At 35.5% G+C, this 72,089-nt stretch overlaps 2 protein-coding genes across 3 annotated transcripts; one reads left to right on the top strand and one right to left on the bottom strand.

Annotated features, from left to right (window-relative positions):
• Positions 1 to 15,164: 15,164 nt before the first annotated feature.
• Positions 15,165 to 58,822, bottom strand: LOC125658499 (perlucin-like). Of its 2 annotated transcripts, none has more exons than XM_056148380.1 (7): positions 58,710 to 58,822; positions 58,092 to 58,136; positions 55,561 to 55,649; positions 55,314 to 55,404; positions 55,019 to 55,104; positions 53,028 to 53,176; positions 15,165 to 15,226 (listed from the first exon to the last, which is right to left on the bottom strand). In XM_056148380.1, exons 1-6 carry the CDS (start codon positions 58,777 to 58,779, stop codon positions 53,030 to 53,032), a joined length of 528 nt encoding a protein of 175 aa, XP_056004355.1. In that variant the 5' UTR covers positions 58,780 to 58,822; the 3' UTR covers positions 15,165 to 15,226; positions 53,028 to 53,029. The 2 variants fall into 2 exon arrangements, with proteins under 2 accessions (XP_056004355.1, XP_048745732.2); XM_048889775.2 differs by lacking the exon at positions 15,165 to 15,226 and adding an exon at positions 33,768 to 33,876.
• LOC125658496 (uncharacterized) lies at positions 27,409 to 33,435 on the top strand. Its single transcript, XM_048889772.2, has 5 exons — positions 27,409 to 27,655; positions 29,961 to 30,012; positions 30,127 to 30,264; positions 31,892 to 32,122; positions 32,255 to 33,435. The coding sequence occupies exons 1-5, from the start codon at positions 27,512 to 27,514 to the stop codon at positions 32,539 to 32,541; spliced, it is 852 nt and encodes a 283-aa protein (XP_048745729.1). The 5' UTR covers positions 27,409 to 27,511; the 3' UTR covers positions 32,542 to 33,435.
• Positions 58,823 to 72,089: the final 13,267 nt, after the last annotated feature.

Raw genomic sequence — 72,089 nt, 5'->3', positions numbered from 1 at the left:
TAATTTCAGAGAGTAGTTCTTGAGTCTAGTGAGAGATGACTCGAAGGCGCTGCTATTTCTAATCCACATACTTTTGTCGGGGAAAAAATCAGCCACATTCAAAATAGAATGACTTAACTCAGATCCATAGACTTACCTATCCGTTTGGGTAAATGCTTTTTTTTCAAATTACAGTACCATCAACTTTATTGTTGGATTGGGTGAATTAAAACACACAGAAACGTGTTTCCTATTATCATTAAGATTGATTGTATCTTGTTTAACGTCTCTCTCGAGAATTTTTCACTCATGTGGAGATCCTATTGTCATTGAGATTTTTCAAGACATATATCATGCAATGGTATACAAAGATATAAAGAGAAAAAAGCTGTTATATATATATTTAGTAAATAATACATGCGTGTAAGAAAGTATTGATCAAGTTAGAAAAAAAACACCTGTGTTATTATTAATGTGAAGTATGGGCATTCTATAGGTAGGGGAGCACATTTTATTTTATTATTTTCTTAATGAAAGTACGGAGTTTTCTATAGGTTTGTTTAAAAGTAAAGATATTTTTAATTTTTATTTGTTTAGGTGATAAAAATTTGATTCTTTGTTCACACTGCATCACAGTTGAGTACCTAAAGAAATTCATCTCCAATGTAAACATGTATATAGCAGATCTTAATCACCTATTCCTAATTACAATGGAAACATTGTACGTTAAAAAAAAAACGCACTGCTTATGGTACACATTTCTTTGAGCTGCTGTTTATCAAATTGAAATTACTGGCATATGATTGTCGTTGTTCATGACCTTTCTTTTATTTGGTGAACTTGTGCTGCACGTGCCGTGAAACAATGTACCGATGAGTGGTGGGAATATCACAGGTGTTTACAGGATGTCGAGAATTTGGTCGTTTTATATAAAAAAAAAAAAAAAAAAGGTGTGAACGTCTGCAGGGAAGTCTACATACGGATATGTACCGAAAACATTAAACAAGAATTTAATTATTTATAGCTAATTTCTAAATAATGAATGGGGTGGGGGCATGCATGCTGGCCAAGCGAAAAGGTTTTTTGGGTGAATCATTTCGGAAATTTTATTCTTGATATTATTATTTCTTTGTTTTATCACACGGTGGCATCAACGGAGGTACAGGTAACATCCACGGAGATCCACAAACGGAGGACTTCAATGTCTAGCTCGCGCGGAAAAATATTACTTCAAAGGTGCCGACAATTTTAAAGGTCCACCGTGTTTGGGGCAAATTTGTTCCACCGCGTTGTGTGGAACACGCATAAAACTCGTGTTGTGCTCCGTATAAGATAAAAAATGTTGCCCAAATTTTTTTTTATTTCATCAGTGAGTTAAGTTTGCATTGAGATTTACAAATAAGAATTAAACTTTCCTACAGACTTTGCTCTTATCTAATGGTCGCGATAGCCCAGTGGTTAGAGCTTTCGTTTCGTGACCGGGGTGTTGTGGGTTCAAGTCCCCGCTCGTGTACGTTAACTGAGTTAAATCTAATCTGTAAATATAAACATTGACGGCTACTTCGTCCAGCATTTAGAAGCGAGAGCCGCGTGTCAAAGTCCTATGTCATGGCCGATGGCACGATAAAACAAACCTCACTGTAAAGGCCTTGCACGTCAAAATGGTTCAAGTCTAATTTGCTGGCATTTCACTATTCTTCTAAATGAAACTGGAAAGAGGGAGATCCCCCTCTAAATAGTTCTCGGATATACATGTATGTAATTTGGTGCGAGAAGACGAATGACAAGAATATGTGTGTATTCGCCCCGAAATTACGAAAAGTCGATAATATTCAGGCCAAAAAAAAAAAAAAAAAAAAAAAAAAAAAAAGACAACCATCAAAATTAGCTATTTAATTCTGTCGTCATTTAATGCTTTATCGTCTTTTCGCCACGCGACCTATGCGAAGATATGCGACCTCTCAAATGCCGTCTTTTCGCTCATGTGACCTTTTGAATGTCGTCTTTCGTCCCGTTAATTTGCAACCACCTCTTAATTAAAAATGCTGTCCTTTTGAACCACTACTTTGCGACCTTTTGATTGTTTTCGTATTTAGATATAGTTAGGGTCTATTAAGCACCTGTCCTCAGGATCATGAAATATCTTTAAAAGCTTAAGTCAAAATCTAAACATTGCGATGAAATGATTGAGAAGTCAATTATTCCATAATAAAGTTGTTATTCAATATTGATTCATCAAATTTCTAGTTTCTGCAAAGAGTATCAGTTCAATAGTAATGAACATCTTACAGGAAATTGAAAATTTGACTTAAATCTGAGTTTGTTACACGACCTTAAATTGGGGCCTGCTTTCCATGTAATAGATTCCATAAGGGGGGTGGAACGGCTAAAGCACCTTGAATGACACAAGTTCTTCTTTTGGTGTCATGCGCACTTCTTAAATCACTCATTAAGTCTATAGCTCTGTTAATTCATGAAACACATGTAATGGTCGACTGAACACACCTGTGTAGGTACAGTTTTGTATGTAAGTACATGTGATTTCTCTATTATCAGGACGTTTTCAATACATACACAAGTATGCTATAAATATCGATTAATTAAGTAAATGTACCCCTGCATCCGGGCCCGTTGGATTTAAAAGTTATCTTTATATATATAAACATAAATGATTTTGTCACGGATTATAGAACAACTAGTAAATTGTAATATCTTACAGCATGTACATTCAATCTTTTGATAAAACAAACTTTGAAAATCGTCGTGGGTTAAAGTGTTTAGAACATATGTAAATGTTGGTTCTTCGGCATCGGAATACGTCAGAAGGCATAAAGTGCAAAAGCGCTTTGGTCACGCTGTAATAGAACATTTCCCAATTTTGTGCAAAGCCCTCTACTTCGACCCTACTATCTACTCTCATATAGCTGAATAGGGGTCTTGTTTTTAGTCCTGACACTGAGAACCGTTATCTATATTAGCCCTTTTAAAACGGGCCGGTCAAAAGAATCAATATAGACATCTAAATGCACCGGTACTAGAGCACTCTATAGGTACCGGTACTAGAGCACTCTATAGGTACCGGTACTAGAGCACTCTATAGGTACCGGTACTAGAGCACTCTATATGTACTATTTAGAGCACTGTCAGTTTCGTAGAGTTCAGTATGAGTCTGCTAAGCGTCTTCACCCCCAAAGACATTAGCTCTATTACCCCTTGCGTCGGAGACCGGCAGCAGATTTCTGTGCTAACATATAGACAATTGTCCTAGTTTTATTGTTGAACTTGAATGAATGATTTAAAACAGGTTATATTGAAAATAGATCGATCGTTATATTTTAATGTTTCAAATCTAATGTAAATTGTATCATATTTATGTCGGCACGAAAATCTGAAATCAATGTGATGCGAAAATCTGAAATCAATGTGATGCTAAGCAATATTGTTAGCGCAACATAATGAAAATCTGTCCTGTGACGTCTTCCTTAACATGACTTGGATGTCGATCGACCGATAAGATTGTCCGCTACATCTGAAAGTGAATTATTGAAATCTCAGATCTTATATGTATATGGTAGACTTTACTGTGAGAATCATGCATACAGAATCAGTTTGTTCAAGGTCAAAATGCTCATAATGGAATACTTTTCAATTAAAAAAAATATTGGATGATTTATGTCACTTTGTAATTAGCCTAATTTGTGGTAATCAATGCATATTTACAAGTGTATGATTCATGTACATTGTATTCATCCGTTATACTATTACACTGAACGTACGTATCAATTTAGAGAAATTAGTTAATTAAAGAAAAACTCCCTACGGATTGCTGTGTGGGCGATTTATCCGAAAAGATGCAGCACAAGCAGCGGGATCTGAGGATAATTTACAAAAACTCTTATGTTCTAAACACATCATACTTCAGTGCAACATACACGGAACTTTTACGATTCATTTTTACCTTCCTCTTTGCAAGTATTGTTATAAAATAATTGATTTTAATTCAAAGGAATTTTTTTCGCAACATCTTTTGAATCATGCTTTCTTATGAATCATGGAGGAATTTTTCAAACATCACACAAATCATAAGCGGGTAAGGAGGACTTTTATCTTCTGAAGATCTGACAATATGAGTAATCGTACAATTGCATTATAAATCAAAGCAAAATGTTCATCATATAAATATTTAATCACCTTTTTTACAAGTAAAATAACATGGAAAACCTTGCTAGTTTTGTTTTTCTTAATTGTATATAGGTATACATGTTGGCAGAGATTCTTTAGTTCATATGATAAATATTTTAGATTTAATTTACAGCATTTTTTTTCCAAATATGAATGATATATAAGGTATTACTTAAATCATGAAAGGCAAGTACATAACTCTCGTTAGGCAGCTATATAAGTACAAGTGAAAAATGACCCTTCTGTCTACTTCGCAAAATGTCACCGTGACAAAGTACAAGACATGGACATCCGTTACAGAACAGGTGTAGTTTTGAAACTTCGGTATTTAACTTTACCTATCATCATGAGATTTACAAATTTAAATTATAATCGGATGTATTAAAGAAAAGATATGATGTAGGTTTCTCAAATTACATGTACACGCATTATAGGAAATAGCTGATGTAAAAACTATAAGCAAATTGATAAAGGACATGTGCAAATGTATTACAATGAATTTCAAATTTATTCACTTTAAATTAGCCGAAAAGCTGCACGTGGGGGTCGTGTTGATTTCTCTGCACCCCAATGCCGGAGTGTGAAATTGTTTTCAGTAGAAATCTGAAAATCAATTAAAGAGAAATACAAATGAAATATTTGTACAGTGTATGCTTCATCCCGTCTATTTCGTTGACTGTTTAATAATGATTGTTTAGAATATTGTTCAGTTTATAATTTCTATGTAATGAGCAAATTCTTTTTTGCTACCCTACATGCCAGTGACATTATGAGCAGTACGTAAACAATATCTTACTATGTAGATTTTAGTTTAATTTCCTGTTTGTCATCACCCAAACCAGGGCACGTAATAATTACCGTCTTTAACGTGATCGTACGTTACTTACAAAAATCGTATGAGAAAACCTTAGCACGATGACGAAATACTAAGTAATTAAGGTTGGCGCAATCAGTGCACTGACCGTATACCGATATCCGTCACTTCCGGTCAGGATTACTTAGAAAGTCCTGATACCAAACGTTCACGTGATGTTTTTATAAATTGTGCCGTAACAGATCAATGCATGTCTGCGTGCTTTCATATGAGGCTACTCTCCAAAGATTGTAATCTCCCTGAAATACTTGAACGTACGCATACCTACCAGTCTAGTTCGTTGGGTCGAGTAACCAACATTGTTAGATGACACCAAATTTTTGAAACACAACGTTTCATTTTATTTCTGCGCCCTCTGGTGTGAAACCGACACAGGTTCGTATTATTATTATCATCATCATCATTACGCCCCCAAACATAGTTTGAGAAAGTTTGGTTTTACAATGAAATAGTTTGAAATTTATATTGCTGGCATATCTTGCGAGTTACGACTCTTGTATGTTTGGCATGGTAAAAAATCCAAAATCACCAACCTGCACGCGCATGCTTGTGTCCTTCATTTTGATTGGATAATATCAAAACGTCTATAACTTTCTAAGGAATGTATTATATATTCAAAGCATAAGTAGATAATAGAAATATTTGATAGGTTTGTGTAACAAAAAATGCAAACGCGCACACGCATGCACATGTATCGACTTTTGAATCTGTCATTTTTGGAATGACCATGAGAACTTTGTTTCTCATCAAAATCTCTTGAAATATAAGGGCCACCGTGGCCGATTTGCTAGAGCATCGCGCTCAAAATAACATGGCCTCTCATCTCTGTCGGCGCGGGTTCGAATCCCGCTCGCGCCGGTAAGTGAGAAAGTTTCCCAGTAAGTGAGAAAGTTTCCCAGTTTACTTTCGGAAGGTCGGTGGTCTCTTCCCAGGTACATTGTATCTGGGTTCCCTCTTCCACCAATAAAAACTGGGCGCCACCAGATAACTGAAAAATTGTTGAGTGTGACGGAAAACATCAATCAATCAATCAATCTTGAAATATATGTTGTGGGTGTGTCTTGTATTCCTTGCGGTATAATGTCAAAATTATTGACCAGCATGTACATACACATGTGCTAAATTCTAAATGGACAGTTTTAAAATCACCATAACTTCGTACTGATGGAAACATGGTAAAATTTACACTGAAGGTAGATGATAAAGATATCAACAAAAATGTTGAGTCATATTTGCATGTGCATTGTTTTCGTTTCGAGTTCGAAACCAAAATTGCAATAACATTTTGATACATGGCTCAAATAAAATGAAATTCTTACTATAGGCGTAAGACATGTACAAATGCCTATATATTTGAACTCTGTACTAATATGTGCAGTCAAAATTACTTACCGGCACATGTGCTTTTTGATTGGCTAAAGCATTAATTTTAACATGTAACCCTCTTACAAATGAGGGAAGTAAAATGATAACGACATTATAGGCATATACAATGTACTATAAAAACCTCAAACGTAACATGATTGATAGTGCTGAAACACATGCGCATGCGCGTATTTGCATGTGCATTGTTTTTTAACTTGCTATTTTTGTCATTGAAATCTCTTGAAATGTATACTGTAGTTATAGTCTAGTCAATCTAACTCAAAAATGAGCTAAACTTCAAACTAATTGCAACAGAAGTGATTTATTGATTATTCATACCAGAAAACACATGCAAACAACATATTAAAAATCGGCCTTTGTATCTCGATGGGAAAATTGGAATTTTGGGGTAAAATGATGCTTAATTTCATAAAAATCGCTAAAAACAGGAGATTGACGAAAAAATATATTTCATGTACCACACAATGAAAGTCAGTCTCATATTTCAAAAAAACTGGATTTAGAAAACAAATTTCTATCCATTCTGTCCATGCATATATGAGTTACCTAATGAAGATTTATATGTTGAAATAAACTGTTAACACAAAAACAGTCTGTTAATTGTAATGGTAACTTGAGATTACGCATATACGACACACTGCTTTCTAATTTGGCACATCATCAAACTCTGAGTTTGAACAAGTATTGCCTTTACAGTCAGTGCAAGCAACTGTACAGCTCAGTCCATGCTTTCTACAAGTACAACGGCTAGTGTCACAATTTGCCTTGCATTTGCAGCGAATAACGTTCAGAAGTTTCTCTGGAGCGACTGGTAATTTAGTTTTAACGGGTGAAAGAATTCCAGAAAGCAGTGACCAGCCCCAGTTCGAAGTATCCAAATTAATATCTTCTCTAGTCCACTCTATGACTTGATAAAAAGTTCTCTTGCAGTGCTCCTCTGCTGCAGCTGTAGTTGGTGGTAATGACTGAACTTGTAGAAATGATGTTGTGTTGGACAATACTTTACAAGCAAATGTTCTATTTCTCAAGATGTCAAGTGTCTCTAATGGCATTTCACCGTACAAAGTTGCTATGATATCGACACCAGGGGATACGATCTCTTTCTCTGTGGAATCCTCATTTAGGAATATTTTCGCAATTTGTCGAAATTCTTGACATCCTATTGCTTTCTTAAGTACGGAACCCTTTCCGATGCCGAACATTCTTGACGTTGTGTCGCATCCTGTGAGTGCGTGTAGAAATGGCAAGGATTGACAAACTTCATTTCCTAAAAGACGTCTGGTTTTAATGATATCCCATACTTTGATACTATAAGGTCTCCGATTGATTTGGTCAGATTTAAAGAACAGATTGTCAACATGGGCATTGCAATGAAAAAGCAGTAATACTAGAAGGTCAGTGTCTTCTCCAATAACTACAGTTTTTCTTGTTTCTGCTGATTTGATTCCAGTTTTGGCTATCAAAACGTCTGCATCTGCCTCGGTTTGAATAGTGAGAATTCCTCTGCATGTGAGAAATTCGCAAAGAAGGTTGATGAAAGCTTGTTTATTTTCCTTGTTTGTCAGAAAGTTTTCCTTTTTGCTTTTAAAGGGAGTTGACTGCTTAAATTCTATTTTGGCACCTTTGATTCCTTTGGTTCTTCGAGTATGTGTGTGATCTTTTGTACTCGGTCCAGATTCATACCCATCAAAAACTACAACAGCATTTCCATAACGTAGTCACTTAAATCACTTATATCAATGTGAACATACGTCCCCATAATTTTGATTGGATAATATTTCAAGGTCTATAACTTTCTTGTTTTTGAATAAATTAATTCTAAAATCATACTGTCGATATCTAATGAGACGCTTAACGGATTGACAAAATTACTGACCAGCAAGTGCATGCACGTCTCAGCTGATTTTGATTTGATAATGCTTCAATTCATAGATTGATTGATTAAATAGTGTTTAACGTCCCTCTCGAGAATATTTCACTCATATGGAGACGTCACCACTGCCGGTAAAGGGGCTGCAAAATTTAGGTCTATGCTCGGCGCTTATGGCCTTTGAGTAGGGAGGGATCTTTATCGTGCCACACCTACTGTGACACCGGACCTCGGCTTTTGCGGGCTCATCTGAAGGACTGTCCCATTTACTTGCCTCCTACGACAAGCAAGGGGTACTAAGGACTTATTCTAATCCGGATCCCCACGGGATAATTCATATAGCTCGCTTATAACTAAGAGAAATGAATTGAAGGTTATATTGATCTTAACGTGGGTCGCATGTATACTGAATGATTGTATATTGTTTAACATCACTCTCGACAATTTTTCACTGATATAGAGACGTCACCATTGCCGGTGAAGGGCTGCAAAATTTAGGCCTATGCTCGGGGCTTAATTATGGCCTTCGAGTAGGGAGGGATCTTTGTCGAGCCACACCTGCAGTGACACGGGACCTCAATTTATAGGGTCTCACCCAAAGGACCGCCCCATTTAGTTGCCTGATTTTCTGATGAATTTGATATGTTCTCTTTATAAAGTAAAGACATTGATATGCAGATTTTATGGGGTGTAATGCATTTTCGATATATGATATTAACAATTCGTCAAAAAACCAATCACCTAAAGGCTTCAAGAATTAATTGACGCTTCATCCAAAAATGTTTTAAGCGCAGGATCACAATGATTTATACTGAAACTGATAACTTACCAGCTGGTCAGGATGAATGTAATATGAAAAAAGATTCCGGAAACGTTAATTTAAGGTGATCAATTATATACTCATCACCTGTATGGAATAATAAATTAAGAATTAAAACGATTACGGAAATATCAGCTTTTGATGTCTGCGTGAACTTCTTTTCAAATTTCAAATAAAATTTATTTCAACCTTAAAACTTAGGGAATATTATCATAATGATCCTGCGATAATAAGGGAAATGCTTCATTAAATTCAAAATACAACAATTAATCAGTGAACTGGGCTATTTGTTGTGGAATTAAATTTATTGAAAATAAAGATAATATTCTGCTACACTGCTATTCACATAGAACATGGGGGGAATATCCTACAAAATTCAACGATGTAGCAAAAATTTTCGCTAAAAAAATCCTTTGAAAATGAGAATCACCCATGAGTCCCTCGGCTAAATTGTGTGTTGAAACCCCTCGTATCAGATTATCGTGTAATCACTTTGAATTATAAATGAGCGACCTGTTGTACATAACCAGAAACTAAAAATAACTACGAGCGAACACAAAGGTGTATACGATTATATTATGATTAGTTTGTACGTGTACGACGTCGAAGACAAAAACTGCAAGTTTTTATATACTTTTATATAAATAGAGATATGGTGATTTTAGAATATTTAAAATTTGAATACTCTAGCTGTCATCTTTTTTCGACAACGCCTCCATGATTGCATGAAAAGAATATGACGTGTAAGTCATGCGTATACTCGTATGTTAATGAATATTATCTATATTTCCAATGTATACATTAGTTAATACCGTATTACGTATTTTCCCGATATCTTTACCGGTTGTATTGATAGCCATTTCCTCATGAATGCGACGAAGATGTGTTCAATGTGCACGTGCATACGAAGCTTGATAAATATAGTGTGTTTATTTTAAAGGCTGAGATAAAAATAGTAAAACGTGAATATAAAAATAAATTTCCTTTTTAAAGATACAAAAGTGTATGAACTGCAATGATCCACGTCGGCATTCTTTGCACGAGGCGCTAACATGCATCATTAAAAGCGTTGCTGTTTATGCCCTCATGTACTATAAATAGTATCTTCAAAATCGAAATTCATTTCTTAAAACACCCACCAAAAATCTTAATAAAAGCACTCTCATGTATACATATTTGAATGGACTATTTTCGTTTCCGGCGGAGAGTGCAATAGAAATCGATGGATTTTATTGGGTTACATTATTTCCTGTTCTACCAAACCTGCACACAAATTAACCCCCGATATGGACATTTGCATAAATATGTGCTCAGTGTAGGCCCAAATATAAAGGAAATTTACCTTTCATCTAAAAATAGCTGATTAATGCCTCGACAATGGACGTAATTAATGAGAATTTAATAGCTTACATGTACTTATATAGTTGCAAAGGTGAAATGTATCTCCACAGCGGAGTAACTGTTTATGAAGAAGCAGTACTTTTACATTAGGTCATTTTATCGTTAAACTTTTTAAAAAATTCTAAAAGTAAACCAAGTCTTAAAAACTGTTAGACTCAAATTACAAACTTTAGTTTTTAAAAGGACAGGGCAGAATAAAATACTTGGCAATCATTATGATAGATAGAGTATTTCCTGATTGCGTTATGCTCCAAATCTGACACTACTTTTCGTTGATTAGGAAATCGTGCCCGCCATGTCCGGAAAATGTTGAATCTAAGGTTAAAGATTTAACCCTCGTGGTTGCTTACTTAAATTCTCATTATGTAATATTCTCGTCAAACACTTGCATTAATACGCCTTTCCACCGCGGCTGACGCTGTACTGCAAGCATTGGTATCTGTTCAGGTAATGTTATTTCCCTAATGGCTAAATTCTTGGAAAAAAGCATTGAAGAAAAAATGCTTCTAATATTGCTGTTAATAATTCAGTAGTTTTCCCGTGACATTTGTTAAGCCTTAATTTCCATGCTTGACTTATGCATTGATTTTCATCTAGACTGTAGATCTAATTTTTTGTCTTCTTGAGATCAATCAGTCATTAAAAGACGAATGTTCTAATAAGCCGTTAAATCTGTGCTGCAAAATATTACGAGATAAATACAGCACATTTTTTAAAAAAGATCTTTATCTTCATTCATTCAACACAATTGTTCAACTTACAGGTATATATTGCTACATGGATGTGAAGTCTGGGGATTTTACCAATAATGCAATTATAGAAAGGATTCATCTCAAATTTTGAAAATTTCTACAATATTTAAAACATTCATCTCCAAATTTCATGACATATGGTAAACTTGGTAGACATAACTTCAAAATCCAAGAACACAACGCTTGATTTTTTACTGGTCAAAAATAATAGATGGAAAAGAAAAACAAATTCAAATTCATTTTATATGTAGATTATACTGTATCATAAACCAAGAAAGAGGAGGAAAAATTGATTGGATTGAAAATATAAAAAACCTTAATTGTTGTGGACTTTCTAATATTTGGCTTGATCAAACGCAATGTAATCCAACGTGTTTGAAGGCGAAAGTCGAATTCACATTAAGTGATCAATTCAAACAAAATTGGCAATCTACTCTTCAACATTACCTAAAGCATACAAAACTCTTAATTTATTATCAAAAACTGATGTAATCATAGTATGTATATTTTGAATACGTAATCACTATCTACCAATGGAAAGTGGACGTCGGACTGACATACCAAGATCGGACAGAATCTGTACTACATGCAACTGACAAGAAATTGGAGATGAATTCCATGAAACAATGTGGTGTTTATATATGAATTATATACACATGTACATATAGATATTTAAAGTTGGCTTGTAAAACGAGAAACGATTCTTCACAGTAAGTTAAATTAATTAGCTAATAAACCTGTCGAGTAATCCATATTTACTAGTTATTTACTACACATATGAGTGAGTTTTATCTTCTCTTTTTTTTAAATCAAACAATCCAAAGTGAGGAAAGAGAGCTCAAAGGTTGTCCATAATTTTGTTGACGTCATAGGTATTCAATTCTCACGATGCGCGTCAAATTGTGAAGAATTAATTTATACTTTATTTCCTCCCGCAGGAGATTACGACAATGAAAATATCAGAAATATCTTACGTAAATTACATATAGGGACGAACGAAAACAAGTTACAAATGATAAACTATGGACAAAGGTTAGGGAACATGCATCTGTAGCACTAAATATTCGACCCTCCTAGGGATGACTAACGCCAGTGGAGCCAGTGTCCAATTGTGGGGAACTACAGCAGCGTGGACAAGGAGAGTCCGCCTCATGTAAGGGAATACAAGTCTGACCACCGAGCAGAACCAGGTACAGCTCGTATTCTGCGAGCTGACACAGCCCCGCGCAAAGACGTACAAATGTATATCAAAGAAGCTCGTAATGACATTCCATCGCGCGCATTGTCAAATGTCTCGATTTGATTTTCGTCAATTGAAGTGCATGATTCGTTCAGAATTGATTTTGAAAAGGAGTAACTATGCAAAACAGCGCATACTTCAACGGCGTCATATGACGTCGTGATGATGTTACCAGGGTGTTCCGTATGATCATAGATGACAACTGCATTTAATTTACCAATCCCAGAGACATGGGATTTCACTCATCTGTATCAATATATTATAAAGGATGAACGATAAATGAAATGTTATGAATTGTGTGTAGTTTAATTATACGTTATCCACCTACTTTATTGAACTCTTCTCTCGGACTGGACTATCGCTTTGATTGATTGATTGATGTTTTCCGCCACACTCAGCAATGTTTCAGTTATATGGTGGCGCCCAGTTTTTCTTGGTGGAAGAGAGAACCCAGATACAATGTACCTGGGAAGAGACCACGGACCTTCCGAAAGTAAACTGGGAAACTTTCTCACTTACCGGCGCGAGCGGGATTCGAACCCGCGCCGACAGAGGTGAGAGGCCGTGTGATTTTGAGCGCGATGCTCTAACCACTCGGCCACTGAGGAATAAAACGCGTCACTTGATTCCCGAGTACATTTCTACAGACGCTCGTACCAAAAATATATAGACGACGATATGGTTGACGTTGCCGAAATTAACGACATATTTTGTTCACTGTATTGTTTTGAACATATTTTATTGTATATACTATATACAAAAGGATTAGAAACAAGTTCTTGCAACTTACGAGTTCTTCTCCTTATAAAAATAGAATAGCATACAATTGTCATTAATATACAGTAAATAGTTAATACAATAATGGTACATATAGGTATATTCTATAAGTAGTAGCACAATATAGCATTAATTGAATCTTTTGGTTTCTTGAATGTACGTCTGAACATTTGAAAAAATAAATTATTTAGTTCAATAGATAAAACATTATCACCCCAAAGTAGTACATGTGTATCAATTATTACCAAATCATTTAACCTTAGCAATCTATCCATTAATTTATATTTAGCATTTGAATACTTGTTACAAGTAAAGAAAAAAGTGGTATGCATCTTCACGCATGCCACGTGAACACAACGGGGAATCAACAATATTGCGTCTATACAGATCATAATTCAGAACACATGCATGTCTTAGTTTGGTATGAATTATATTCAGGAAACGAGAACCATATGAAAAGTGTTCACTGTAAGAAATTGTGATATGGTCTTCGACAAAATAAAACCAGTTATTAAGTTCGTTACTTTGACCGTCCACGAAAATAAATCTGGTTGAAATTCAGTTCATAATGTTACTTTCTCTGATATTTACACAGACATGCCAGACTGCCGAGTTTCTTTTGTTTCTTTTAATCAATCGCATTCATTATACCCGCACTTTCAAAAGAAAGTTTGGGTATATTGTTACTCTGGTCCGTCCGTCTGTCACACTCTTTCCCCTTCCTCCTCATTCATTTTCAGCAGTAACCAATTAAGCTTTCGGAATATGATAGGTGGTATCCTGTAGATATGCAATAAGGTTTCGGAATTTTCAATTTTACTCGGGGGGGGGGGGGGTCAAAAATGATGTGTTTTTTTTTATTTTAGAAAACCTGGTTCGCAGAACTCCTCATACATTTTATGCAATAGGCAAATCATCTTTTGAAAGATGATTGGTCGTGACCTGTAGATGTGCAGCAAGGCTTCGGAATTTTAATTTTCACCTGGGGGCAAAATTGGGGATAAGGGGTTTAAAAAAACGACGTTTTTTGAACACATCCCCTGATTCCCAGAACTTCTCTTACATATCATGCAGTAGCAAAATCATCTTTTGGAAAGTAGTTAGTGGTGTCCTATAGATGTGTAATAAGATTTCAGAATTTTCATTTTCACCCTGGGGGCCAATTAAGGTTGAAAAACATTTTTTCTATGAAAAAACCCCCTGATTTCCAGAACTCCCGTTACATTTCATGCAATAGCCAATTCATACTTTGAGAGATGATTGGTGTCTTTTAGATGTGCATAAAGTTTTCGGACTTTTCTTTTTCACATTGAGGGGTCAATGTGGTGGGAAACGACGAACGAAGACCTGGTGCTCAGTGCATTTTGTCATTAAAGGGTTAGAATCTCAACCATTTTAAAGAATATTTAATGCATCTTGATATGTGCAGCAGTAATATGTATAGTTTAGGGGCAGAACCTCAATAGTTTTGAATATATTTCAACAATTATGAAAAAGGGTATTGGATGGCACTTGCCCCAGAATACTCAATGCATTTTGACATTTGCAGAAAGAATATGAATAGCATAGGGTATGATGTGTGGTAACTATGGTGGGTTCTTTGCTAGTTACACAAGTTTCTCGACCAATTGAATTCGAGTATTGTACGTGCAAGTATAACAATATATTGATACATAAAACAAAAGAATCATATGCTAATTTTGAAGAGTCTTCTCTTTTATATATAAATAGCGCAATTGTGATTTTTGCTTATATAAATAGCTCTAATATACATATTTCTTATTTATACACGTAATGACACCTTAATTATTTTTCCATATGTATATAATCTAAAAATATGCTAACCTAAAAAAAAAACCCGACATGCGTTAGTATAAATCGTTTATTTTCGTTCACTTAAAACAGCTTATGGTCCATGTACACAAATGGTCGTCTTCTCAACAAACTACAGGGCAGAGGAAATACAAAGAAATCATCGACGTTAGTTGAAATCATAATCATACATATTTTACGGAGGAAAAGTAGAAATATGCTGTTCCACCCTTACAGGATAAGCCGAGTTACAAATGAAAAATGAATGAATTCCCGCGAGAATGATAAATTCATTGTCGGAAGCCAGGAATCATAAAATCAACCAATGAAAAGCTGGGATACTGACATGATGCAGTGACAAAGTGCGATATACGAGAGTTACGGAAAGTTATCTTCCTGTTTTGATTGGCAAGAAAGCAAGTGCGTATCAATTCCGTAAACAATATTGTATACAAACCTAAACACAATCGAACATAGTTTATGAAATATGTTACGGAAACCCCGTTATACAATTGCTAGCTGACGGCAGTCCGCTGTAACCGCGATTTATCTATATAAATTAAGTTCACAAATCACGAGATGCGAGTTTATAATCATCGTTAGAGTAGGGGAAGTATACAACCAATGAAGCACACACTGGATGTCAGAGGCCACGAATCAATTAAAACAGGGGGATTTCCTCATTTTAAAACCCTTCAAACACTCTCCTACTTTTTCTAGTCATTTCCATGAAATATTTTTCATGGAAACTTTTTTAGTTAAATCATTGATACGGAACAATTTACCACTTTCTAAGTATCGGGTAAATTCACTTGTATACATGTATTAGTAGATAATTAAACTAAATGAATGTGATACATAGGCATAAAAAGCCCATGCTAATTGTTACATGTACGTGTATGTAGTACATCTTAAATGAACCGTCCATACAGCATCTGGTCAAGGTTGTTTTGGTACACATCCAAAACTTCGGTCCTCTTATACCTGTTATTATGCTTTGTGTGTTTATCCGTTTGTTGATATATAAGATAGATAGATAATATTATCTAAATAATGGGGGATAGGATGACCCCAGGGTTCCTGCCCATAAGAATACTCAATGCATCTTGATATGTGCAGCAGTAATATGTATAGTGTAGGGGTAGATCCTCAATAGTTGTGAGTATATTTCAACAATTATGAAAAAGGATATTGGATGACCCCCAGGGCACTTGCCCAACAGAATACTCAATGCGTCATGATATATATGATTTTGAATTTTCGCAAAACTCGAGAATTTATGCACTAAACTGTGAAAAAAAGGTGAGAAAAATAATCCTTCAATATTTACTCGTGTGGTATAGGGAAATTCTCTGGAACAAAGCCTCGTCCTAGACTGCGATTCTTGTTCCATTGGTGGAGTTTCCCTATCCCACACTCGTACTAATAAAGGATTCTATTACTCATACATTTACAATGTACATAGAGAGAAAGAGAGAGGGAGATCTATTAGAGAAAATTTGATGCTTGTTGTCAATGACACTTTGAAGAATTTCCTATAACAAAAATAATGAAGATAATTTTCACTAATTAGAAAGAAGATTCTCAAAATGTCATACTGAAGGCTTCATACAATTCTGTAATAGAGTTGGTCAATAATCGATCATCAGAATTCTCTCGCATATTTCATCACAGCATATCCATTTAAACTGTTTGGTTCTTGTTGTTACATCGCAAACTTAATCCTGTAATACCTGTACCAGACTAAGGTCACGTTTCAGGAGATTTCTACAGGTGGAGTACAGTCTAACCAATCTCAAGTCTAGGTAACAGTTTTGAAAATGTACATACGAAGCGCGGTACACACGCTGCTAGTAGCTGGTATCTGAGTTCCTAATGAAAACCCTCTTCAATGTACTTCATTCCAGTATATAATAAATGTTAATAAAGACTTAAACAATGCATAGCCCTCTCTGTTAGCAAGTTTGTTTTGAAATACTTTTGCCCTTGGTTTACCCCAATGTCAGCTTAGTCCTTTCTGTTGGGACACCTCATTCATGTTTGATAATACAGTCGGTTGTATGACAATTTTTTACGGAAACAATTGACTATCCTTTTAAGAGAGCGTGTCGTACATATATGTATCACAGCGGGATTGTTATCATATCCCCAAGACTCCGATCAATACCATTTCTCCAACAGTTTGACCTATAATTTGACTTTTTATCAAAACCAAGTCTTCAGTCATATAGAGACATTCTTTATTACATGTATATGTACTTACGAATATATTGTGGTAATAGGTATACGCATCATAATATGTAATCGTATTATATGATTTCTTGTGTTAAGAATTATTTATATCGAATTATAAGGATAGGAAGTTAGTATAGTAAATCACTAACTTCTTCAGTTTTAATTTACACCATGATAGAGAGCGGAGTTGTTTACAGTTTGCTTTCGAACGATTCCTTCAAATGTATTTTCTCAATTTTTTGCATATTTCCTTAGCAACATCGATATATATTATTGTACATAAAATGCTCTCAGAATTTCTCCTTCATTAACTGACAGGTGATTTAACGCCATGGTTATTGACAATCTAAATGTGACGCGCGCTGTCACGTGGGCAAATTAAGGTGGGACTGTAAGATGAATCGAAATATTTTAAGACCAAAATTCTGTTGTAAGTTCTCACCCTAGCCTTTGTCTGAATAGAATCGTAATAGTGTCCTCACTTTGAATAACCTAATTGCATTGCTAAACTTTTCTTGATGACGACATATCTCTTTGTTAGAATCAGACAACTCATATTAGGTAGAATAAACATCTCTATTAGGGATGACGACATCATGGACATTTGATGCTAGTGTTCATCGGAAATACATTTGTTCTCCTAAGAAATCTAGTATCGTTTCATTGCTGCCTTCGCCAAGGCGCATTCACACTTTTGTCCACACCTCTTCGTCCACAAGGGTACTGTTATATTTTGCAGTAGATATATACGTACCCAGTGGCTGATTTAGGGGCGCAGAACTCCCTCCTTTCGAATCTTTTACCTAAATTTTTACAATGTTTGCTATAGGAAGGGGTTATCAGAATATCAGTCATGCATACTAGTAATCGACGCGACATCAAATATGACGTTTTACCGTGCTAGACATCTAAAACAAAAACTTATTCATCATGACGTCCTACAATTGTTCCAAAAGTTGTTAAAATATAACATTTCGTCTGTTCTAGAGGTTTTATAAGAGTTTTTCAGTAGAATGTTCAAAAGTCTATAAGAAAATGTTGAAGGGAAAACATTCAACCGAGATGCTATATATATTTGTAGTTCAGAAAGGCAGAGATATAATGAAAATGAAGAAATACAACAGCTCGCCCTTTATGCGCGGTGAATATTGCACTTCTCAGCTAGCTAAAACAGTATCGCCGTCAATAATTGTATAATACATGTACAACCATCATGACGGTGATAGACACAACATGGCCCTTCGCAGTACAGATTTACTGAAGCTCAGGGAAACTGACGACAGAAATGTCTCCCTTAGACCCAGGTCGATAACTCTATAGACCGACGTTCATAAGAACTTGAAATATCTGATGAGTGAACAACAATTTGTTTTTAGAAATGGCCTTTTTACAGCACAGCGGATTTTTAATGTTACGATTAAATATGTATACTTGTCCAAATTCTGTCCATCTACCGCCGAGATAAATTTCATTTATAACGCTAATCTCTTAACTTTTTAATCACCTTTCACAAATCGTAAATGACACATGATTGATGAAGGACAATATATTTTGAACTTTTTTCCTGAAAGTTCATCATGTTACACATCTGCATCGTAGGTATCTTTGATGAGAGAATTTTGTGAAACGACAATAGCATGTTTTGTGATTGTCGCAAATTAAATCTCAAGATGGACTTAGACATATCTTATGATAAAACGACTCTAAGCTTCGAACAAGCTAACGCCGATACACACACGCGCGAACACCACAGTTATCATCTCTGCAACTCTTTTGCGAGGGGATAATTTATGTATTTGTCACTCATGTCAAGTTAAAACTCCCTAATTTGCAGAAAGAATACACTCTTCCCTTGCCAAGAAAATGATTGTAAAGAATACCGAAGGATAGGCAACAGTGCACTGACTTTTCATGCACAGAAACATTTCGTTTGAATTATTTATTAAATCTACTAGCATTGTGACAATCAATAAGGATGACCTTGATTTTCCTGCATCGTGTGACAATATTTAGTCGATATGCACCTGTTTAGCTAAGTAAATACTAGTTTTAAACTGCAAAAACCAAGAAGTGAAACAACTGTGTTATCTAGAAAGAATGTGAATTTATTAATATGTATTAATGCATTCATCATGTAAATACAAGACCGTTTTACATTCTTTATTTACATTATGGTAATATTCAAGCAAACAGAATGAAAGTACTAACACCTGAGGTGGCTTGTTAGTTTCTACTAGATTAAATACATTTTTCCCCCCATATTTTCAAGTTCAGAATGGGAGTGGCATTGAATAAGTTAAGAATGGGAGTAGCATTGAATAAGTTTGGCATTGAATAAGTTCAAAATAGGAGTAGCATTGAATAAGTTTAAAATGGGAGTGGCATTGAATAAGTTCAAAATAGGAGTAACATTGAATAAGTTCAAAATGGGAGTAGCATTGAACAGTTATGAAACGGAATAAGTATTCATGATGAAACTATGATGTGTATATTTTGTTATCTGAGGTTTTGAAAATCGAAGAAACACGCTAAAGTTACTATTGATTTTAAGATGAACGTTTTGCCTAAAGATCGCTGTAAATTAAATTAAATGATTTAATGTTTGTGTTGTTTCATTGTTGAATGTTGTGTCTGTGGAGCTTCATTGCTGTATATCTGTCTGTGAAAGGTGAAGATAACGAACAGTGACCAATCTCATAACTCCTATAAGCAATACAAATCAGATAGTTGGGCAAACACGGACTCTTGGACACACCAGAGGTGGGATCAGGCGCTCAAGAGGAGTAAGCATCCCCGTCGACCGGCCACACCCTATGTCCTATATCCCGACCAGGTAAACGGAGTTATCGGTAGTCAAAATCAGTGTGCCAAGAACGACCTAACAATCGGTATGAAACACGTCAGACAGCACTTGACCCAATGATAGGTTGTATTGACGAACTAGATCGTTACAACGACCATAGAATTTGCGAAATACTGGCTTCAATCGAGACTGTTGAAACCCCTGTACCATCAACTTGTTTGTCAGTAGCTTGCCTCGATTTAAAAACTGTGCTGTTTCATCACTGAATGTCTGTGGTTGTGCCGCTTCGTTGCTGAATGTTGTGTTTGTGCTGTTTTTTTTATATACCGGTCAAAAGTTCTGCAGGGCTTACGACTTAGAAGAAAGTTTCATCTATATCTCTTTCCTTGGTACACTCTAACATCTCTCTGTGTTCCAGGTCGGATCGGCCCAGGTGAATACATTTTCTCGTTGTCCTCTTATTAACAAAATTTTATACATTTTTCACATTGGGATGCAAATTTGAGCACGGTGTCAGTGCGAATGACATGCTTTAACCTGAAGGGTTTATCTACGTACACCGGGCCGTGTTATTACATGATGTGCATATCCGACCATCTCGTCAGAATCATGCATGGTATGCAGACATACTTAGATGTACAATACTGGCGGTTTGTTTGGGTTCGGCTTAGTCAATGATCGTTGTAAGGATACAGATTATTCAAGCATGACAAAGTTAAACAAATACACTATTGATCGATGCAGGTTGTGGGCGTGCAGGAAAATAAATATTTTAGGAACATAGAAAGACAATATTTGTAGTATTGTTATGGGAGTTGATTCATAGTGGTTCAGAATTATATAAGAAAAGACCGAATTATGAAATATGTACTTTAGGGTTCATTTTGCTTTGTTTTTACATGCAAAATTGGTTACATTCATGTGCAAAGATATATTGGGCAACTGCCACCTACATGTTTAATACAAGGATTGGATGGTGAATTGAACCAATTTGTGTGAAGGACCCCCCCCACCCCCCCCCCCCCCCCCCCAACCCAACCGATTTAAGAAGTTGAAGTTTGAACATAAGGATTTAAGGTTTTCTCCTTTGTATTCATTCAGTTGTTTAGTTATGCTTGGCAAGAATATTACACAATTTTGAGGTAAAGTTTTCCTTCGGCTGATCTCCCGCCCCCTGAGTTTGAAAAACGATGGAATGTACCTGGAAGCATATATATCCAGGGTTGTTAAAGAAATTTGTTGAAGGCAACAGTTCTTTGAAACTTTATCCTTGTCAAGGTCTTTGATAACAAACGAAGATGCGGATATTCAGAGAAAAACGGTCAGTGAGCAAGGTGCCCTTTCTGCAGGAAAGAAAAGGTTGCATTCTTTACAGGGACAAGCTAATACATCGTCATACCCAGAAAAACAGTCAGAACATAGTGCACGCATACTTTCATATTAAAGTGCACAATGTCATTTAGCAATCTGGATACTATACTGTATATCTACGTGTAGGGTATATCTTTCGTTTTCTGAAATAAATTCTTTCCTCTCTTGACCCTGTAAAGAGGTAGAGACATTCAAATTTAAAAAAAAGAAAAGAAGATTTTTCGTTCCATTCGTCCATTCCTGTCCAGGAACAGCACCGGTATATTTCACTGGTTGATATAAATCCCTATCGAACAATACCTATTTATGATAGCCTTTGAAGAGTCGATGTCACATGTTATTATTGGGACGACACCTGATGGTCGAGGACATGTTGTTGTTCACTGGAATAAAGGTCTTTAATCACCATTCTTCTCACTATGCGTGGGAAACTGTGACTATTAAGGATGTGAACACCCAATCTGCGAATTGTCATTATAGAAGAGCGGAAGGTGTGTGGGGAAGTGGTATTGGGTTTGTAGCACATTTTTAAACATGTTAGGACTGATGCCTACACACACATGAATTGCACGTGCAAGCTTTAAGAGACCATTACTTTCGCTGCAAAAATAAGTAAATCATCCGATGGATATTGATTAGTAATACATGTAAATATATTTCTTTACCCTGAGGGGGAAATAAAGTTACTTAATCTGGTTTTTTCAACACCCTTTGAAGATGTTGATTGTAGGAAAAACGACAGAAGTAAATATTCGTCGTATGATTTAAATCTAATCAGAGAAAATCAATGTCATTTTCGATACATCGGGAAATCCATATCCTGTTTATTTCTCGGTGAAATCGGTCAATTTGATGACGATGATAGGGACTTGGTGAATACGGTAAAGGAATTCGCATTTCCACTGTCACTGTTGAGAACTACCATACATTGTCCTTTTACAGCTGGTAGAAAACTTTCTGGATTGTTGCGTGCACATACCAGTAATGTCTGTGATTAATTACAGAGATAGCGAGATTAAACCATTTTTCTGTAGGAATCTTTGTACTTTCTTTTTACATTGCTTTGTACGTAGTGGTCCATGGTCCATAACATGTATTTACACAATAAGACATACTCTTGATAAAATTTTAATTAATTGTACTCGAGTTCACGCATCAAAATGCATTCAGAATTTCAGAAATTGTGCTCTTGCCATTTTTGTTTTTAAATGTTACACACGTAGCCGTTCTTTATAGGCAAGGTGCAGATCACATTAGCAACATGTATATCTAACGAGATTAAGGATTGATTTGTGATCAACTTTGGACAAATTGTAATAAATTGTCAACGTGCATGACTTTTAAGAATGTCAAACGGTCATTAAATATCATCTTGTAGTGTACACCGTGTGCCCGAACAATAACCCACGCTTCCTATTGTCTTAGCAATCATACACACAATTTACTTTGCACATGAAGTCAGGGCCGTAACAAGGTTCCTATAGACGACCCCCCCCCCCCCCCCCGCCTAACCTCTGCCCCCGTCTAAAACCCTAGCAGACCTACACATGTATGACTGAGCATGAGGCCTAGTAGGTGAGTACAAACCTCAGGACCGCAACAAGGTTCCTATCAGACAGGGGCAGAGGTTATGCGGGGGAAGGTCGTCTAAAACCCTGCGCATGAGGCCTAGTAGGAGAGTACAAACCTCAACACATTCTTATATACAAGAATGCAATTTTCTGAACAAACATCAAAATAGCAATTATGTGGTATGATTTGATATTTTCGCCAGATTTCAATTTCAGTAAATTGTATGTTATGAACAAGCAATAACTTACGTCCTTACGTTCAACATAGTCATTGGAAGGGGAAATCATTGTTTAGTAACACTTGTCAGAAACAGTTCAACATGAAGTGTTTCTGAGCGAGAGTTCTATACAGGCACGTACATCCAGGGACAAGGCCGTTATTTACACCCGCAAAGTAAGATATAGTGGGTAAATTCCTCCAACCCACCACCACTACTCTTTCACAGTGTAGACTGGTTCGACATTCACGCTCGTCAACTCGTCATTTTCACCCTGAAATGTTGTTAACATAGCTCACCCAAATGGCGACCTGGTGATGAGTTTGGATTGTCAGTATTATTTGTATACATTAAAAAATTGAATAGAAATTAACTTAACGTGAAGATAAAAAAAATCCAGATGATAGAACTTCGTTAGTATTTTGGTCTGGTAGTATAACGGAAGTCGTCTTTCAGATTCCGGAAATGTCTGGTTTGCATTTCATTACGCAAGAGCAAAAGCTCTGGTTAAACGACGTTGGTATTCGACCTAGTTTGGTAAAGAAACCAGACAAAAGATCCGGTTAAACAACGTGGGCATTTGGCCTACTTCGGTAAAGAAACCGGGTTACCGACGCCAAAACAATCAAAGAAAGGTTAAGGTATGAAGGCGGCCGTACAAAGGGGTCGTTTAAGACATCGTTGACTCAGGGGCGTCCGTGGTTCATTTATGAAGATGGAAATGTTTTGTTCTTACAGGCAAAATGTCCCGCGCTATCTCCGACGTGTCCATATGAAATGTACATGTAGTGTGAATGAAGCTGAGAAAGATGAAGGTAGCGAGCATTGGACAGTTTCGGGAAGAGAGTGATGATAAAGAGATGGATGTGTGTTAGGAGAGAGTTAAGGAGATTCTGTTTGAAACTGAAATAGAAATTTAATGATTAAACAAATAGATTTAAAGTCCTTTTTGTTTTGGCAACTTGAAACTAATTTGGGCAACCTGAAATCAGGAGCTAGGTTGCCCGAATGGCGAGTTCAAATTATTTTAGGAGAGAACTTCCTTTGCGTGATTAAAACTGGCAAAATTTAGAAAGAGACAGGACCGATATTGTTGCATAAGGCCCTCAGCTTCAGTCAATCAACATCCACATCGGTACAATATGAAATCATATTATATTCCATACTTAGGAAATTATATGGATCCGCCTCTGCAATATTTCATACATAATTGTTTAGATTTTGGTCAGACGTATATACACGTTCATCTCGAAAACTCAGTTTGGTGGTGACCGACCATGTTTAGGCTTACTATCAAAATGGTCTATTGCACTTGCTTAATCAAAAAAATCTTGATGAGTTTTATTTATTGCATGTTGCCATGGAAACGTGCGAACTCCTGTGACACAATCCTATGTGTGTAGTTTGTTATTTGATTTAATATACGAAAAACTGCAGCTGTCTTCGAACTAAAAAGAATTAGATATTATGTCTTTTGAAAACAGACCATTACATGTGTATCTACGGGAGTGTTGCTTAAGAATCTTACCTCAGCTTGTCAATCGAAAGTCAAGTCGAATTTCTTTGAAAAATGGTCTTTGACAAGACATTAACACATGGATTCTCCTGAAAACCATGTGTGTTATTTTATAAGCATACACATGCAAGAGGTTAACGCATTTTATTTGCAAACTTCATTTTCATTGTCAGAAGTTACTGAAGCGCAAAATGTCTTCCTGTACAGATCTTGCAACTTGGAATTAAAGGAATGCGTTCAATTCTCCTCACGGACACACTTAAATATGCATGTCAATAGTTGTCATTTACAAACCAGTTCATCTCTAAATGGAGGGGGGGGGGGTAAGGAATCTACATGTAAAATCGCAATGAATTATCAATTTTAATCATTCACCATATACCAGACATGTTCTTATCCCAAGAAAAAAATCAAAAATAAAATCACATGAAATTTGGTAGCAATGTGCATACGATCATAAGCAAGACTCCACCCTTGCTGCGGGCACAGGTATTTTAGAGGACTCCCGGAAGTTGTGGTTTTTGAATGACGATGATTCTCACCAAACGATTGTTTAGATATTTACTTTTAAAACTGTTGACTTATCTGAGACGATCAGTATAGGTATGAATTACACATCGGAATGTCTGAAGGCTACGGTACACAAAAACCCTGGTAACACGACCAGCAAATCCATCTCGTCAAAACTCGGTCACCTGTCATAACTGTGAACAATTCTTTCTTACCTCTAAACACGTGAAGAATTTGAAATTTGAATTTTAGTCTAATATTTGTATCATTTTACAAAATATCTTTTAAAAATGTGTGCATGTGTTTAGAATTTTTTTTTTTACAATCTTTGCGACACATTCAGATTACAAGCCCGATGTACAAGATATCATGTTTGCTTGATGCCGTACCAAAGTATATGCTTTATAGTAAAATACATCACATTGTATATTTATTGAAAAATCAACGAATGCCTTTGTCCTGCTTTGCGGACAACACAGCTTGTCTCTCCCAGTCTTTGTGTTTTAATGTTAAACCACCTGGTGTGTTAGTTCTTTCAATTGTTCAAATTCAAAGATCCCACACAACAGTCAGTAAAATCGATCTTATTTTTGAGAAGCAAATATAATTCCGAACGAAGTAACAATGATTTACATGTACTACGCTTCTTCGGTAGACAAAATTGTTTTCTAAAACTTTAATTCATTATTCTTTTTTATTGAAATGTAGAATTTTGAACTTGTATATACAGACTGGCGAATAAAGCGTCCAAACAAATGTAGTTATCTTTCATTATAGATAAATGAATGACAATGATGTAATTCAACATTGGTTTCATTCAAAGTTTTTAATGGATCAATGCACTTCACAGAACAGAATTAAAATGATTGGAATGCAAGTTTCCGGCTCTGATCCTCTTTCATGAATTTAAATAGATTTTATTTCCTAGGAAAGTTCTCATTCACTGTCTGCTCGCTTTCACATTCATGAAAAGTTTAATACCGCATTAAACCATTAATTATCAATAATCAGTATGTTTTTTATCCTCCGGCCCTAACCCTTGCCTTCAATTCTGCATTGTGATTGATGTAGAAAGAACTTAAGTTTTATTTAAATCTTAATCTTTTGAAAAAATAACACCGCATGTTTACTCATGTGTAACATTTTTGCACGTGTAAAGTTTAAAAAAGGTAGGGTCAATCCTATATCTGTTCACCATTCTACATGGTTTACCATAAAATTTACTCTTAATTCAATAAACCGAAGATGATCATCAATAACTAAGTTGCTAATTAGCTTTCTTCTTTTAAAAACTACTATTATGTATGGCCTATATTGCATGCCGTGCACTAGCATCAATGCCTGTCCTAGTTCTAAAAATATGGACAACACCCCTGAACATAGGATTTATGTGGAAACAGTAAAAATTAAAATTGGGTCTTTAAAGAGAGCGTATATATAAATTTTGATTGTTTGCTAAAGCATAAAAGTAATGTCACTATTTTGCAATTTTGCTATGAAAATTTAGATTACAAAAAAAAAAAAAAAAAAAAAAAAAATAAGAATAAAAAAATAAATAAAAAATGAAATACTTTCCTCACCAATCTACTACCCGTACACTGAGTAAGTGGGCTCCAAAGAGGAAACAATACCTCAATCCAGACATATGAGAACTTTTACTTATATGTAGCAGAATGTCTTAATGGTAGTTAATAATACTGAAATACTCAGATCATATTTTTTGTAACATTTCAATTAATTATAATCGTTAAATTGTCCATTTTCAAATACACAGATGTTTAACGATTGTATCTTCATGTAAAGTATCGATATCGTGCGCATCATTTCATTCAGATACACGAAAATCCGCGCGGAGACGTAAGGTAATACTGAATGAAATGAAGCACGCGGTTACCCTATAAGTAATCCGTAATCTAAGTTCATATAAAACTTTGTACTAAACAAATTTCCGCTGATTAGTTTCTTGCAGACATACTAAATCTGCTTCTTTTTTTTTTATATTACCCCAAACCACAAATATGAGTTAATCGCAATATCCCTGTCACATGACCCGGTAGTTTCCCATGCATTGAATCTACTGTATCGCGATTGGCGGATTATTTATAGTGCGAAGTCATATACTGCAATCGGCGTGTGTTCATTCATTCATTCAAACAGCAGACGAGACCGCACGAGGTCGATATCACACGACAAGATGATTCTGAGTAGCGTAAACTTCGTCAAAACTAACAATCGACAACAGAAGTCACACTTTGATTTCAGTGATTTTATTATTGGGAAAATTAAGGAAGATCAAGATCGCCAGGATGGATGCAATAAATGCGGATCGCCACAACACGTGAGTTTAGTTTTATCTTATCAGTTTAAATTCAAATTCGGGTCGTGAAATGTGCGAAAACTGATGATATCATGTGCAGATCAAATTATTTTCCCATGGGGTATGTGTGTGTATTCACCCCGTATAATAGTTTCTAGAGGAGTTCCAAATTATGCTGGGAACTTCGTATTTTCCAACTGAAACTGCATGAAAATCTGCAAATATGTGTATATTTACCAATCTCAGGGGGAGCGAAGTCCGGACCCCCGGTACCCTCTTTGTATCCGAGCCTTGAAATGATGTGATATTTATACTTAACATATGTATTTGTTGTTACCAGCATCCTGTTTGACTTTCGACTTCCGCACTTAACTGAAATAATTTTCATTGTATTTATTAATTTGATATTAAATGCAAATTGTTTGGATGAAAATAACGTGTCTAGCCGGTGAATAAGTCTTACTTGATAAGGTAAATCCCTAGTATCTATTGCAGTTTCACTAAATGAGGAACTTCCTCGATTTTATCTTATCTGTGAGAAAGAGATTCTGAGAAATTGTTTTCCTGTTATCATTGGTGGAAATGAGGCAAGGAGAATGTGTTGGTTCTGCATCCTTATTACGATTGCTGGATTACATCACTGGAATTCCTGTGTTGTGACGACGGGAGTTGTGTATGCTATCGATTGCCTGAAAGGATGTTGTATAATCGAATCTGATCGGTTTCTGAGTCACTATAGGTTCAATCTGTTGCGAGACATTCAATATTTAATATCGTCAGACGTGTGTCAACGGAAATGAATTTCATTTTCATCCACATCTTGTTGCTAGTACTGGGGATGGTACATCTGTTGACTCTGTCTCAAATTCTCAGTTGCGGGGGAGACTGCTATACAACTGATACCTATGTTTGGGGCAGTGTGTTGTTTTTTTTGTAGGGGGAGGGATATTGGGTGATGGTCGAAGCTATCTAAGACATAAACAACAGGTGGAGAGTAAATTTAATGTAACACCTGTCTCTACAGGTCTGGGTACCCTATGACTCAACTAATCCTAATCTGAGAGTAATCCTAATATTACACATATAGACATCTTTTTAAAAGTTAGGATACAAAAATTCCGGTTCTGACCGCAATTACAACTAGGAATGTTAAAATTTCTTGTCTTCATGATAACTGTCCATATGTAGGAGTCCTGTATTTGCTTTGGAGGGTGGAGGATATTTAAAATCTTCAATCTCTGAACAATAGCCTCTTTAAATGCTTGACATTCTTAACAAATTATACAAATGTTTATTCGCCATACTATATTAGCCTGTCGATCATCTGATTTAAAGGGTGTTGAGTTGATACATAGGTGATATCGGCTTGTTGAATGGATGTTCGTTCCAAAGTTGTATTTTTAAGGGCTTTTATCGCATGATTTTTGTTTAGATTGCCGGTAGGCGATGTTAAGATTGATTAGATGGTGTGTTTGACGAAACATCAATATTGAAATCTATTAGCCGTATAATGAAAAGAATTTATTTAACACTAATCCACCATTTCCATTTATAGCGCAGATTTAATGATTGGAAATTCGGGCCAGACAAACACAATTTCCTCATCAATTTCACAACTTACGGAAATAAAAGTACATGCTTATGGTTCAGTTAATGAAAAAGTCCATTAGTTGATAAGGAAAAAAAAAAAAAAATGTCCAGAGAAAGTATTGCAGCATTGTGACGAAATTGTCCTCTTTTACATATATCATCATGCTTATTTTTAGATTTTTAAGAAGATAAATATGTGATCTTTGTTTAGTAGCTTACCTGTGCAAGGATACTTCACTTATTGGCAACAGAGATCTATAAATATATATCTTTTTAAAAAAGAAAAAAAGAAAGAAATGTTAGGCAATGTGTCCTTTTAAATGCACCCAGTATTTTGTCATTAATATTGACGAGAGGTGAACGCGTGGTATTTGTTTTGAAATTGAACACGGTTTTTGCGGTTGTCATATATCCTATGTAATTTTGTCAGTGTGTTCATTCACAGTATAACCCCTGTAGTGTATACAATTTCACCAGAGCGACCCCCATGGGTTTGCAGACAGCGCACTTGTTGTGTCGGAATAGTGGAATAGGCTTTGTTAATTAATAACACGTCTGTTGATTACATTGTGCTGAGCGCGTCACCCCACGCTGACATTTTCTAAAATTAAAAATCTACAATGCTCGCAATTTTGAGAATGCCCCCTGTCACTTTTAAGGATTACAAGTACATGATACTGAATGTTACATCATGTCATACAGTTCATTACTTGCATTTTAATTTTGTATATTTTAGGCAAAGAAAAGTGGAGGCAGCACCAAATCTTCATCAAAATCAAGTTACAGTGGTAAATTTAAAAAAAAAAATTAAAGTTATTTATGCTCTGATTTGAATATTTTGAAAATTGATTGAAATACCATACCATGACACACATGTAAAAATTACTTTTCTTTTTTAACAGAAAGCGTCACAAGAAGAAATTCAGCACAAAAAGACAATTCTAACGTCACAGTAGAAACAAAAGATGGCTATGTGGTCAGCTTATGTGAGGAATTGAACCGCATTTATCTTGGAGACGTCGAGGACCCTAACAACTCAAGTGAGTTCTAGTTACTGAATCATTCCGTGGGGATCCGGGTTAGAATAGAATAGGTCCACAGTACCCCTTGCTTGTCCTATCAGGCGACTAAATGGGGATGAGTCCGCAAAAACCGAGACCCCGTGTCACAGCAGATGTGGTGCGATAAAGATCCCTCCCTGCTCAAAGGCCATAAGCGCTGAGCATAGACCTAAATTTTGAAGCCCTTCACCGGCAATGGTGACGTTTTCATATGAGTGAAAAATTCTCGAGCGTGACGTTAAACAATATATAATCATTCAATACTCCAATGAATCACAAGATCTTGGTGTTGTTGCTCAAGTCTACTGAAGAAAATTTTGTTTGATGTTTGTCCCTGTAATGAAGAAGATCTTGTTTGATATTGACGGATTGTTTATTGTTACATTGTGTACTGACATGTCGTTATCTCGTATTCTTTGAAAAGCGAAAGAAAAAATATAATTGTGTTCTCGGATGTACGTGTACATGTCTAACATGTAGTATTTACTTGTCCTGTGAAGAAGGAAGGAAATCTATACATATCGCCACTTCTATATTTTCTGTAGTCTAAATATAACATGTTTCACCCACTTTCCGTTTAGAAGTTATATTTATAACACTATTAATATAGAGTATTTGTAAGTGTTTAGGCATATCATGTTTTTTTATTTAAACGGTATGAATTTACTTACTAGTATTGAGTTGTAGTGTAGGCGTTATTATGATATAATTTGATTTAACTTCCAAAGATACTAATTAGAAGGAAAAATGGTTGTAAATTAATTTCTCTTGTTCTAAAAAAGTAGGATTTGTCCAATCGTGAGAGAAGGGAAGATAAATGAAATACTATTTCATGATTAGAGAAAGGTGGTTCTGTCAAAAGTAAAATAAATAGGAGGAAAACTAAAGATTCCGGAAAACCTTTGGAGAATACATGTATATGTGTTACAGAATCATATTAATTATGCTAAAGCTAATTAATAAATGCCACATAAACTATCCTAGCGCAAGGACGATTCATAAATTGTATGATAAATTCCACCTGTGTTTAACCACAAAGAATGTAAAGGCATCGGAAGTAGTCCTATCTTATGGTAAATATTGCGAAATCACCGTTTACTGGTCAGCTGATCCAGACCAGAAACTTTCTCACACATCTCTGTTGACTATATAGTCTTCGATTTTTGCGGCACCGCGGCGCGGCATGTCTTAATTTATTGCCACTGTCCCTTGACATGAATGGGAATTTCACGACCACGATACATAAGCTTTACATGTTAACAATCATATCTTAAAAAAACCCGTAGGAAATTACATATATCTTATGAGATTAGTTAAGAACCAAAAGGCATTCTTTGAGAATATATGTACATGGTAAAACAAAATGTGTACTTATAAGGGATGCAGAAGAACTCGTGTGAAATATGTGTCCGTAAGAGGTTAGGAAAGAGAATTCTAATACTATGAATAGTTAGAATATCGCTATCCTAGTACAATGCTTAGACAGAATAGCTGGCTTATTTCTTTAACCTCAACTCCCCCCCCCCCCCCCCCCCCCCCCCCCGAAACTGTCAATTAAATTTCATCAGACAACATAAATAATGTCATGAATTATTTTCTTTTTCAGACATATTTCGTCAGACAAAACACACAGTCGAAGACGGAGAAACATCTACAGAATTCTGCACATTCCGCCTACACAGTCGTGGGAACCTTTATCTCTCCGTGACATCAGACCGCCAGCTAGCGGTCCGCCAATCAGATACACCGGTGGACAACCAGTCTCCAGACGAGCGCTGCTTTGTGATGCATTCCGTATCAAACGGCAGCGTCTTCATCCAGCCATACCATCATAAAGGTAGACTAATTCGAAACTTGTAAACCAGATATGTCGTTCGCTATCAATGATAAAATCCATCGTTTTATAATATCTATGTCAGTTCACTTTGAAATCGTCACAAATCAAATTTTGTTTATTTGTATGTTTCAGGTTACTATCTACATCATCTCGATAGGATGTTGACAGTCAGAAAGTTAGAAATCAACTGGAGGCCACCGGAGGAATATTTCTTCAGTGTTGGAATCGTGGACGTTCCTGACCCCGAGGTGTTTATGGCTTTAGAGGAGAGCAAAGAAGTCCCCGTCCAGAAATCAACCCCCATCATCGAAGAGTCCTCTCCTATCAAACCCAGCCTTTTTTGGGGTTGTTTCGGCGGAAAGTCTAAGAAATTATCTTCCAAAATCAAGAAGACGATCAAACAGAATTCCCGTGTCTAGATCACATGACCACTGTGACGCAAAAACTTGACGCAACCTTCGTGGTGCTGCTACATCATCAGAATCATTCCAAAAAAGTAACAAGCAACCATGGACCATAAATATTGGCCCTAACAAAGTAGTAAAAGTATCGACGATTGGGTTCTTATTAGACCACTTGACACAGTCGATCGCCAGCGATGACCTATGACGCCGCAGCTCATCCGCTGCGGTTGGAGTGGGGTGACGGTACTAATATTTTGTGTGATACCATGACTGGCATTTTTACTATGCTCACGGGGTCTTTGTACTAACATGTAATCCCTCCTCTCATTTGACAATCCGCCGATAGCTCGGTGCTGTGAGTGAAACTACAGCTTTAAACTCTATTAACCTTTCCTCTTAATCCCATATTAAAAGGGGTTTGGTGAAAAGCTGTTCATCTACTATTATAGTAACCTTTTTCTAGTCATCGCTTGTGAGACAGTGCAATATGTATTTATTATAACTTTTTAATTTATTTTGTACGTAAGTTTTCATTGAAAACTGAACTGAATGTATATTTTTCGTTGAGTAGAGAGTTATGGAGTTAAAAGAATGTGGAGCAATGTTCTCAACAATGAACGGACTTCATATTTGTGTACGAATAATGTAACTACTACATTATCTGCACATATCGATGATGTCTGCTATTACGATAGATGTCATGTTTCTATCATATATCTCGTTTGCTGTGAATGTGGGATCGACTACATCCTTTTGGAAGATTTCCGATCTCCCGCACCACTTTACGATTGAGTTTGTGGTACCTTGGCACAGAGGAAAATATTTAGCATTTGTTTGTTATATTTGTTACGGTAATGTCTTTTGTTTGTAAGTTGAGAAACAACTCTAATAAAGACTGAGATAACAATCGGTACTTTTTCCTTTTTTACTTTTCGGGCCATTAAGGATATCGTATATATGCGGTGGGCGTTTAAATGTTGCCGTTTTGATTACATGTATCTTGTATGTACGTGTACCTGTAGATGAAGGAATTTTGAAAAATTCATTTTCGACGTGACTTGTGTGTTTAAATTTATCTAACAAGATCTTATTAGAAACCATTTGTAAAGATGAATATATCTAGTATATGGTTGTAAGATGTGATGCAAAATGTGGTAACAGTAGTCAAAAATAATTTTAATCATAAAATTAAAATTTAAAAAATTATTTTTACACTCTTAAAGATTAACTAAACGAGGTAATGGTGAATATTGCATTTATTATCAGGTTATTTATACTGAACAATGAAAAAAGGTTAACCTCATTTATTTCTAGAAAATGCAGTCGATTTCTTTTTCTTCACATAAATTCCTGGAAAAGACAAAGGTGTGAATCAGAATGTTACACGTACAATTAATGAACGACTACCACGAAAACACAAATTATACAATTCATTTGGTGACGTGCAACATATCATGAGGGGTCCATTGTTAGTAAAATCAACAGAAAGCGTTTCAAGATCTTGTAAAAAGTGTTCAAAATCGTAGTAAAAAACATCACGGATCTATGTATTCTACTCAATATAACTAGATTAATATCATGAATATTGATTCACTATCTAAGAACCACATGTTTATTTTGACTAAACCTGATTTCGGACTCCATTTGACTTTGGAAATATTTTTCCGGGGCTATAGCTTATTGGACCAAAATGCTGACGTCACAATTCCCAATTATGGCGGGTTGGGACCAACTAACTCAATAAGTAAGATTAGTTTGTTTAAACATCGTAAGCTCCAAGGCACCAAACTTTCTATGGCGTAAACAATACCAAAAACAACCTTGAAATAAATGTTTAAACTGCAAACGTCTGAAAAGACAATCATGATGTATACTGAGGGTTGATGTATACCAGCCCCTTTTTCATTTTCAACACAGCACAAATCAGATTAACTAAATCGAATTTATGCAAAATAAGTAGAGAGCTTTAGCTATCATCGTAAACATCTACGTCACATCAAGCAATCATCCTCCATACGTTGTTTTTCCCTCGACATTTTACAGTCGATGACCCTTGATCAAGCCAAGAAATGAAAACAGAGATCAATAGCAAGACCGTTTAATCAGTCATTAGTATTTGCTGTAATCTACGCTCTTTTCCCCTCGCTTGTATTATTTTCGCTAAATTTCAAAATACACAGACATTGTGTTTCCGTAATACTTTTTATTAGCTCACCTGAGCTGAAAACTCGAGTGAGGTTTTCTGATCGCCTGTTGCCCGTCGTCTGTAAACTTTTTACATTTCCGACTTCTTTTCCAGAACCACTAGGCCAATTATAACCAAACTTAGCCAAAAGCATCCTTGGGTGAAGGACTTTCAAGTTTGTTGAAATGAAGGGACATGCCCCCTTTTAAGGGGATATAATCACAAACATGCAAATATAGGGTGGGGTCATTTAAAAATATTCTCAAGAAGAGCTGAAATTTACATGAAAGCTTTCTGACTTAAGTGCAGATTCATGTTTGTGAAAATCATGACCCCCTGTGGTAAGATGAGGCGACAATAGGGGATCAAAGTTTTACATAACTAATGAATAGAAAAAAATCTTTAAAAATTTTCTCCTTAACAACCATTCAGCTAAAGAAGTTTACATTTGTACAAAAGCTTCCTGACGTAGTGCAGATTGAAGTTTGCAAAAATCATGGTCCCTGGGGGTAGGATGGGGCCACAGTAGGGAATCAACAAATATATAGGGAAAATCATTAAAAATCTTCTGATGAAAAATCACTGTCCAGAAAAGTTAACATTTACATGAAAGCTTCATGACATAGTGCAGATTCAATTTTGTAAAAATCATGCCCCCAGGGAGGAGGTTGGGGCCACAATAGGGAACCTTACATGTAATCTTTAAGAACTTGTCGATACCAATGATATACACAATGTTCTATAGGGTTTCCTGTAGAGGACGTGTGTGTGTGTGTTCCTAGGGGGTTTATATAAAAAGTAGACTAGAGAAGTAGGTACGGTTTTGGTCAATTCTGTCCGGCTTTTATGGGGAAAATTATTTTGCGTTGCAGATATTTTCTTGTCAAATTTCTAAAAGAGTAACTCATAGTTAATCTCAAAAGCATATATATGGAAATCAAGTCATCTACAGTATGCGCATGCGTTGTAAAATTCAAATAAAGTAAGGATATGAGACTATTTGTGATGTTTTCATTTATTTTTTTTTGGTATAGATAAACCAGTAAAACTGAACATCTCATCCCGAGTCGCCCGGGACAATTTCATATGGATTAAAAATTTACGACAAAACTAATAATATTTCCTAGTTTCATCCTAGCCGACGATGAAAGAAGGATTTAAATATCAATTGAAAAATGCTTACAAAATCGTCATCGTGACGTAATTTGGGGTGATCAAATGCACAATACAAACATCGGGTACGGAAACATCGAAGACCTCCTAATCCGTGGCGTGAAATTTTGAGGGAAAGATATTCATAGTCAAGATATTAATGGGCAACTCCCGCCAGTGTGAAAAATGGTGATGCTACTACTTAATCCCCACTTGATCTCCATTACCAGAGAGAGCAATCGGAACTCCTCGAATGTCTCGCGCACTCGACATAGATCGAGTGTGCGAGACATTCGAGGAGTTCAGATTGCCAGAGAGAGAGAGAGTACCATCACCATTTTTCATAGTCGTAACAGTTGACTACTAATATTTCAAGCCCGAGGGATTGAGTCTTAAATATTTCCGAACCCGATGTGTATTCTCTAAGTGTAATATAAATGGGACGGGTGGATCTCATTAAAAAGAGAGAGAGAGAGAGAGAGAGAGAGAGAGAGAGAGAGAGAGAGAGAGAATGAGAGAATTTTCCACAGTCGTGGTTGTTGACCACTAATATCTTACCCTCAACATTTCAGGGCCCGGGGTATGGACTTTAGATGTTTCCGTACCCGATGTTTATTCACCAAGTGTAATGCTCTGTGTATGAAAAAAAAATGAGGGGCGGATCTCTAGAAGGTGCGATAGGTACTATCACCATTTTTCTCCAGAATGCTGTTCACAATTGGATTGCGGATAGTGAAACGCGTTCCAAAATCTAATTGCATACTGGTGTTTCCATGATTGTGTGTTGGGGTACTGCTGTATTTCTCATTTAAGTTTACCATTGTTAAGCAAAACTACGGCAAAAATGTCTCGTTAAGTTAAGGAAAATATATAGTATTATTATTCATTAATATTGTCATGTTGTTCTACAGCCACATTATACGAAACAAACAATTAATATTAATAACCAGGATGAAAGACACCAATAAGAGTCCTTCGGTTTTTAAAGTCCATGTCTTTTAAAAGGTTACATACACGCTTTGCAAATTTAAAATCTTCAGGATTAACAAATCAAATTCTTTTGTGCGGTCAAAGTTGTTAATTGAATATATCGTCATATTCAAATCGAAGTTTACTGTAAACTGCAGGACATTAAATACAAAATGTTTTTCATTTTCATGAATAATTTACAGACAGGGCAAAGACGTTTTGTTGGTTTACAGGACCTGCTTGTCTTTATTAACCTGTCACAATTTTTCATTAGAAATCTTTAGACTCTCTTGTACTTTGTATTAACCTGTATCTTGGTTTAAAATTGAAATTGATAGAATATAACATTAGGAGGTGTAACAAAGAAAAATTCAAACACGATCGTTGACTTACAGACTGTGAGTAGCATTGATCCACGTGCTAACATACTTCTTATACATGTACCACAGGTATCAGGACAACTCGCCCCCAAGACAACTCGCCCTCAAGACAACTCGCCCCCTCATCGGGACAACTCGCCCTCAAGACAACTCGCCCCCTCTTTGGGACAACTCGCCCCCTCTCTTGAGATATCTCGCTCCTTCATATCATACATATAATACATGTTTACAATTGTTATTTTTGGTCTAAATCCAAGAGGTCTTTTAGCAAAAATTAATGAATTTCTTATAGATAGTATATACATCACAGACAATAAGATGTGTTCACATAAACACCGAACTTCGTGTCTTTTTATGCAAGACGAAAGATTTTAGTGAAAATCCAGTGTTCGGGTTCAGTAAATTCATCATCACTTTTATGTACATGTAAAATATATAATTTCAGCGGAAACAAGTTAGCGTTTGGTATAGGGAGAGTATTAGCTTGGTCTACAGCTGACGTAGTATAATTATCAATAATCTGCGTCTGTTGTTAAATCTAATTGTTTGATTTCTCCCAAGCTGTTAAAATTTACTTCAAACGTTATGAGGTACTCATCATCAGAGTTCTTTACACTTTGAAATCGCCGCGTAAAAAGAATCACCCCGCGTAAAAAGAATCACTTTAATCAGTAAAGCAAAGCCGTTATACAATTTCTAAAATTGGAATTTTATTATTTTTCAACGGGAATTAGTTGAGAAACGCATTAAAAGATAATTACATGTATCAGAATATTCATGCTTCACCTTTACACTTTTGTACATTGTATACTATATCGATAAAAAAACCAACAAAAAAACCCACACACCCCAAACCCCAAAATTTTCTCAGTATTGGAGACATTTCATCAATTACCCGAAGATCAGTAAATATAATTTTCCTTGCCAATTGATTTATGAAAAATATAATTTTTTCTGAAATGCAATAATCAAATCTGTGTATAATTCTATTAGAATTTACCATTCGTGTTAAAGTATGAAATAAAAAGACGTATCTTTATAGGATTAAAAGTGTAAATAACACACACACACACAAAATAAAAATAAAATGTGATAATATATTTATATATAATATTGGGGGCGAGTTGTCTCAAGAGAAGGGGGCGACTTGTCCTAAGAGGGGGCGACTTGTCTTGAGGGCGAGTTGTCTTGGTGGCGAGTTGTCCAGCATTCGTACCACACTATCCCATGAGCCGTAGTCAGAAATGAAATAACTTTACCACAAAGTGTTAGTGAACCTATATTTCAAAATACCGACTTCATGTTTCTATAGTACATGGATACTAATAGCAACTCGTAGAAACGGGTACTGAGTAAAATCAAACGAAGTTGCCAATTAGTTTGGTATCTTTAAAGTAGCAACAAATCATCGGCAAAAAGGGCGACGAGGACAAAAGTAATTTTTTTTAATCAATGTAATGGGGATTTTCACCTATGCCCACAGACAGTCTTTAATTATGTAAAAACTTTTAAGACTTGAGTATTCAATCAAGAAAAAGTCACGCGTGTATAGGACACGTGATTGAATAAAGGAAATATTTTCCCTACTAATTCAGACACAAAATCGTAATATTGGTCTCTGTTCGGTCTTCGTAAGTCTCTCTATAACCAAGATCGATGGAAAAGTGCATTGAAAGAGTTTTATAAGTATTATCTGTTTCTCCATAAACTCCATTGTCATTGAAAAAATAGGGTTTGCACGTAGTTTATTTCCCCTGGGCACCGAGTCAAAGTAGGAAAAGATGAAGCAAAATCTAGACAGGCGGCAGTAACGAGGAAATTTAAATCCGATTTTCCGAGATTAAAGAGTCCATGATGAGAGGTACTGGGGAATAGAGAATGAAAGACATTAATCATACTAAAGATGAATATAGAGAAGAAAAAAACAATCAACCGAAAACTTTTCTTAAGATGGAATGGATGTCAGGTACAGGTTAAGATCATTCGTCTGTGAGTTTCACTTGTTGAAATATTTTGACCGTGAGTTTTAATTGTTGAGATAATTCGTATTTGAATTTTAATTGCTGAGATGTAAAACTTATACGGTACCAATTTTGATGCACCAGATGCGCATTTCGACAAATAATATCTCTTCAGTGATGCTCAACCGAAATGTTTGAAATCCGAAATAACAATGAAGTTTTAGAGCTATTATAGCCAAAAACAGCGTGCCTAAAAAAAAGTGCAGTCAAATTCGTCTAAGGATAAGAGCTATGCATGAGGGAGATAATCCTTAATTTTGAAATGAATTTCTAAATTTTATATTTATATAATTTTATAATTCGTACTTGAATTTTAATTGCTGAGATAATTCGTCTGTGAGTTTTGATTAAGCCCTTTTATCTAAACCTTTGTAAGATTATTTATTGAGTAAATGAATAAAGCAGTGAAGTATAATCCTGGCTACCGTCACCAAAATAGCGAATGTAGCAAAGATACCACAAACACCACATGGTGGAAAAAATTATTGTTTCTAGTCTGGCATGATGTGTAGAAAGCTACAATGGGAACTTACGATGGTAGCGATTGTTATTGTGCCAATATCTAATAAACTTTCAAGAACAATGAATATAGTGCTTGCGAGAAAATGAGAAAGTGTAAGATTGGAGGAAATTGCCAATGATCGATGGTTGATGGACTGTAAAAAGGAGGTAGCTGGCCGTTATTGTATATGGTACACAGTGCACATTTACATGTAGATGTTTATGAGGAGGATTTGAAAACTTTAGCATTATACCTGTAAATCTTTAAAACTTGTTTGTATAACACAAGGGCGTAGGAGAAGGGGAATAACCATCTTTATTTCTTATCCAACAAATAAGACTACGGATTATGTTTTCATTTTAAATGACTTTTCAATGTATCCGGATTTTCACATGCGTGATATTTGTCGGTTTCCCCTTTGTTAAAACATAGGTGGCGCGACGAACGCTAACGTCCGTGGGTATCCGGGTTAGAATAGGTCCTTAATAGGTCCACAGTAACCCTTGCTAGTCGAAAGAGGCGACTAAATGGGACGGTCCTTCGACTGAGACCGCAAAAACCGAGGCGCCGTGTCACAGCTGATATGACACGATAAAGATCCTTCCCTGCCCGAAGGCCAAAAGTGCCGAGCATAGGTCTAAATTTTACAGCCTTTCACCGGCAAAGGTGATGTCTCCATATGGGTGAAATATTCTCTAGCGGAACGTTAAACAATACACAATACAATACGAACTTTTTAACGCTGGGTTTAATATACACTTCCGGTACCGGTAGTAAATAAAAAGTAAAAACAGAAAGTGCTAACGTGCTGCGGTGTTTCTGGTTGTTCAACCCGCGGTGGTTTGAATTTTCCAAAAGATGAAATTTTTTTTATGTTTTTTAAAATAACTTTGAAATCTTGCAATCAAAAGAAATGGTGTAGATATTCGCGATAAACTCAGAAGCCCTGGACCACTCAGTGTTGTGTGTCACATCCAGTTTACTCAAGACTACTTCATCACGGTGACTTCTAATGGTAAGTAACATTTAGAATAAATAATTTTTAATTTAAAAGATGTATTGTTAACATTAATGTTGGATATAAAAGTTTCATAAAGTTACAGCAGGCTTTTGTCGCCAACCGGGGGTGTTGTATCTATACATGACAGACGCGTACGTTGTGTAAACAGTAAATGTATAAGAACAAGAGTTGTCAGAAGAGAACATAGCTCGCCGGGAAGCATGACTCTACTTAACCTATCGTTGAAAAGGTTAAAGGTTATGAAAAATAGGTCAAAGTCCAAGGTTACTAGGTCAAAAGTATTGATACCATATCAAAAGGCATTTAAATATGAAATATCAATTCCCTATCCCCTTGGTTCAAAAGATATAGCCAAGGTTAATGTTTTTGAAAAGTAGGTCAAAGTTCAAGGCAAAGGTCATTAAGTGAAATGTCATCTACCAAAACAAAGGTCTCTTCATGAGGCATCTATATGTAAAATAGCAAAGCCCTATCCCCCTTTGTTCAAAAGATAAAGCCCAGGTTAAAGTTTTTTCCTTGAAGTGCGACGCCGACACCGGGTCAAGACAATGACTCTCCGGACAGTCGTCCCGGCGAGCTAAAAAGAAGCACATGCACACATGTACATGTACTTTGTGATCTAACTTAAAGGGGACTATCAGTCAACTACAGTTGAAGGGTTTCAGACTTTGGAGAGAATAAAGATTTGGGGATATAAACTTATACATGATTGTAAATACAGTCCTATTAAAGATTTTTAAATCAATGCTTTTGTATATCGTTCAAATTAGATTCTTGTTAACTAATGTGGGGTGTTTTTTTCACCAAGATGAAAATTTGACTTCAAAATATGCAATGAAACTGTCGAACTTTAAAAAGTTTATTAAGTTTGATTTTTCAATGCTATTTCGTTAATATCATAACTCGTTGAACCAGCAGAAGAAAGCAATATGATTACTGTGCAGAATGATGCAATTTAAAGCGGCATGGGCATTATTTTTGATCAATTGAAATCAATAGTTCATTGTTATAGAAATATAGATTTTATATGAAAAAGTGGATTAAAAATAATATACTTTGTATTTACAAAAAAACCCCAACAAAACCAATTTCCAGAATCGTGTTTGTCAACACACTTGTCATAGCCAGAAAGTAAGAACACTAAGATTTCTTAACAGTATGTCAACAACACTCAACATTTCGACATAAGTTTATGAAAGGGCACAGATAATTTTCGTTGTAAGCGCTTTCTTTCACAGAGGCAGTCAACTGCCAGTCGAGTCACGTGACATGTAAACATAAACGACTCGTACCTTGTTAGATTAGATGTCTCAAATACATCTTTGCGTTAAGTTTTGAAATTTAGGTTTGTTGCTAGATTTACACGAATCAAATGCTATTATATTATTAATTATTAATAATTCCTTTGTACCAAAACCAATTCCATGCCCCTTAAAGACCTGACGAAATGTTATACAGGCTAAGGCTACATTTATCTTTATTTCCATAATTCTGTTAAAAAAAGTTCAATTGAATTTTAATGCAGTTTTTTTTTGTATTGAATATATACACACATTAATAACACATGTATTACTTCCTGCTAAAATCTGCAACAACAAATGTATTTGAGCTTCCATTAAGGTATTGATATTAAAGAATCAAATAACATGCAATATAATGAAACCCTAGATATAATAGGGAATATGTTATAAATTTTAATTGTGAACTGATCCATTAGAGAGGCAAAAAGCCAGATGCTGTGCCGTCAGTTTTCCCTTAGAGTGGATACAGGGATAATGACCATGCAAGAAGTGAAAGGAGAGCTGCTCGTATTCGCCAGACTTTGGAGGAAGAGGATAAAACAGAAGAGGTCTTCATGTGGTGATGCTAACGTTTCCAGTGTTTCAATCGTTTGTACAGTAGAGACAATGGATAATGACAAAACAACATCAGATTCAATTAAGAAGTCCTACAGAGTGAGGATGTAAGTCTCACAGAGACATCAAGTCCAGTCCTCTCAGATGTACACCTTGCAACTTGTTTGTCATTAGACAGTCTCCATTTAAAAACTGATCATACGCAGAACAAGTTCTTGCATATAAAATCAGTTGATTGATTGTATCTTGCTCAACATCGAGAATTTTTCACTCATATTGAGACGTCACCAAGACCGGTGAAGGGCTTCCAATTTAGGCCTATGATCGGCGCTTACTGCCATTGAGCAGTGAGGGTTCTTTAGCGTTCCACACCTACTGTGACACAGGTCATCCGTTTTTAAGGTTATTTCCGAGGACCCGTGACATTCACACCTGATGCCGAGCGTTTGGTGATGGAACTTTCACTACCAGGTCTGTCGCGGCCGGGATTCGAACCCCGGCCTTCCGCATGCGGGGCGAACGCTCTAACCTCTCGGCCACCGCGGCGGTTTCGAATCAATTGAGATTAACTGAATATTATTTAGCGTCCCTCTAGAGAATATTTCACGCATATAGAGACGTCACCATTGCCGGAGAAGGGCTGCACAATTTAGGCCTATGCCCGGCGCTTATGACCTTTAAGCAGGGAGGGATCTTTATCGTGCCACATCTGCTGTGACACAGGTCCTCGGTTTTTGCGGTCTCTTCCGAAAGACTACACCATTTAGTCGCCTATTACGACAAGCAAGGGGTACTGAGGAACTATTCTAACCCGGATCCCACGGGACCGAATCAGTTGAGAGATAAAACAAGATATGTAGGAATATTGCTACATAAATATGGTAAGTTGACGATGGAGAAGCTGAAATAATCCCATTTGTCACAAAGTTGAGTTGTTAGTTTGCCGTTAATATTTATTTTCAACAAAACATCTAAGTACGAAGGGTTCAAGCAGATGTGGAGGACTCTGTGGTGTCTTTTATTTCGAGTTCACGGGGATATATCGAATCGACATGTGAATGAAAATGTTGTTTTTAAAATAAACTCTGCTTCATAAGAATATAAAAAGAGGTCAGCTAACAAAGGAGCACATTAGTACCAAAGGGAATTCCAACAGACTTTTAGAAGACCTGATCACCAAAGACTACGAAGATATTTTCAATGAGGAACTCCAGCATATTTTTTATTTCAACTTCAGAGTACTTGTGGTATTTAAGAAAGTAATTTCTTGGATGACTGATCACTAGACATGAATATATTCTTCTCCATTTTTGTTGAAAATCTTTAATTTTTAAAGTCTTTTTGGTCTTTAATTCATCGTGAGGAATGGCCGTGTAAAGTATTGGAAAGTCTTACGTTTTGATGTTGTTGATTTGAGAAACTATTTGCGATTTCAAATGTACTAAAAGTTGTTTAGAATTGTTTAGAATCCACATTTGATTTACACCACTTCTGCCATATGTTGTAGCACAATGCGTTTGAAGTTTCTCCTTCACAGCTGTTGATATTTTCGTGAGGAGCAAAGAGAGGGTCGAACATTTACTGGATCCAGTAACGTATCTTTGTTTGTAAGGATTTTATGAAGTTTAGGAATCCAGTATAGGTACATGTACGGTAACTGGTATTGACGAGGATATTAAATGTGTCTATGAGGGCTGTTCGAAATGTAATGTGTATTGTACCACAGCGCGATAACGCTTTGCACAATTTCGTGGATGATACTCTTGAATAGCTCTATCCAACGGTATAAACACGAGCCTTTAGCTCCACAGTTTTTAACTTATAGTCATTTAAATAGAGCCAGTCGTTGACCACTGTTGTAAAAATGGTTGAAAAACCGGTTGAGAATATTGAAGAAATTAGAGCTTATATTAAAGTTCGCACATAACTCGGTCATTCGGTTATGCAGATTTTTACTGAGTTGGGGGAAGTTTATGGGTCTGATAAGGTATCTTATGAGACAGTTCGTAGGTGGAGAAAGAAGAAAGAAATTTCTGACTAGCACAGAGTCCGTCAAAGATGCAGCAAAATCTGGCCGACCTGTGACTGTAACAGGCAAGGCAAATGTCTCAAAAGTCAGGGAAATAATTGAAAGTGATGGCAGATACACGATTCGTGATATTACCAAATCTGTTGGCATATATAGTATTTATGTGTAAATCATTTAAAGCTTATTCTTTAATGCTATTGATACTAAATTGAAATTAAATGAATATTTGGAAGGACCAGATAGCCCTTTGCCACAATTGTATTTTTTATGATCCCAGGGGTAGGGGTTTGGTACCAGGGTGGGGCCAAAATGACCTTAGTGATTAAATGTCTTTATCATTTAAAAGATTTCTTCTTTAATTTTGCTGACACTATATAAAAACTAAATGCATATTTAGGAAAAGGAGAAAGGAATGTACCAAAATTGTGAATTCCACAACCCCAAGGTTCTGATTCTAAAACAGGTCCAAAATAGTCATATAGTGTTAATATATCATTATAGAGAGCCTTTCATCTGTACAGGTACATTGTACTTTTGGGGGCATTAGTGTTTTTGTTTAAGAACACATCTTGTTTTATACTGCTGCTGAATACCCATTAGTATTAGAATTTAGCTCAGATATTCTGAATAAGAAAATAATTATAGATTCATAGTCCTAGGGGCTAGCAATACTTTTAAATAATACTCTGGTGACCGGGTGACAGATAAGGCCTGTGGGCCTCTTTGTTATTCTTCATCCCACTCTTTTCATGTTTTGTTTTGTTTGTTTTTCGTTGAGAAGTGTAGTCTTAGAACACCCATCCTCACACCACGCAATAAACAAGGATGCACGTGAAAAAACCACTATAAACTGTGGGATACTGGTACAGCGCTGGGTGTGTGATATAAACTGTGGGATACTGGTACAGCGCTGGGTGTGTGATACAAACTGTGGGATACTGGTACAGCGCTGGGTGTATGATGCAAACACCAAAAACTGTAACATTTCCTGTTCTCTACGTGACGGAGAAGATCTATATTACTAGCGGGAATGTAGATGTAAATGTATTGATAAGGAAACAAGTTACACAACCCCGGATTTCTTTTTTAAAAAGGGAGTGGATGTAATGTAAGATTTCGAATTTTTGTTTACAGTGGCTCAAATTTCATTGAATCATGGTCCATAATTTTTTATTTTTTTATTTACTAAAAAGCCACATTCATTGGCTGCATCACCCGATGCTATCATTATTGACAACACATTGAGCAAATAAATGTCCATACAGATCAAAAAACGAAGAAATATCAGAAGAATATCTCTTTTATATATTACAAATTTGAATGATGCACTGGAATTTGACCAATCTCATGACCATTATCATCAAATCCAAGGACAACTTCATATAGAAAGGGATGTATTTTTGTAGTTTATACTTCAACAGACATGAAGACAGTTAAAGTACACAGAAGCAACTCGAGAAATTCTGCTCCAGAAATTAGAAAAATTCTGCAATTGTCATTTCAAGAAATCTGTCTTAAACAGATTCTATTATCTATACATTTGACGTACACATATTAACATACTGAACCACTATATTTCTTGTAGTAGTACTGAATGATAGGCATGTATGTTTGAACTGATTAATTGAATCCATGTGTTGAAGAATGTACGCTCCCCACCCCGACAAGATTTTGATTAAAAACACTGTATATTGAGTAAAATAGGACTGCTCCTCTTTTTCTTTGTTTGCCTGTTGGTAGTTATGAGCAATTGCGAATATTTGTCAGTTGTTTCCCCTATTTCAAACATAGGTGGCGCAAGACTCGTTTACGTCCTTGTTGACTTCCGGTGTACATAAGATTTATAAGAGAGTGTAAGGTTTTTGTTGTGCAAATAGGGAGCGGGGGTAGAATTCCCGAGATATGAAGCTTTTAAAAAATTCAATTAGTTCATTGTCATCAAATGTGACAGTGACAACGATCGTTTTAAGTCGTGCGCTATAAACTTCAGTCTTCAGTCCAACTTCACAGATATCAGATGACGACTTTGTTGCAGAAAGTATCTACGAGGGATTAAACATTTGCTCTGTAGATCGTAATATTCTGCATGAATGATTTATGCTGAAATTTTATCTATTCTTAGTGATACAGTCATCAATGATCTTATAATTCTATGACTCCCCCCCCCCCCCCCCCCCCACTAGATCTATAATCGAACAGGGGAAATTTGAGTCATCAATATATAAACCAAGTATGGTACAAAAATACATTTCAGATGTCATTTAAAAATTAATTTTAGAGTTAACCAAGGTCGTCAAAATATGAATGAACGCGATTGCTAATAGCACCCCCCCCCACCCCCCTCCGCCGTCACTCGGTACGACGACACGACTGTAATGGAGGGGTGGCTATAATCAGACTGTAACTGTAAGGCAGTGAATATTCTTAGGTCTTGTTTTCCTATTTGATGACTGGATTGTAAATTAATTTCAACACTTTACTTTCATTGTTAATTTTGTTATAATTCAAAAAGTGTTGTAAAATATTGTTTGAATTTCAGGGAAAACGAGTCTGGATTCTTCAATAGTCAATACGTATGAAATTAATCAAAATATGAGATGAAATTGTCAAACTTTCATAACTTATCAAAGTTTGCATTATCATAGTTATGTTGTTATGTCATGTTTATCAAATGGCCCACGGAAGTACAGTCCAATACGTCAAAGAAACGAATACCAGTCCTAGCCTATTTTAACTGTTGACGCAAACCAGAAGAAAAATGCATCTCAAGAGATTAAGATATTTCTGAATTTTTTAGAAATAAAATTTGAATCATATCTACTTTTATCAAAATTAAATGCAAATTCATACCATCCAAGTGAAGTAGATTACAAATTTCACTATCATATATACAAAGTTGTGTTTATGATAAAAGCCACACATAGGCCTATTGTTCATTGTGGTTTTTATTTTTAAAAATCATTGCATTACTTTTTCAATATTCACTTGTAACTTCGATTTCAATCTGAACTATGAACATTCAAATTGACCTTCAATGTGTACTACATTTGATGTATTTTAGTATTAAATCATTCATATCATGAACTGTCATGGTACATATAAACATGATAAATCCTTATAGGCCTACATGAAAGTAAACACGGGTCAAATTATGTAGGCCTACATCAGTTTCCTGCAACACCATGGACAAACGTCATTTGGATACAACCATTCCTATACGCAGGATACAGTCGTGCTTTTCACGCAGAGTACAACCAACTCATAGTATATATCAATCATAGTATATGGATGGAGACGTGAATTTAGAAATTGAAAGTTTAAACCCGTCTTAAACTTGCAATCCAAATTGTAATATTCAATTAAAATGTAGAAACTCGAAATTTTGAGTCATTATTGTACAGCTAGCATATGGGGTAGTAAAATTTATTTGACCTGCCAATTTTTATGCTCTCGCCTGCCCTATGGACTAATAAAAAAATAATCGCAAACTGTTTACCTATCGTGACGTCACCACGTAAGTGATATAAGTTAAAAGACGCAAATAAACTGTTTAATGTGGTATGATATATTATGTACTCTTTATACATGTGCCTTCTCTATCGTGAATTTTATTTCATAAAGAGAAGTTATACATATACATTCACTATAACTACACCTTTTAACAGCTTAATAATAGAATTTCAGATATATATGGATATATTTAATAATTGATATTCTTAATCCTCGATCGAGAGAGAGAGAGAGAGAGAGAGAGGGGGGGGGTCCGCATCTTATTATTTTAAACATATGCAATTCAACAACTTATATGATGTATTGTATATTATATATTCAACCTAAACTACTGTTTAAGCATTTAAGCTTCACCACGAAGTAGTTTATAATGAAAAACGTTCATTGTGTATTGAATGTCTTTATTTAATCGATGTGACAGAGAAAATTCGGTTACAGCTGAAACTCTCAACGTGCTTTCCTTTCCGCCCAGAGAGTCTTGCAATGCGTTTTCTAAGTTCGTCTCTAAGCGCAGTGAGGTCCTACGAACCGTAAACCGCCATCGTTACTAAATATTCAACAACTTTCTAATCTAAACATGTCCTTCCGACGCTCTCTTAAACTTGAGGTTAGAAACGCCTTGGACGTTAACGGATCGTGCGCCACCTTCATTCATTCAAGGGCGAGTAATTTGAAGTTTTATTTGCCATTGTCTTTGTTCTACTTTCACTTTTGTATTTTTAACGGGATCTATGAGATTAGTCCCTGTTCTTCACTCGTGCGGAAATCATGCAATGTTTGTGCAATATTTGTTTCACATGATAGTATCTATAATCTTTCACATTATAATCGTGCAGTATTCGCCTGAAATGCTGCAATGAACTGTGAACAGCGCATAGAAACTATATGTAATTTTGCGCTTTATAAATGAATAAAATAATAATAATTATCATTATTGTGAATATCCATTTTTATTGATTAATTGATTGTATCTTGTTTAACGTCCTTCTCGAGAATTTTTCACTCATATGGAGACGTCAACATTGTCGGTGAAGGGCTGCAAAATTTAGGCCTATGCTCGGCGCCTATGGCCATTGAGCAATGAGGGTTATTTAGCGTGCCACACCTACTGTGACACGGGATATTTGTTTGAAGGTCATCTCCAAGGACCCGTGACATTCACACCTGATGCCGAGCGTTTGGCGATGAAATTGTTACTGCCTGTTTTAACGACTTAGGTCTGTCGCGGCAGGGATTCGATCCCTGACCTTCCGCATGCGGGGCGAACGCTCTACCTCTAGACCATCGAGGTGGTTTATGTTTTAAACGCATAGAACTGATAAATACATCAGTTTCTGTTAACTTCATTCACATTTTATATGTTGGATTCATCTTCAGCCTTGAAACCAATATACGTGTATAATAATTCATTGATGTTTCGCATTGTGCACAAGACCAGTCATTCCAGATGATTTCCCTGCAGAATATTGTGCATGCAAATCGTATGCATATTGCGAATATTAATTTTTCTCTTCTCATGCAAAAAGTTCGCATAAAATTCATGATAATCTCATATAGAAATCATGTGAGGCATTTTTCCCTACGAGCACGAATCAAACTCACGACCTTCCAGCCACGAAGCGAACGCTCTGTCTAACAACTGCGCCGCTGCGACCGGTCCCAGTAATAATCAATACTGCCCACTGTTCGTGTGAATATGTTACATCTATACAGACAATTTCAAAGATCATATTCTTTACAAACTAGTGGCGGATCCAGAAATTTCTGAACGGGGGTCGGGATAGGTGGGAGAGGTAGTAAACGGCTGTGTGTCTGGGGATGTCTTAAGGCCCCCAGTGGGTCCAGGGCGAAGTCTTCTTGGTATTCAAGTGGCAAATCACCAAGAAGCTACTGAATTTTGACAAAATTACCCGTACATGTATATATTTTAGTGGTTCGGACATATGTCTAAAAAAAAAAAAAAAAAAAAGGATTACAAAAATGTATATTTGTGAAAGGATGCGTGCGCCCGGCTCTGAAACCGCCACTGCAAACTCCCACGTAAATATAATCAAACGATTCTTCACATACACATATATGGCATACATGCATATGTATTTTCCTTAACATTTTCCGTTGTTAAATATTTCAATTCATCCATCGAATAAAAAGGTTATATTACCACTGGTGATATTTCCACCCACGTGAGTGGCGGATTTAAGCTTCCGGGGGCTTCGCCCCATGGACCCCCACCAGGGCTTCGCCCCCAGACCCCCTGCCTCATAAAATGGCGGCCCCCGTAACTGCAATTCCTGGATCCGCCCCTGCACGTGGAAATGACAGATTACACTTTCTGTATCTTCAGTAATGGGGAAATATTGGAAAATGTACTAAGATGTAATGTAGAAATGAAAAATCGGCGTTATAAAAGGTAGTTGGATACAGAATGGGTTTTTTTTCACGAGTCAGACGGAAACTTTTGATATTTTTATTTGTGGCGCCTTTATACATTGTGTAAACACTACATGTATATCTAACCACAGAACGCGTGATCTCATATTGACGTCTTAAAACCTCACATCGCATATGGAAGACAAGCAAGCTGAAAGATGATAGTCAAGAATTTTCCATTTTGAAATTAGATAACAATATTCTTGACAGAATATTATGACTGAAGTTTTAAAGGTCAGGGCAAAGGTGAAAATTTGGGATTTTGATAATCACAACGATTACAGAGACAATATATTCAGATGGCAGAGTTAATCGTGAATACGGGGACGTGTAAGTATACACAGAAAACATATCCAGGGGGCAGGGTTAATCGTGAATACGGGGACGTGTAAGTTTACACAGAAAACATATCCAGGGGGCAGGGTTAATCGTGAATACGGGGACGTGTAAGTTTACACAGAAAATATATCCAGGGGGCAGGGTTAATCGTGAATACGGGGACGTGTAAGTTTACACAGAAAATATATCCAGGGGGCAGGGTTAATCGTGAATACGGGGACGTGTAAGTTTACACAGACAATATATCCTGGGGGCAGGGTTAATCGTGAATACGGGGACGTGTAAGTTTCACGGACCTTGGGTTGGTGCAAGGTTGTCTTCATACTTCTCATATGATTTGATGTTATGGTCATTTAGAAATTGTGTTTAAAATGTAGCTTAGAGTGGTCAGCTATAAAGATAAGCCAATCCGATTGCCGCGCAAGCTCGGAGTGCCGCCACGGAAAATTTTCTGACGAAAAAGCAATCTCCACCTCAGCTCAATCTACCACATTTTAGAATAGCGTTCTTTTTAAACACCACTTTTGTTTTCAGTAAAGGTTCATATTTTAACGCATTTGTGTTTAGCAACAATATTATGGCTAGGAGAACGCTGTTGTGTAATATTTAGTATCTTGCATTTCTAGTGAAGATGCGGGTATTTCTCCCACCCAATTTATTTCTGCATTTATTTCTAAGACTCACGTTATTTCGTCATTTTAAATAAATGACAAGCTTATACAACTTAATTCTGTTATACAAATGTCATAGAAAATAACCGAGAGCTTGTATCAATCTTTCGATGATGAAATTATACTTCATATAAGGTGTTTTTAACGAGCTTTGGTATTTCACTAAAGAAAGAAAGGTAACTCTAACAGAATTTGCAGTTCTGTTTCGTCATTTATTATACTACATCAAATGTTCTAGTGACCATAAATGGCTATTTATTAAAATTACCGACGCTGGACCCGTGTATCTATTTCAAATATAGTGTAGGAAAAATTCGAAATTGATAGGTTCTGATCATTAAAAAAATTGTCAATAATGTTGTATTTGATTTAAAGCCTACTGAAGACACTTGTTATGCAAATTTTTCTACCTCCTTTCAAAGAGTTCCAATAGTTCCAAACTTTTGACAAAATTCAGACTTATTTAAAAATGTCCTTACTGCAGAGTATTTATTGATACTTATTTACTAACATGATGCACCTATAACGATGTTTCAATCAATGTGTGAAAAGAGTTCAAGCGATTACAGCGTGTCTCTAAACGGGGAATCTCTGAAAACAAATACATGTACCCAGGAAACACTAATTATTGGATCCACTTGACATTCAGTTTGTAATGTTGCTATTTTCACAAATTTTGCAAATTCATCAACTTTTCTACAGAAATATTCGAAAACAGAAGTTCGATTTGTTTGTAGCAAGTGTCTTGAAACACGTTCCTACACAAATAATGAGTTGTATCAGATTATGTTATCTTCCTTGTAAACCGAGGAAAGCTAACAACCTCCTTAGATAAAACTAAGCAACCTTTCTAGATCAAAACGAATCAGCTTCTCTATATCAAAGTTAAGCAACCTCCTTAAATCAAAGCTAAACAGCTTCCGTAGATCAAAGTTGAGCAACCTTTCTAGATCAAAGTTAAGCAACCTTTCTAGATCAAAGCTAAGCAACCTCTTTAGATAAAAAAATAAACAACCTTTCTAGATCAAAGTTAAACAACTCCCCTATAACAAAGCTTAATAACATCCCTAAATCAAATAGACAAATTTTTACTTTCTCCCAAATCGAATTTCTTGTATCATATACATCTTCCTTTTATTATGATATTGTATAATTGACGATAATCAAAGTCGCGAAAATTCTAGATGACACAGAAAGAAACTACTGAAAAAGAATATGTAGAAATTCCCTTTTCAAATGTAGTCCAAGTAGCGTACGATATATATGCGTATGCCTTACCGGGGAACAATGTATTCCAACAAACCCTACCAATCTGCCACACGTACGTTCTGAAAACTCACACACAGTAAATGTAATGCTAAGCCGTTGTTCGATACGTACGATGTCAACATTCTTATCGACAGCTACATACACATGTCTACAACGTTTGAACTTACCGCTATTGTAGAGTCTCACAGACGAAGTAATGCTTGTTTTCACAGTTGTCATCGTTCCACAGGAAGTTATGCCCCCCTGATAGCTGCAGACAGTGTTCCACGTTGTGTCCGTTGTTAGGGGTACCCGGGGCCCAGTTTGTGTAGGACACCTATGAAGTTAAGAACGCTCACCGATTGATTGATTGAACAGGACATTTATTAGCTGAATTAATTATTTATTAACAGATTTAAAGATGAAAATATCAATGATGGAAATTGGAATTTACCGGTACTTCGTTCATGATATGACAAATTTGGCTCCGCTTTGGATTCTGAGCCCGGGATCGGGAGCCAAGAAATTTACGATTTTGGAAAAGGGTCCCTAAGTATGCAGTGAGTTTTTATTTGGTGTCAACAGAGGAAACTGAAGACTAGAGACTGAACTCCTGTCCCGGGAACCATGAGATTAAAATATTTTGATTGAGGTCTTCCTGTAGGCATTCTTAAGACTAGGATGTCTTAGGGCACGTCTTAGCCTTAAGTAAGTTTTTCGAAGCTTTCCTAAATTAAATCTTCGTCAAAAGTTCGTTCTAACGTTAGAGTAGCATGACTCTTGTCATGAGATCACTCTAAGTTTTTATAAACATGGCGGCTGTCTTGATATTTATGCAAAGAGCTCACAGATACCAGGGAAGGAGATTTAGAGATATTGACAATCTGCTAGATTACTTAAATTTCCTGTTCTTACTCGTGATGATACACTAATCCACATAACTCACAAATCCAATTCAGACCAGTTTGACGAGTGCCGGTAAAACGATTGTTCAATTATTTTTATCTATGACCTTGACGTAAGTACATATAATTGTCAAGGTTTTAAAAACTGTTGTACATAGGTATTGCGTAGGTCAGTGGTTTCACATTCACAGTAAAAAAAAAAAATAGTATGTAAAACACACTTGTATGGATTCGAGTATCACAAATCCCCTTTTATCTTTTTATTCTATTTAAAGTAGTAAATATAATTTCATAATTTTTTAGTTGATAAAATAATGATATTGAATATACATGTATGTTAAGAATATTTATATAAATGATTAATGTCTTTCTTTTCTCTATCTGTATGTATCAAGATTTTTATGTGTTTAATCGGAAATATGTTACGCATATCATGTGTATCAAAATACAAAGGGATAAAAATGTTCCTAATTAGGTATAGGACGTCTTAACTCAAGATGTTCCTAAGATACCGTCAAGATACATACTAAGACGTGTCCTAAGTTGATCTCAGGATGTTCCTGAATTATATCTTACGACATATTTTAGGAAAGTCTCGTGAACATACCTGCTTCTCTGCATGATGTTTGGAAGTAGAGAAGATGCTTTAAAATTATTCAAATTTTGGCAATTTTTGTCTTGCCCCTATGGTCCCTGAATTGTAAAAGTCTTGAAATACAATTTAGATTCCTCTTACCCCAAAGAGGCTTTATGAAGATGAAGTTAAAATATGCAAAACGCACGACGAACGGGGCCCGATTGCAATGGGTCACCTGAGTGATTCAAGTGACCCAAGAATAAATATTTGACTTAAAAATCAATCTGTGGATCAATTCGCCTTACGGGGCTAATAATATTTGATGAAAAAACAAAGCATGCACATTGATATTGTCTGAATTTTTGACTTATTGGATTGGATCAAATTATTTTAAACCTAAACATGTAATGATTATAAATATCAAACATACATGTACACGTTAATACTGAATTGCTGTCAATATGACAATTGGATCGTTTACATTATGTTAAACGTTTCACTGATTTAGAGCGACCCCAGTTCCTTGGACGAATTTGGCTCCACTTTTTTGGCACGCTGTTTTTGGCTCTATTTAGCTCTAAAACTTCATAATTATTTCGGATTTCAAACATTTCGGTTGAGCATCACTGAAGAGACATTATTTGTCGAAATGCGCATCTGGTGCATCAAAATTGGTACCGTATAAGTTTTACATTACCCGGTCCAAAGTGACTGCCCACTGCCAATCACCTTCAGACATGACGTCAGAGGCACCTAACCAAAATGTCTTGGATGAAAGTGAGGCTAAAAAGTAAATTTTGTTTGTTTATTTTCATGGACATATTTTAATGTCCTCTAATTATTATTCATGATTAATGTTTTAATGACAGTATTCTATGGAAGAAGTGATATGCATTCGCACACATTTCATGTACATGGCATGGGTTCCCTAACATGTATACTGTAATTTAAGTCATTAATATAGACAGTTTGAGCTTCGTTATGTGTCTCACCCGCCTCTGTCTTGATGTTGTTCACTAAAAACATCTGTTCTTCTGCAGATTCAATGATGGCTAGTTCCGCCCGGTAAGCCTCACAATACGCCTGTAACCATTATAGATACATGTAATCACTGCTCTACGTATCGCTCAAATATATCAGTCAATCATTTTAGAGTATTTTAAAGTACTTGACAATTAGTATGATTTCAACGTTAATTATTTAATAGATTGAGACACTATACACAACAAACAACCATACTAAAGCTTCTGGCCAGGTCGCCTGAATTCGAACAACCCTGTAGCACGTGCTGTTTCCTTGGTAAAACAAATGTGGGCATGGTGATCCACCTTCAAAAGACAAAACAAAGTCAATTTCTCTACGTGACCCCTGTCCTGCTTACCGACAAGAGACAAAACAAAGTCAATTTCTCTACGTGACCCCTGTCCTGCTTACCGACAAAGACAAAACAAAGTCAATTTCTCTACGTGACCCCTGTCCTGCTTACTGACAAGAGACAAAGCACTGTCCTGCTTATCGACAAGAGACAAAGCACTGTCCTGCTTACCGACAAGAGACAAAGCACTGTCCTGCTTACCGACAAGAAACAAAACACTGTCCTGCTTACCGACAAGAGACAAAACACTGTCCTGCTTACCGACAAGAGACAAAACACTGTCCTGCTTACCGACAAGAGACAAAACAAAGTCAAATTCACTACATGTCCCCTGTCCTGCTTACCGAAAAGAGACAAAGCACTGTCCTGCTTACCGACAAGAGACAAAGCACTGTCCTGCTTACCGACAAGAGACAAAACACTGTCCTGCTACCGACAAGAGACAAAGCACTGTCCTGCTTACCGACAAGAGACAAACACTGTCCTGCTTACCGACAAGAGACAAAGCACTGTCCTGCTTATCGACAAGAGACAAAGCACTGTCCTGCTTACTGACAAGAGACAAAGCACTGTCCTGCTTACCGACAAGAGACAAAACACTGTCCTGCTACCGACAAGAGACAACGCACTGTCCTGCTTACCGACAAGAGACAAAGCACTGCCCTGCTTACCGACAAGAGACAAAGCACTGTCCTGCTTACCGACAAGAGACAAAACACTGTCCTGCTTACCGACAAGAGACAAAGCACTGTCCTGCTTACCGACAAGAGACAAAACAAAGTCAAATTCTCTACATGTCCCCTGTCCTGCTTACCGACAAGAGACAAACACTGTCCTGCTTACCGACAAGAGACAAAGCACTGTCCTGCTTACCGACAAGAGACAAAACAAAGTCAAATTCTCTACATGTCCCCTGTCCTGCTTACCGACAAGAGACAAAGCACTGTCCTGCTTACCGACAAGAGACAAAGCACTGTCCTGCTTACCGACAAGAGACAAAACACTGTCCTGCTACCGACAAGAAACAAAGCACTGTCCTGCTTACCGACAAGAGACAAACACTGTCCTGCTTACCGACAAGAGACAAAGCACTGTCCTGCTTATCGACAAGAGACAAAGCACTGTCCTGCTTACTGACAAGAGACAAAGCAGTGTCCTGCTTACCGACAAGAGACAAAACACTGTCCTGCTTACCGACAAGAGACAAAGCACTGCCCTGCTTACCGACAAGAGACAAAACACTGTCCTGCTACCGACAAGAGACAACGCACTGTCCTGCTTACCGACAAGAGACAAAGCACTGCCCTGCTTACCGACAAGAGACAAAACACTGTCCTGCTTACCGACAAGAGACAAAGCACTGTCCTGCTTACCGACAAGAGACAAAACAAAGTCAAATTCTCTACATGTCCCCTGTCCTGCTTACCGACAAGAGACAAACACTGTCCTGCTTACCGACAAGAGACAAAGCACTGTCCTGCTTACCGACAAGAGACAAAACAAAGTCAAATTCTCTACATGTCCCCTGTCCTGCTTACCGACAAGAGACAAAGCACTGTCCTGCTTACCGACAAGAGACAAAGCACTGTCCTGCTTACCGACAAGAGACAAAACACTGTCCTGCTACCGACAAGAAACAAAGCACTGTCCTGCTTACCGACAAGAGACAAACACTGTCCTGCTTACCGACAAGAGACAAAGCACTGTCCTGCTTACCGACAAGAGACAAAACAAAGTCAAATTCTCCACATGTCACATGGTCTGCTTACCGACAAGAAACATCAGATAACCGAAAACCTCCGTTTGTTGGGTCAAAAACTCAGCCTGGTGCCATATAAGAGTCAATTTTCATGTTCTACACAATACGATATAGTATATTATTTCATATTTTGAAATTCAGTGCAATCACTTTTCAACATGTGGGTATAAATTCTAATCAGGTTTAAAAAAAGGTTTTGAAGTTAAACAGTTGTCTGTAGACATTTTCTAATACTCCAATTTACTATGCTCGTACTTGTGTATCAGGTCTTTGTAATCTTGAGTGTGTTATTTTTACAGTTTACTAATGTTCCCGTTTGTTGTTTTAAAAAACCCGTATTAAGAGCAGAAACTATAGATATCAGTTTACTTATATGATGAAAAGTTGTTATGATTTGACCTTAGATAATTTGATTAATTAAAACACATTTTGAAAAGTGGTTGTTTTCAATGATTTACATGGTGCAGTATAAAGGTTGAATCATCTATGACACTACTACACAATGGTGTATGGGTACACGTATCCAGTAATCCATCCAATACTTAAAGTTAGAAACCTGATGTTAGTAAATTTATTTTCGATGATATCAATGATATAGATTAACATCACTTTGACCGATATTGTTTATCTTGATACCTAATCCATGAGGAGTTCCGGGGTCTTGACGCAGATGCAGGTGACCTGAAATGAAAAAAAGGAAGTACATGTTTAAGGGCATAATTCGGCCCCAAAACACGTGAATATTCAAGTGACATTTTGGATATAATATATTGATTTCCAAACTTTTGTGATAATATTCGCTACCAATTTAACGTCATTCCTGACGCGTCGTGTCGTTTATCATTGTCTGTTGACCTAATGTGTCATAATGAATGTTATTTCAAAACCAAAGAACGATATTTCGAGCAAGATTAATAGTTGCACCAATAGAGGAGATTTGATAGACAATTATATATGTTGTAACAATATGAGTCCCCATATATATTCCGAAAGGAAAGTGGTCCGAACATTTGCACATTTTGATATTTTTTAAATCCTAGAATAGAACATTCATGACGGCATATACGTATTTATAAAATTTTACCACAAATCAGAAAGTCTCTGCATACACCCTTCACCAAAATAAAGTAAACTTTGCTTTTAAAATGAAAGTTATTTCAGAGAGGCGAATTCGTCCTTTACAAATACGTATAGTCTTTGTTCAAAACAATATAACAATTTGGATCAATTGAATTTGCTGCGTTCGATACAAACCCCCTAAAGATACTCCAATACAAGCAAAAACAAGAATCAGTTTAGAATCCATTTTGACCGACTTTGTCATATCATAATCCGTTATCACAGATACATGTACAAGGCCAATACAACAATAGCATTCTATGATTATCTTTGGGTCTCCCGTTTCTAAACTTATGCGATCAATTTATTCATAACAAACCTAGAACAGCCACGGGACCAGTGTCTCTATAGTATTAGATAGTACACCTAGAAGAAAATGTGTACACGTAGTCAGTAATTATTTAAAAACTGCATTATCATCGCATTTAATTCACCCTGGTAGGGGTGGGGCGCAATGGTTGCTGTGCAAATCAGTTTGATCATCAAGTTAGTTGAAATTGATCAATGATATGTCTATTAAACGCAGAACATCAGAAACACACCTACCAGTTAACCTAAAACTATCAGTATTTATTAACACACCTACCAATTAACCTAAAACTACCAGTATTTATTACCTAAAACTATCAGTATTTGTTAACACACCTACCAGTTAACCTAAAACTATCAGTATCTGTTAACACACCTACCAATTAACCTAAAACTACCAGTGTTTATTAACACACCTACCAGTTAACCTAAAACTATCAGTATTTATTAACACACCTACCAGTTAAAGTTAACCTAAAACTATCAGTATTTATTAACACACCTACCAATTAACCTAAAACTACCAGTATTTATTAACACACCTACCAATTAACCTAAAACTAATAGTATTTATTAACACACCTACCAGTTAACCTAAAACTACTAGTATTTATTAATACACCTCCCAATTAACCTAAAACTATCAGTATTTATTAACACACCTACGAATTAACTTAAAACTACCAGTATTTATTAACACACCTACCAGTTAACTTAAAACTATCAGTATTTATTAACACACCTACCAATTAACATAAACCTATCAGTATTTATTAACACACCTACCAATTAACCTAAAACTACTAGTATTTATTAACACACCTAGTATTTATTAATACACCTACCAATTAACCTAAAACTATCAGTATTTATTAACACACCTACCAGTTAACTTAAAACTACTAGTATTTATTAACACACCTACCAGTTAACCTAAAACTATAAGTATTTATTAACACACCTACCAATTAACCTAAAACTACCAGTATTTATTAACACACCTAGTATTTATTAATACACCTACCAATTAACCTAAAACTATCAGTATTTATTAACACACCTACCAGTTAACTTAAAACTACTAGTATTTATTAACACACCTACCAATTAACCTAAAACTACCAGTATTTATTAACACACCTACCAATTAACCTAAAACTACTAGTATTTATTACCTAAAACTATCAGTATTTATTAACACACCTACCAGTTAACCTAAAACTATCAGTATCTATTACCTAAAACTATCAGTATTTATTAACACACCTACCAGTTAACCTAAAACTGCTAGTATTTATTACCTAAAACTATCAGTATTTATTAACACACCTACCAATTAACCTAAAACTATCAGTATTTATTAACACACCTACCAGTTAACTTAAAACTACTAGTATTTATTAACACACCTACCAGTTAACCTAAAACTATCAGTATTTATTAACACACCTACCAATTAACCTAAAACTACCAGTATTTATTAACACACCTACCAGTTAACCTAAAACTACTAGTATCTATTACCTAAAACTATCAGTATTTATTAACACACCTACCAGTTAACTTAAAACTACTAGTATTTATTAACACACCTACCAGTTAACCTAAAACTATCAGTATTTATTAACACACCTACCAATTAACCTAAAACTACCAGTATTTATTAACACACCTACCAATTAACCTAAAACTATCAGTATCTATTACCTAAAACTATCAGTATTTATTAACACACCTACCAGTTAACCTAAAACTATCAGTATTTATTATTATACTTTCATGTAAAATACTCGAACCTGATTGGTAGATAAGCATTTGAAAAAACATATTGTTACCCTCTGAGAACAGAAAACACGCGACCCAGGGTGATAGTATCTAGCAACGGGTAACAGTACTTGACAACGGGTGATATTATACAAAATTATCACATGCGTCAAATTTATGCGCGTACAGTTCGCCGTAGATTGCTAGACGACGTCGTTTGAGCGTTTGTAATAAACGCGAGTACCCGCATCGAAATACGAAATATCGCATGACAGTGATTGATTAAATGTCAACAGACGTAAGTTTTTCTGCTTTCCAGTTTACATAACATTCAGTATAATAAAACAAATATTGCATGTATTTGAGGGTAACATTGAAATTTTCACCCCTCGAGAAACCATTGTTAACCTCTGCTACGCCTCGGTTGACAATGGTTTTCTCGGGGTGAAAATTTTCAATGTTACCCTCAAATACATGCAATATTTATATATTAACACACCTACCAATTAACCTAAAACTATCAGTATTTATTAACACACCTACCAGTTAACCTAAAACTACCAGTATTTATTAACACACCTACCAGTTAACCTAAAACTAATAGTATTTATTAACACACCTACCAGTTAACATAAAACTGCCAGTATTTATTAACACACCTACCAATGGCAAATAAAACTTCAAATTACTCGCCCTTGATTACAGGTGGCGCACGATCCGTTAACGTCCAAGGCGTTTCTAACCTCAACTTTAGAGAGCGTCGGAAGGACACGTTTAGATTAGAAAGTTGTTGAATATTTAGTAACGAATGCGGATTACGGTTCGTAGGACCTCACTGCGCTTAGAGACGAACTTAGAAAACGCAATGCAAGACTCTCTGGGCAGAAAGGAGAACACGCTGAGAGTTTCAGCTGCAACCGAATTTTCTCTGTCACATCGATTAAATATAAAGACATTCAATACACATTGAACGTTTTTCACTATAAACTACTTCGTGATTAAGTTTACATACATCATAATTCTTTATAAGTTGTTGAATTGCATATGTTTAAAACAATAAGATGGGACCCCCCCCCCCCCCCCCTCACGATCGCGGATTAAGAATATCATTTATTAAATATATTCATATATCTTTGAATTTCTATTATAAAGCTGTTAAAATGCGTAGTAATAGTGAATGTATATGTATAACTTCTCTTTATAAAATAAAATTCACGATAGAGAAGGTATCGATGTATATAAGCCTAGAGTACATATATAACCCTTAACTTCACATTTAACAGTTTATTTACGTGTTTAACTTGCATCACTTACGTGATGACGTTACGGTAGGTAAACAGTCCTTGCGATTAACATTTTTTATTAGTCCATAGGGCATGCGAGAGCATAAAAATTGGCAGGTCAAAATTTTACTACCCCATATGCTAGCTGTACAATAATTTCTTTCAACTTCTAAATTCACGTCTCCATCCATATACATGTGCTATGATTGATATACTATGAGTTGGTTGTAATCTGCGTTAAAAGCGTCTGTATCCTGCGTAGGAATGGTTGTATCCAAATGAAGTTTGTCCATGGTGTTGCAGGAAACTGATGTAGGCCTACATAATTTGACCCATGTTTACTTTCATGTATAAGGATTTATCATGCTTATATGTACCATGAAAGTTCATGATATGAATGATTTAATACTAAAATACATCACTTAACAAATGTAGTACACTTTTCAATTTGAAGGTCAATTTGAACGTTCATACTTCAGATTGGAATCGAAGTTACAAATGAATATTGAAAAATGTAATGCAATGATTTTTTAAAATAAAAACCACAATGAACAATAGGCCTATGTATGGCTTTTATTATAAACACAACATTGTATATATGACAGTGGAATTTGTATTTACTTCACTTGGATAAATTTATAGCTTTATGAATTTGTATTTAATTTTGATAAAAGTAGATATGATTCAAACTTTATTTCTAAAAATTTCAGAAATATCTTAATCCCTTGAGATGCATTTTTCTTTTCGTTTGCGTCAACAGTTAAAATAGGCTAAGACTGGGACGTATTGGACTGTACTTCCGTGGGTCAGTTGATCAACATGACATAACAAAATAACCATGATAATGCACACTTTGATAAGTTATAAAAGTTTGGCAATTTCATCGCATATTTTGATTAATGTCATATGTATTGAAGAATCCAGACTCGTTTTCCCTGAAATTCAAACAATATTTTACAACACTTTTTGAATTATAACAAAATTAACAATGAAAGTAAAGTGTTGAAACTAATTTACAATCAAGTCATCAAAAACGAAAACAAGACCTAGGAATATTCACTTCCTTACAGTTACAGTCTGATTATAGCCACCCCTTCATTACAGTCGCGTCGTCGTACCGAGTGACGGCGGAAGGGGGGGGGGGGGGGGGGGGGCTGCTGTTAGCAATCGCGTTCATTCATATTTTGACAACCTTGGTTAACTCTAAAATTAATTTTTAAATGACATCTTAAATATATTTTTGTACCATACTTCGTTTATATATTGATGACTCAAATTTTCCCTGTTCGATTATAGATCTAGTCTATAAAGGGGTGGGGGTGGGAGTGGGGGTGAGAGTCATAGAATTATAAGATCATTGATGACTGTATCACTAAGGATAGATAAAATTTCAGCATAAAACATTAATGCAGAATATTACGATCTACAGAGCAAATGTTTAACCCACCGTAAATATATGTACTTTCTGCAACAAAGTCGTCATCTGATATCTGTGAAGTCGGACTGTACTGAAGACTCTGGCTGGTGTTTCTAGCGCACGACGCTGAGTGCAACTTAAAACGATCTATGTCGCTGTCACATTTGATGACAATGAACCAATTTGTTTTTTTAAAAGCTTCATTTCTCGGGAATTCTACCCCCGCTCCCTGTTTGCACAACAAAAACCTTACACTCTCTCATAAATCTATGTACACCGGAAGTCAACAAGGACGTAAACGAGTCTTGCGCCACCTATGTTTGAAATAGGGGAAAGAACTGACAAATATTCGCAATTAACCTAAAACTATCAGTATCTATTACCTAAAACTATCAGTATGTAAAACTTATACGGTACCGATTTTGATGCACCAGATGCGCATTTCGACAAATAATATCTCTTCAGTGATGCTTAACCGAAATGTTTGAAATCTGAAATAACAATGAAGTGTTAGAGCTATTATAGCCAAAAACCAGCATGCCAAAAAAGTGGAGTCAAATTCTTCTAAGGATAAGAGCTATGCATGAGGGAGATAATCCTAGTATTTATTAACACACCTACCAATCAACCTAAAACTACCAGTATGTATTAACACACCTACCAGTTAACCTTAAACTATCAGTATTTATTAACACACCTACCAATTAACCTAAAACTATCAGTATTTATTACCTAAAACTAATAGTATTTATTAACACACCTACCAATCAACCTAAAACTACCAGTATGTATTAACACACCTACCAGTTAACCTTAAACTATCAGTATTTATTAATACACCTACCAACTAACCTAAAACTATCAGTATTTATTACCTAAAACTAATAGTATTTATTAACACACCTACCAATCAACCTAAAACTACCAGTATTTATTAACACACCTACCAATTAACCTTAAACTATCAGTATTTATTAACGAAATGATCAATATACCTTTAACTACTAGTTTTTATTAACATAATGATCAATTTACCTTTAACTACTAGTATTTATTAACACAATGATCAATTTACCTAAAACTACCAGTATTTATTAAGACAATGATCATATTACTTAAAACTACTAGTATTTATTAACACAATGATCAAATTACTTAAAACTACCAGTATGATAAGATAAGATAAGATAAGATAAGATATTCTTTATTTCCTCCAAGGTTATGGAGAGTTATACACAACGATCAATTTACCTTAAACTACTAGTATTTAATAACACAATGATCAATTTACCTTAAATTACTAGTATTTATTAACACAATGATCAAATTACCTACAACTACTAGTATTTATTAAGACAATGATCATTTTATCTTAAACTACTAGTATTTATTAACACAATGATCAATATACCTTAAACTACTAGTATTTATTAATACAATGATCACATTACCTACAACTACTAGTATTTATTAACACAATGATCAATTTACCTAAAACTACCAGTATTTATTAACACAATGATCAATTTACATTAAACTACCGGTATTTATTAACACAATGATGAAATTACTTAAAACTACAAGTATTTATTAACACAATGATCAATTTACCATAAACTACTACCGGGGTAGTATTTATTAACATAAAGAATAAATTATTTAAAACTACTGTTATGTATTAACACAATGGTCAATTTACATTAAACTACCAGTATTTATTAACACAATGATCAAATTACTTAAAACTACTAGTATTTATTAACACAATGATCAATATACCTTAAACTACTAGTATTTATTAATACAATGATCAATTTACCTTTAACTACTAGTATTTATTAACACAATGATCAATTTATCTTAAACTACTAGTATTATTAACATAATGATCAAATTACATAAAACCACTAGTATTTATTAACACAATGATCAATTTACCATAAACTACTACCGGGGTAGTATTTATTAACATAAAGAATAAATTTCTTAAAACTACTGTTATGTATTAACACAATGATCAATTTACCTTAAACTACCAGTATTTATTAACACAATGATCAATTTACCATAAACTACCAATATTTATTAACACAATGGTCAATTTACATTAAACTACCAGTATTTATTAACACAATGATCAATTTACCTTTAACTATCAGTATTTATTAACACAATGATCAATATACCTTAAACTACCAGTATTTATTAACACAATGATCAATTTATCTTACACTACTAGTATTTATTAACACAATGATCAATTTATCTTAAACTACTAGTATGTATTAACATAATTATCAAATTACTTAAAACTACCAGTATTTATTAACACAATGGTAAATTTTCCTTTAACTACTAGTATTTATTAACATAATGATCAAATTACATAAAACCACTAGTATTTATTAACACAATGATCAATTTACCTTAAACTACTAGTATTTATTAACACATCGATCAATTTACCTTTAACTACTAGTATTTATTAACACAATGATCAATATACCTTAAACTACCAGTATTTATTAAGACGATGATCAATTTACCTTAAACTACTAGTATTTATTAACACAATGATCAATTTACCATAAACTACAAGTATTTATTAACATAATGAATAAATTACTTAAAACTACTGGTATTTATTAACACAATGAACAATTTACCTTAAACTATCAGTATTTATTAAGACAATGATCATTTTACCTTTAACTACTAGTATTTTTTAACACAATGATCAATTTACCTTAAACTACCAGTATTTATTAACACAATGATCAATTTACCATAAACTACCAGTATTTATTAACACAATGATCAAATTACTTAAAACTACTAGTATTTATTAACACAATGATCAATTTACCATAAACTACTAGTATTTATTAACATAATTATCAAATTACTTAAAACTACCAGTATTTATTAACACAATGATCATAGTGCAAATAGTTGAGGGTAAGGATGAAATTTTGAACCCGAGAAAACCATTGTAAACCCCAGCTTCGCCTTCGTTGACAATGGTTTCCGCGACGAGAAATTTTGAATGCATATGTTACCACCAACTACATGCACTATTTGTTTGATCATACTGAATGTTATAAATTTGTTAGGTGTATAGCATTTCACAGAGACGGAAAGCTTTTGAATGTGGCATCATAATAGAATGATATAAAACATAACGTTTTGTAACGTGTTTCATAAAATAAGGAAAAGCAAAAACTCAACATAATAGCGAAATTACATCAGAATGGGGATATATCTATCTTTTCCTTTTGTAATTCTCCATTTTACCTTACATGCCATCGAACAGTCTGAGGTGAACCGTACGCGCAATATCTTTGCGCATGTGATACTTTTTACGCTAACACTCGTAAACCGTTGCTAGATATAAACACCACGAAGGGCGTGGTTTCTGATCTCAGAGGGTAATATGGGTTTTTTTCCAGATGTTTCTCAACCAATCAGATTCGACTAAATCACATGCTAGTATAATGATAATTAATAACGCACGGATTAATCTACCTTAAATTTAAACAAGCAGTATCTTTTTTTAAAACATCCCGACCAATCCACCTTTAACTACCAGTATTTATTAATGCAAGGGTCAACCTACCTTAAACTACCAGTACTGTAAGATAGTACATCTACCGACAGAAATGTTTTCTTTAATTATTTAGCAGATTCCCTCCTACCAATCTTCCATGCGAATCAAGATTTCATATTTATATTTACAAAGAAACTCAATTAAGAGAATAATTGGACACGATTACTGGCAGTAATGTTACGTTACGGATGACCGTGACGTATGTTCCACTCCACAACACAACCATAAAACAGTCTCTCATTTATTTATCCTTTCTCGCCCTCGACGACAGAACTACATGTGCATTTAAGCATGTTCAACGAACAGACGTTGAAAAGTAGGATTCAATCGATCGGTGTGGGAAAAGGAATCAGTTACCCCCCTTTTTTTTGAAAAATGAAAAGAAAGAGGTAATCATCCAGAATATAATATGTGTAAAAATCAAAAAGTCTAAACACTGTTTATACTTAAAGAATATATTGAGGTTAATTGGGTTAAGCTGTCAAGTCGTTACGTTTGGAAATTGAGAACCAGACCACAAAATAGAAAAAAAAAGTTGCCTGGTTCATTTTGTTGACTCACAAGAAACCGTTACAGAGATGCAATGAGGACCGTGGTTTTTCAATGACAAAACCCGCAGAGTATGGTCTTTAGAAAGACTGGAAGCATGTGTTTCCTTAACAAGAGAACAATCCAAGATTCCCAAACCTGTACAGAAAACTCCGCTAATCAAATAATACAGTTATAATAGACAAAAGTGAAATTCATAGCACTCAATAAATCAATCTCTAAAGGACTCTACTTTAATAAACACTTTTTGACTTAACTGTAAATAGCAAAATCTTTAATCGCAAAGGTTAATCAATAAAACCACGTCGACGGCGATAGTAATTGTTGAAATCAGGCCAAGTACACAGTGGACGTTTCTTTGTGACATTTTGTGGCCAAAATTCAGTTCGCCAGAAACCTTATCAATTAGTGCTGTTTATTTTTTTGTTTTGTTATATACATGTAAGTCAATTTCATACAATTACTTTTACTCGGGGTATCGGCTTCTTACAAATTTCTTCGAAAACAAAATTATTGAATCTCACATATATACTTTCAAATCTTACAATAGACATATTCCACATATATTTGACACGGAGGTTCCACATGGTTCTAGCAGAAGACAATAAACTCCTCTCACTTCCAACATCATATTTACGAGTAAGCAGTATATGATTTTTTTATTGCTGAAGTGAGTCGAATAGTTCTTCAGAGTATGTGTCACATTTTACGTGACAGTGGGCTCGATCCTTGACCGCGACAAACCTAAGTCGATATCTTGGGTAGCGATTCTTCATTCGTCAAATGCTCGACATTATTATCGAATGTCGCGATTCTTCCTGAAAACGACTCTAAACAGCCTCAAAGTTTGACTGATGCATGACATATGGACGTATCATTGAGGTTTCTCTATAATACCAACGCCTGTCGCGACACGGAAACTTGTTTTCCGAAAGACCTAGCTACGACTTTTACTTCGAAGTACGACATTTGCAATCTATTTTTGCGAACGTCGTCAAGACAAGAGCGAAGCTCAAACCCATTGCCTCCGGTCACGAAGCGAACGTTCCAACTACTTAAGTACCGCGACCGGTCCGGAAGAAGCTGTACCTGTTATTTCACAGATAACAAATAACGATCGGGATACATTCTAAATCTTAAGTCTATGTATAATAATGTCACCTCCAATTCAAATTTGATATGAAGCTTTTATCGAAGAAAGTGTATCTCAAACTAATATTTAGATCCGCCCACACATTTGTTTAACATAGTTATTCTCCTTAGAGTGTCCAGCGTCCTTTTCAAATAGCAACCCGTTGAGTGAGGTTGGTCTATTTTTCAGAATGACACTTTTTAAAACATATCAAGTATAATCGCCCACCCAAACCTTCCCTTGCTGTCCTTTTTCTTTCAATTTTAGCGTCCCTATGCGGCGTCATCGTTTTGAACTTGTACAGCTGTAACTTACAGTACGAAAATGAAGTATAAATCACTGCACGGGCGACAAGCGGCAATCTAAGCTTTATATAACTCGCAGGCTTTTGCAATTTTTATGTGACCTCGAACTTTGATGTTGTACTGAACGTTGATGCTGTGTGAACTTTATTCATGAAATTTGATCTTTGATCATGAACTTAATGTTTGTATATGTAGGTTCAATTAATGTTGAATGTCATGTTGTATTTGCAAAAGTGATATTTGTATGGTGGTCCCATCGCCCATGTTGTTTGATTGGTTTGACATACATACTTTAAATCTGTGCCATAATATCTAATAAAATTTAGATCATAAGCACTATTTCGTCTTTGGGATCAATCCGTGTTATAGTCAGCTCCCTGCCCCCGCCACTCATTGATCACTAAAACGAATGATCAATGAGTGGCGGGGACGGACACCAGACTAACCGAGGTATGGCTTATCTTACAATTGCTGGGGATCAACACCTGACATGCCTGTTGCACGAGTACTGTATGTGTCAAGTATATAAAGCTTATGTGTGTTCTTTTATTGATTTTCTTTTTTATTTCAGTTAAAATAGATACATGTATACAATATCATGAAATAATTTTTTTTTTTTTTTTTAATTTTCATGTAACCATAGATAACGATCATGTGACATAACCCCTTCATAACCACTGATATAGAGATATGTGTAAAAGGGGCGATCACTCTACAATACATTGTTCTGCAATTAACGCTTGGTGTCATCGTCATCTCTTTATAGATTACTTACTAAACATAATTTATTCATCATTTGTAAATGTTACAAAAAATTATTTGGTGGGGGGTGGGGGTGGCAGTGGTGGTCTCCGGGCTGGGTGTCCCTAATTACCTTTAAGTATTGAACAATTTTAAGAAAATTTCTAGATGAAGGTAAACAACTCTATGCCACAAACATTTCAAATTGACAATATTTAAATGACGAGGAAGAGTTAACGCTATCTGTTATCTATGAGTATCATTATTCTCTGCCAAACTAATTTTCTTTTCCATCATCTTTCAGCTCTCATTCATATTCGATTCCACGCCTCTGAACCTAGCCTTTGTAAGAAATCAATTACAGAAATCAATATGAGATTAGATGTAATTAGATGCATGTGTCAAATACTTGGAAGCTTGAATAATGCTACTTGAAAAAAAAAGAATACAGATTGTTTGAATCAATGTATTTAGCTGGTAATAAACTTTAATTTTCTGGAAAAAAAAGATACTACCGTGTAATGTTTGCCGAGCAAACAAACTCGAGACAGATTCCTCTGAAAGCGCGATGGATTTCACATTAGATAGGGTGACATTTTCATTACAAAATTCCCATGATGAAATCAGCCAATAATGCTATAATGTGTAATGATTCATGACTGAAATCATACATGTAGATATATACATGCATGTAATCGTTTTAATATCTAGTTAAAGTTTATATACATGCATGTAATCGTTTTAATATCTAGTTAAAGTTTATATACATGCATGTAATCGTTTTAATATCTAGTTAAAGTTTATATACATGCATGTAATCGTTTTAATATCTAGTTAAAGTTTATATACATGCATGTAATCGTTTTAATATCTAGTTAAAGTTTATATACATGCATGTAATCGTTTTAATATCTAGTTAAAGTTTATATACATGCATGTAATCGTTTTAATATCTAGTTGATTTTGTCATTGATTACATGTACCTCCTTTGAAAATAATCATGTCATCCATTATCACTTCCGACCAACGAAATAGTGTACCAAAATAAGAATTCCATGTATTTAATTACTCTCTGAACACTTATCACTTAGTTTGTGTATCAGTCAAATTTGGGTGATGAAACTGTGTATGAGAAACCTACTGCACACATTCACTTAATGCAATGATTGTATTTGTCTGACTCTCGCATGTAAATAAATTCCTTCGCGCCTTACTATGTATACGAGAGTTCTCCAAAGGGAAATAACTCGGACGTACATGTATCTCGTTATCGGCATATTCGCTCCCTAGTAAAAAACAATAAGCATATAATTTGCCGTACATATACGTTTGTAGATTTAGTGTTAGCTTTGGTTTGGTACATATTTTACCGATGTAAAATGTTTCCGTTTGTCCTGAAAAAGGAACAGGTCGTCCTAAAAATGTGTTGGTGTCGTTGGTCATTTTAGTGTCGTGTAATGCGGTGTGATTGTGTATGACCCTCTTTCAACAAAATAACATGCTTGTCCGGATGATCGAGTGGCTTATCATGCTAGTCACACGCAGTTAGGAGATTTGGTTCTGCTGGTGGTGAGTTCAAACTCGGGGCGGAAGCGGCATGGGTATCCATATATAATGATTTTTTCGGAAATATAAACATTGCAATTAAGTACAATATGTTTGAACAAGTAAAGGTACCAAGGGACGATGCATAGGGAACATACTGTTATATAGATAAAACTATTGATATTGTATCTATATCCATTTGTATAGAGAGAGAGAGAGAGAGAGAGAGAGAGAGATCGTCATAATAAATCTTGTGTATCGATATATCTTTCCAAGACAAATTAAGAATATTAGGATTCAGTCCATTAGATAAAAGTTATTCAACGGTAATGAATAATTGGAATCTTGCTTAAATGGTTTGAAAGATATCTATCTAAGAGAAAACAATGTAACTGAGCACAATCTGAAGCTAAATGTGATGAGTTATATATACATGTAAAAGCAGGTGTACCTCAGGGAAGCACACTTGGACCTTAGACATTAAATGTATTATCAAACTTAACACATTCATGTATGTTGTTGAAAATACCGCCAACACAGCATCAATTATCAATAGTGATCTTACCAAAATCAATGAGTGGTCTGTAAAATTTAATCCTTCAAAAGCGGAATGCTTATTTCGCCAAACTAGAAAGCCTTTCCATTCTGTACTTTTTAAAATAATAGATTTCCATAAACACCTAAGATTATTATTTCCAATGAATTGGTGTATATTTTACACGTGGAAGAAGCTTAAAGCCGCTTTTGTATGTTACGTGAGCTGAAATTTACCCGAGATCGTTTTATCTTACAAAAAATATTTTTCTTTCGGCAGACTGGTACTAGAATATGTCGACATAATATTGGACAGCCTACCTGACTAT

This window comes from Ostrea edulis, chromosome 9 (assembly GCF_947568905.1).
Source record: "Ostrea edulis chromosome 9, xbOstEdul1.1, whole genome shotgun sequence".
In the NCBI taxonomy this organism is placed as follows: Eukaryota; Metazoa; Mollusca; class Bivalvia; order Ostreida; family Ostreidae; genus Ostrea; species Ostrea edulis.
The sequence above is the reverse complement of the archived record's forward strand: the minus strand, read 5'-3'. Positions and strand labels throughout refer to the sequence as shown.

Excerpts from the sequence above, each read along its gene's own strand:
- LOC125658496 (XM_048889772.2), top strand. The coding sequence starts at position 27,512 with ATGATTCTGAGTAGCGTAAACTTCGTCAAAACTAACAATCGACAACAG. Across the intron at positions 27,656-29,960 it reads AATGCGGATCGCCACAACAC|GCAAAGAAAAGTGGAGGCAG; the intron begins GTGAGTTTAGTT and ends TGTATATTTTAG. Across the intron at positions 32,123-32,254 it reads CCAGCCATACCATCATAAAG|GTTACTATCTACATCATCTC; the intron begins GTAGACTAATTC and ends TGTATGTTTCAG.
- LOC125658499 (XM_056148380.1), bottom strand. The coding sequence starts at position 58,779 with ATGACAAAGTCGGTCAAAATGGATTCTAAACTGATTCTTGTTTTTGCT. Across the intron at positions 55,405-55,560 it reads CGACCTGGCCAGAAGCTTTA|GCGTATTGTGAGGCTTACCG; the intron begins GTATGGTTGTTT and ends TAATGGTTACAG. Across the intron at positions 53,177-55,018 it reads GGGCAGTCACTTTGGACCGG|GTGTCCTACACAAACTGGGC; the intron begins GTAATGTAAAAC and ends TTAACTTCATAG.